Raw genomic sequence first — 72089 nt, 5'->3', positions numbered from 1 at the left:
TATCAAACAAAAATAAAAAGAGGTCAGATATATCACAAGACTATTTTTAGTTATTACAGATTTGAAATTGAGTCCTCTTTTCAAAGATCAGTGCTACTGTACCAGCTAACCCACTAAATTATCATCTTTGAATAAGAAACCAAAAATAAAAGGTAACACTTGAGAAAGGAAAATTATAGCTTCAAAATAAACGCGATTCTTCATTTCAAGAAATTACACGTTTTTCCTAATGTGAAGTAGAAAGGCTAATTACCTAGTAAAAATAATGCACATCTTAACTTAAAAAACCACACTGGGGGGAAAAAAAACAATAAAAAGACTTTTTTAATTACATACAGGCCTCAGATGAATACAAGCAGATTTTTACAGCTAAACATGGAAGTGGTTTAGAGATACGGACATTATTAACGGGAGCTTTAAGCCTCCTGGAATTTGTTAAAGTATTTCCTAGTTCAACAAAAATTGTAACATTTCCATGATACACTATATATAAAGCAAAATTGTTTTTATCAATAATTTCTCTGTGAGTATAAGAAATCTAAGAACAATCCTACAAAGTAAACTATGGAGCAAAGTGTGGTCGGTCACATTCTCACAGCAGAAATATGTGACTTCAATCTGAAGTTCGCAGACTGCCTAAGAACTCCAGATAGAAAAGGAAAACTGTACAGGGGGGGAGGGGGGAGGTGGCAGACGCAGACTTAACGGCTAAAATGCCCCACCTTGGCACGGTCTCCCTCACCGTCTCACCATGTACCACGGTAAAGAGAGACTGCTTATTATCAATACAGGGCCAGTGGAAAATGTCATTATGTTCCATCATATTTTACATAAAACTTAAAAAGAAACTGAAGAAAAGCTATACTTGTATCTCAAATGATTTCAAGAAAATCAGAGACGGTGCGGTGTTGCATGACTTTAATCAAGCACTGGGAGCAGGGAGGGAGACAGAGGTCGGTGGATCTCTGTGAGTTCAAGGCCAGCCTGGTCTCCACAGTGAATTCCAGGACAGCCAGAGCTGTAGAGAGACCCTGTCTCCATGCCTCACCCCCAAAAAAGTCATAATTTAAACAAGCATTTAAACTGTAGTACTCTAAGAAAAGCAGTAGCTAATTTAATGAAGCTTTATACTCACGTAATAAATGTCTTTGCTACCTTTTAAATATAGAAAGATTTCTTCCATTCTCCAAAATTTACATTAGAAAGAAAGAAAGAAAGAAAGAAAGAAAGAAAGAAAGAAAGAAAGAAAGAAAGAAAGAAAGAAAGAAAGAAAAAGAGTACTCATCACAGATGAAGAAACAGGTACAGATGAAATGATTTATAAAGTAATTCCACCATTACCATACTGGGAACAGGGTTTCACCTCTTCCTCTCCACATGCACCGCAGACACATTAGTAAACATCAGTGAGGCGATGATAACGTTCATAGAGTAGGAGAGGCACTTGATAACAACAGCACGTCAGGGGCTGGGGACAGCTCACTGTAGAAAGCTTCCCTGGCATGAATGAGACCCTGGGGGTTCACTGTCCAGCATCACTCAAGGAAGAAGAAGAAAAACAAAACACACACCTCAACCAAATCCCTATTCTAGGGATTCCCCAAACTCCACTTCTCAGCTCGTAATGGGCATACTCACTCACATAAGACACACATCCTTTATATGGAACATTGACGTGGCCATTAACGGGAGAATGAAAACATGTCAACCTGCTCAGGACACCCACCAACAGGGCAGGGGGAAAGCTGGGCCTTCCATAACAGTTTATCCACTCGCTGTACTGATTCTGAAAACATCGACCTCCAGACTTCGCAGTGAGATAAACACTCTCATTTAAAATGTGGAAGGGAAGTGGAGGGTGTCAGGGGGTAAAGGAGGGGCTCAAAGGTTACAGGGGGATTCTGAATATTAGAAAAGGTTTCTGTCTGCCAAACAAAACTGGTTTAAAAACTTGAATCCTGTGAAGACCTTCGTATGACCATCAAGCTGCTACGACACACAAGCTGAAGCATCTGGAGACATTTTGTCACCTGCAGTCTCCCGGACAATCACAAAGTACTCAAAAATTCTTTGACCTGAAGGAAGGAAAAACAAATTAATACAATTCCTTCAATTAATTTGATATCTAATATTCATCGTCATCCAGAAGAGCTGAACATACCAGTTATATAAACATCGCAATGCTACAGCATTCATTTTTAAAACAAATACTAAGTACTTCAGTAGTAAGGTGAAGACTAAAATCATTCACGTATATTTAAGACCTACAATTTAAAAAAAGATTGACATAATTTTAACAGACCTGTAATAACACTAATTTTATTCTCTCTCTCGCTCTGTTTTTGTTTTTTGAGATGGAGTTTCTCTGTGTAGTCCCAGCTGTCCTGAACTAGCTCTATAGACCAGGCTGTCCTTGAACTCACAAAGATCCATCTGCCTCTGCTTCCCAAGTGCTAGAATTAAAGGCATGCGCCACCACCTCCAGGTTATGGTCTCTGTATTTTTAAATATCTATATTTAAATAATATAGATCAATGATATGTACAGCTTTAACACTGATAATTATAAGAAATTAAACACCTTTGCAAATCAATCATGTAAATCTGTTGTATTAAGGCATAAATTTATTTTTTATTTTATGTGTAAATATTTTGCCTGCATGTATGTCTATGTACCATGTGCATGTCTAGTGCCCAGAGAGACCAGAAGAGGGTGTCAGATTCCCAGAAACTGGAGTTATAGACAGTTGTCACCATGAGGTCCTGGGACTCTGACTCCTCTGAAGAGGAGGAGCCAGTGTTCTTAACTGCTGAGCCGCAAGGCATAAATTTCTAGAATGTTAGTGTATGAACAAAGCTATGTAAATTCTGAATAAACCTAGCCAACAGAAGAAGACTACAATGTAAGACTCTAATTCTCCACTCTAGACTACAAAATTCTGCTTCAAAGATAAAGGTTGTTGCCTTATAAAAATACCCTCCCCCAAATTCCAGGATTATTAATTAAAAAAATAATGTGAAATGATTCCTAGTCTAAGAACGGAAGTGTTTGTTTAAAGCTAAGAAATGTGGCACCGGAGAGATGTCTCATTGTTTATGAGGCACTGCTACTCTTGCAGAGGACCCAGGTTTGATTCCCAGCACCTATATAACAGCTCACAACCACCTGTACCTCCAGTTCCAGGGGATCTGACATGTTCTCCTGTATTCCTGGAGCATGTACATACTTGCAGACAAAACACTTAAACACATTAAAAAATTAATTAAATTTTAAAATAACAGGGACTAGAAAGATGGTTCGGTGGGTCAGAGCACTGGCTGCTCTTCCAGGTCCTGAGACCAATTCTCAGCACCCACACAGCAGCTCACAACTATTTATAACTATAGTCCCGTGGGATCTAATGCCCTCTTCTGGTGTGCAGACGTACATACAGGCAACACACCCATACACATAAAATAAGTAAATCTTTAAAAAGAAAACTTTAAAATAATAAAATAAAATTAAAGTGGTTTTATAGGTTTAGTTAAATTGATGCTTGGTGTTATTACAACTGCTGCTAATTTTATCTTAATAATATTATATGTTAATTCTACCTTATGTTTTAATATCATAAATAGTAAGTCACCTGAATTTTCTACATATGTATTACTTTATTTGATAGGGGAATCAACATATATGGTAAAGTGTTTCAAATGTTAAGGTTTTCAATTTTTTGAGATATAGTCAAGATTTTATTATAGTAAACAGCCAGACATTTCATGAAGAAAAAAAAAATAGCCCATAAGTTTCCGTCAAAACTAAACAAATATGTTTTTCCTTAGACATGAGATCACTAAGCTAATTAATGTAGATAAGGATTTATTACACAATTCTTCCTGTCACCTGAAGGTTCTTTAGCTAAGTCTCTCCCTTATATGTATAAATTACATTACTCATCAGATAACGATCAACTTTCGATTTTCTGAAGGTTAAATTAACCTTTGTTAATACAGACTCAATGGTTAGGATAAGGCCAATTCATCCTTGACATGGTCTCCAACAAAGATTTAAACTAGCACTGCCTATTCCCCAAACATCAGTTAAAAATGAATGAGACTATATCCTACAACTTTAAATACCCTCCACGCTGCATTCTGTGCAAAAGATAAACTAACTTTATAAACAGTTTATATTAAAACAGGTACACGCTGGTGATGTGTGACGGAAAAAGTGGGACAAAACAGGAGAAAAGGATGAGAAAGAAAAGCACAGCGCCGTCTTCCAGAAAAGGAGATAAAAATAGATTATTTTAGCTCAGGCCAGAGCTAGAATTCAAAACCAGGACTCAAATCTAAATGGTCTAAGGAGTGGTTCTCAAACTCCCTAATACCATGTCATGACCCTTTAATACATGACGACCCTTTCCCTCATGTTGTGATGACCCCCAACCATGAAATTATTTCGTTACCACTTCATAACTGTAATTTTGCTACTATTGTGAATCGTAATGTATAAATATCTGTATTTTCCGATGGTCTTAGACCCCTGTGAAAGAAAGACACCACCTAGAAGGGTGGTGACCCACAGAATTTTCTATAGATTCAAGTTTCTTAATGTATGTGTGTGTGTGTGTGTGTGTGTGTGTGTGTGTGTGTGTGTGTGTGTGATGTTGGGGATCAAACCCAGGGCCTCATGAACGCCTGGAAGCACTCAACCCCCAAGCTACACCCCCAGCCCTCTCCATATACTTTTACAGAAGCTCTTCTGCAAGCATGTGTTTTCACAAATTAATATAACTGTCTTAGACAAGATAAAACTCATCTTTTTCCAAACCGACCTTTTCAACCAGACTCTCATGCTTGTCTTTAAAGTCTTCATTGACATCCAGTGTGAGGATAGGCACCTCTTGAAGATACTCAAAGTTGGTTCTGTTTAAAAAGAAGGATGAACAAAATCAGAAAAAAAAAAAAAAAAACATTAAAAAACACCTATAATTCAAAAGTCACAATGTTGTCAGTCATTGTACAGTTTTTATCCTGTGGTGAAGCGCTGACCGTCTCTTTACACGTAGATTTACTACTCTGCATACAACCGTCTCAGCCACAGAACATGTAAAGCTAGGCATTATGATACGTCATTGCTCAAAAGCAAAAAAATGAGAAAGGTTTGATGTTTTAGCGATGAGGACACTGCTGGTGTGGTGTAGTTGGAGAGTGCCTGCCTAGCATGTCCAAGGCAGTGGACTCCATTTCCAACACTGCCAAAAAACAGACAGAAAACTAAACTCAGAAAAGCCGTTCAGAGCCTCAGGCGCTACACAGTTACAGACTGCCCAAGAGCTGACTGGACAAAGTTTACACCATTAACAAGTCATGACTGAAGACACAAGTTTAAACTACATCCCGGTAACTTCCCTTGGCCGCGTGGGATGCATTCCAAGATTCCCAGTAAGTCTGAGATCACGGCAACATGCACTCTGTGTGCAGTTTTTTCTTACACATAACATACATATCCACTCTGTGTGCAGTTTTTTTGTACACATACCATACATATACAGATTTAACACTTTCTACCTGAACTGCCTTTTCCCTCCCTGAGCTGAGAACTCTCCCCTTCCATTTAAAGGGCATCAGAGCTTCTCTTTGGCATAAGGTTGCCAGTATCCCTCCCTACTCTAGCACTTCAGAACCATTACTGAGTAAGACAAGGGGTACTTGGTTATAAGCACTATCGTATGTGACATTCACTCTCAGAACAGTTACTAAATGACTATCAAGCACATCCTGTATATGCCTAGAGAAGCTGGTCAAAGCTACAACTCATATCCTGGGCACTTCTGGGTAGAACAGATGGAGCTGGACAGCACAGTATTTCAACACTTCTCAGAATGGAAGGCAATGTTGTCCAGTATGGCCTCAAGCTCCTGGGCTCAGGCAATTGTACAGCCCCAGTCTCCCAGGAGACAGGACCACAGCCAGGTACAGTCAGCTTAGCAAGCAACTTTCCGTTCATGAACTCTTTCTGAAATTTCACATTTAGTATTTTTGGATTAAGGCTAATATATAACTGAAAGTATATTTAATATTTTTGGATTAAGGCTAATATGTCATTGGAAGTATAAAAATTAAAACAGAATATAACATCAGATTTAAAATTATTTCTGAGTGTATCTTAATAACATACACATAGTCTTACTTTATTAATTAAAGGAAAAATAACATTAGAAGATACTAGTTACACAACCTTCAAACAAGTAACTTGGAAATATGAATAAATATATGAATAAAAATAAACATTTAGCTGGATGGTGGGGTGGGGATAACGCACACCTTTAATCACAGCAATTGGGAGGCAGAGGCAGGCAGATCTCTGAGTTCGAGGCCAGCCTGGTCTACAGATTTGAGTTCCAAGACAGCACTAAAGCTACACAGAAAAAATACAGCCTCAAAAAAACAAAAAAATAAAAAATATTTAAAAAATAAAAATAAGTAACATTGTTACTCACACCATCCAGCTTCTAGATTAAAATCTGATAAAGGGAATCACAGTGAGCAGCAAACAATAAGAAACCCTTACTTCAGAGTTCGATGAAGGAGCCAGCTTTCGTGTTTATAGTGAAGTTTCTCTAAATACTCCAGAGGAATGCCTTGTTCTTCATTTCTTCCCCGTAAATATATTCTACTTAAGCATTTCTAAAAGAAAGCAGTAAGAAAAATTCAAGTAACTATTTGTGTCTGCTACTGTTAAAATTTTATTTTCTGTATCTTTATGTTTTCCAAAAACCTGCATTTATTTCTTCTAGAAAGTTGAAATAGCTAATTTTCCCTGTGTTATTTTAGTCAGATGGTAGTTCTAAATTAAGTGAACTTTGAAAAATAAATCGGTATCCACATATGAAATACACTAATTAACTAAGTATGATAAAAAGGGGGAGGGAGCGTGTGGTGGCGCACGCCTTTAATCCCAGCACTTGGGAGGCAGAGCCAGGCAGATCTCTGTGAGTTAGAAGCAAGCCTGGTCTACAGAGCGAGATCTAGGACAGGCACCAAAACTACACGGAGAAACTCTATCTCGAAGAAAAAAAAAAAAGAAAGAAAGAAAAAGAAAGTAACTATAGAGTGTGTCCATCTGTCCATCCTACTTGGCTGTTAAGCAAATGTGTCCGACTGTGCTCCATCCCTGTAAGAGCAGCTCGTCACTGGATGGATGCTCTGAACCACCACAACCTAAAAGAACACGGGGTACTTTATATCTGCCCTCTATCGGTATGACGGAGCAAGGTAGCCACCAGCCACCATGGCTTTTCAGCACTTGAGGCATGGCTAATGTGGTGACCAAGGAACAGAATTTTCAAACTTTATGTATAACTTTAATAATCATCAACTTAAAGAGCCACATTAGACTGTGTGACTCTAAACCATTTCTCTAACAGCATACATACAAATGAAATTCCGTACAATTTGTGGAAGCTCACCAGCACTCAGGTGTGAGAACCACAACACTGTGCTCTGTAGTGAAGCACCTGTCTACAATGCACAAGGTCCTGAGTTCAACCCCCAGCACTGCAGAAGAAAAACAGGCACCCCAACAAGTAACATTCACGAGACGATGGCAGCCCATAAACTGTGACACAGTATGCTATAAATCCTTTTTCAATAATCTTTAATTAAAAGATACAAATGAGCCCAGTGTGGTGGCACAGGCCTTTAGTCCCAGCACCCGGGAGTCAGAGGCAGGCAGATTTCTGAAAGTTCTAGTCCAGCCTGGTCTACATAGTGAGTTCCAGGACAGCCAGGACCACATAAGAGGGAGCTTGTCTCAAAAACAAAACAAAGATGACAAATGACTAAAGCTCAGTCACTAAAGTGCCAACCACAGCAGCAGGAGGACCGACTGTTAGGTCCCCAGCACACACACAATCCAGGAGAAGGTAGGCGGAAGCAGGCGCATCCTCCGGGTTGGCTGACCAGTCAGTCACTCCAGCCAACCAGCGAGCTTCAGGTTCAGAGAGACCTTGTCTCAAAACCTAAGGGGCTGAGACGGAGCAGCAGTCGTCTCCAGGGACACGCCCCATGATAGGTTATCAAGCCCAAGCAGTCAGCCCCAAACCCACATTCACGGGAGCAGCAATGAAGGGACTCAACAGGCTGTACTTACAAATTTATATACACACACATAGGTAATAATAATTAAAGAATTAAGAGGCCATGATTTGGAAAGTGAGGACATGGGAGACGTTAGGAGGGAAAGGAAGTGAGGAGAGGACGTGAATAGAGTACTCATATATGAAATTCCCACTAGTCAGTCAGTCTAGCTGACTTGATCTGTCTGGATTCATTATGTAATATAATACATAAATAGAACAGGGATTTCCCAGGAGCTCTCTTAGCTGAAAACAACAAGATCTCTAAGTCTCTTTCAAGTGTGCCACTATTTATTTGTACCAAGTCACAAGTAACCATAAATTTTTTAAAAGATGTATTTATTTATTATGTATACAGTGCTCTGTCTGCATGTGTGCCTACAGGCCAGAAGAGGGCACCAGATCTCATTATAGACAGTTGTGAGCTGCCACCATGTGGATGCTGGGAATTGAAGCCAGATTCTCTGGAAGAACAGCCAGTGCTCCTAACCACTGAGCCATCTCTTCAGTCACATAAAATGTTTCATAAAGTGAACCTCCAACAGTTGTGATATTCATAAAGCAAACATTTATTAAGTTTCCACTATGTCCCCAGACCTTCCTCTGGCCCTAGAAATCCAACAACAGCTAAAATATCTATCCAAAGTTCTACTTCATTAAGTCTATATTTCAGAAGTGGCTTTGGCAAGTCTCTTATTCTAGCTTTGATGGGATGAGAAGCTGAATAAGTTAGGAATAAAGATAAAAAATAAAAATAAAGGACTGTTGAAGACCAGAGAAGACCAGACTTGCCACATGTAGATTTCTAGTTTGCTGAGAAAAATCTGTTCTGCTCTGAGTTTCCAGGTGAGGAGCTAGAGAGTTTTTTTTTTTTTTTTAATTTCTTTTTAATTTTATATCTATGAGTGTTAGCTGCATAGATGCCTGGCCACCTCATATGTGTAGTACCCACATGGGCCAGAAGAGGGCATCAGATCCCCTGGAACTGTGGTTACAGATGATTGTAAGCCACCATGTAGATGTTGGGAATTGAACTTGGGTCCTCAGGAAGAACAGTCAGTTCTCTTAACCTCTGAGCCATCTCTCCAGCTTGCAAGTTGGCTTTAACTGTCACTACTACATCCCTCTTGTGACTTCTGATATTACTTTAAAATTTCAACGGCACAAGCAAATGTTTAGTGGTCTCACCTCTGGAGTAGCTCGAAGGTAAATGATTCCATCCAGTTCAAGGCTTTGGCCGAACTGGCTGTTCATCCAGTCATGCCAGTCCTGGTATATTGTCCACTCTGTTTCATTCATGCAGTCAGACTCATACAAATTAGACGCAAAAATATACCTGAAAGAGAATCTCCGTCAGCACACACGTCCTTCCAAACACAGACACACAAATTATCAAAGAGGAAGTGGGCATGAAACACACTCCTAAATCCTGTAGCAACGAGTGCCTTGGAAAGCATACACAAAATGTCTTTCCCAGTATAGGAAAAGGGTTCTTTGCCAGTAGCTCTCAAAATGTTGACTAAGGATCCCTGGAGGTCCCCAAGCCCCTTCCAGTTCTATGAGAAGCCAGCTTACCTCACACACACTACTATACTTCAACCAAAACACATATATGCATACATAAATATACAAACAGGGATAAAAACCCAGTTTTATTAATTCAGACACTGAAGAACTACAAAATCTAAAGCAATGCTACTCTTCTCACTACATTTTTGTTTGAACACCTTTTATCAGAAGTCATCTATGTTAATACAGAGCATGCTTATTATTGATTGATTCTTTCATTTTATATTTGTATATTGATTGTATATTGATTCTCAATCGTAATTTCTAATAACAAACGTATCAAATGACAAAATCTTTTTAGACTACTTAACAATTAAAGAAAAGGGATCCCGAGACCAAAAACTTTATGAGCCCTATTCTGAGATAATTAAGGAGGTGAAAAAGTGGAGTAATTCTAAAACACCTTTAGAAATTTTTAATTTTTATCTCCTTTTTCAAGTCGATAGTCTAGGATATAAATCCAGATACAATCAGAATTCTAAGGGGTTGGAAGGAAAAGGGGGCTGTGCTAATGTCATTAGCACCTCAATGCTAATGGTATTTTTCAATGTCATTGTCTATCTAAATCCTTCAGCTCAGCCTCTAATTTGACTATCAGGAAATGAGAAAAAAGAATGTCTAGTTATAAACTCCAGAGAGCCAAATAGAAGCCATTTGCATACCTGTCACTATACACAGATCGTTCAAAAAATAACACAGGTTTCTCCGCATCTTTGAGCTTGCCATTGAGAGCGGCCAGCTGAGCTCGGATCCGGCTGAGACAAGCGTAGGATTGGAAGGTGAAAGACCACCGTTCGGGCTTCTCGTACATCATTTGAAGAACATTCCCACCACTTTTCTGAGACGTTGTCAATTCCTAATTTGGCAAAAGAAACAAACAAACAAAAAACCCAATATGATTGCCAACAGTTACTTTAACTTTTTTTGTTTTGTCTTGTGTTTTTTGAGACAAGGTCACTATATAGCTCTGACTGTCCTGAAACTCAGGATACAGACCAAGCTGTCCTTGAACTCATAGACATCCACCTGCCTCTGCTTCCCAAGTGTTGGGATTAAAGGCGTGTTAAATGTATGCCCACATACAACCACATATACACACAAATAAAATTTGAAAAAAAAAAAAATCAGCTACATGGGCACCGGAGCAATGGCTCATTGGTTAAGAGCACTTCCTCCTCTTCAGAGGACTCGGGTTCAGTTCTCAGCACCCACATGGCAGCTCTCTGTAACTCCAGTTTTAGGAAATCTGATACCCTCTTCTGACCTCTGCAGCACATACATACATGCAGGCAGAACACTCATGCACATAAAATAAACCAATCTCTAAAAAATCAGCTACAGCTAAGTCACACATGCCTCTCTCAGGGAAGACAAATATACTCTCAGTTTATCAGCCTCCAACATTCCCTGATTTTCTAACAGATCTAACTTAAGGGTGCTCTTCCACTTACAATGGGGTTTTGTCCTTATAAATAAATCCTAAACTGAAACTATCAAAGTGTGAAAATGCAACACAGCTTAACAGGACAGCACACTACAGCAGACTTCTAGTTGCTCTGAGCCACTCTGGTTTCACTGCTGGGGTCTAGCACGAGAGAGTGTCACATCACACTCTTCCAGTGTAGGAAAAATCCAAATATGAAAATCAAAGTACACTGACACTCACTGTGTGTGCATGTTCCACAACATCACAAAGTTAAAAAAACAATTATAAGTTCAACCATTGAAAACAGCGTTAAGTAGAAGACTGGGTGTATTCCTTTACTGCCTGGGGCCTGTTAGGTATGAGTTTGTAACTCCAATCTTGTAATATGACAGAACAGAACCGTGCTCCAAACTTGCAACCCAATAGCGATGTTGTCAGAACCAATATTTTCAGCATTGAGAAAAAAAAAATGTAACAATAAAAACTTAGTTTAAGTCAGGCGGTGGTGGCGCACGCCTTTAATCCCAGCACTCGGGAGGTAGAGGCAGGTGGATCTTTGTGAGTTCAAGGCCAGCCTGGTCTACAGAGTGAGATCCAGGAAAGGCGCAAAGCTACACAGAGAAACCCTGTCTCGAAAAACCAAAAAAAAAAAAAAAAAAAAAAAAAAAAAACTTAGTTTAAAATTCTTTCATCTTAAATAGGAATTGCAAATGGCATCTAGAATTAATTTTTTTTCTATAAAATACAGTTTCCCAGCTCAGTCCAATAAAAAGCTTATGAACAATAATAATCCTGTAGGACAATCACAAATGTCATCTAGACTATGACTTCTAAATACGTTTCCCTCTGAGAGGTGTTCTGTGTCAGATTCCAAGTCTGGAAGCTGGGCTTCATACGCCTTGTTCCAATAAACAAAGAAACTATCGGAGATCTCCTGGCATTGCACAAAGGGGCTTCTATGTGTTAGAGAAGTCTGGACAGCCAAAAACAAGGAGGGTGAAAATCTGTGAGTTCATAGTGCTTTAAAAAAAAAAAAAAAAAAAAAAGACAAAAACCTGTCATCTTTGGAGATAGTTAAAGCATCCATTATCTTTTCTGGAAATCTGTAAGTAAAAAGATAAAAAAATCAAGTATTTTATCTTCTATAAGACACTGTAGAAAATGCAGTGGATAAAAGTGTCTTTTTTTTTACAGAATCACAGCTAAAAAATTCTGATTGCTTGAGAAAGAATATCATCCTTTACAACACATAACCATTGACAAGAGATGTAAGAAAACAAATAGGGATTTTTTTTCTTTCTTCCTTGAGACAACAAAGAATTCAACTGAAAAAAAAAAGAAGGTGGGGACCCATGGTGGGAGGTGGGGGAGAAATCCTCCTAACAGTGTATATATATAAAAAGGAAGCAATTAAGTCAAAGCCTTGGGACTACATCATGCAAATCACCAGAGAGTAAAGTACTGTTTTAAGTGAGTCTGTAAAACAAAGATTAATAATAATCACCTGCTGGTTCTCAAAACCACTGTTGCCGGAATTCAGGGAATGAGGCAGGAAACCATGTAATCTTTGTACTTTACCACGTCTTATTCTGACAAGAATTGGTAGCCCTTTGGTAGCACGGTAACATTTCAGCCACTAGATGGCAGGTTAAAGAAATAAACCGCTACAACCAAATAAGCAAAGCATAGAGATGGACATTTAGTTACAGAGGGAAGAGAGGAAGGAAGGCTAACGCCACGTTCTTCCAACTCTACAACCTCCAGGAAGCAAAGTCAGATCTACAGGAGGACTGGCTGGGCTCCACAAGGTCCACTCCTCAGTGCTGACAGTATTCTAAGACAGCTGAGGTTTAGACACTGGGTCATTCACATTATAACTACAAAGAACAGATCGAGAATGAGCTGAAGAAGGGCTCCATGCAGAATAAAACTCATTTCATTTATACAGCTCTTTATGGTTCCAGGCTTAACCCAGGGCCTTGGGCTCGCTAGGCAAGCGACCTACCATTGGGCTACATCCTAGCCCTGAACACCCCAGTTTTTGGAGTCTAGTAGAAGTCTGGGGATGAGGGGTAAAGACAGTATCCAAAAATACAGAGAAGCCATCCACACACTTAATGCTTCATGTTTCACATTATCCACAAAATACTGTTTCCCACATTGTCTGAACCCAACTTACAGTACGGAAGACCACAGCCTCTGACTCATACATAAAAATTAAGAAAATGAATTCCACATGGGGAGGAAATCTCTTTAAAATTTAGTACTTGATATTCAAAGAATTGGGATATATTAAGTTGTCCCCCCCAGCCTAAAATTAATTATTCTTTGCAAGTAAAAGTGTGAGAAATATTTAGTTATCAAAACCTTAAATCCAAAAGAACTACCCAAAAAAAAAAAAAAAAAAAAAGAAAAAAAGAAAAAGAAAAAAGAGAAAACAAAAACAATTCACAAATATCCCTGTGTGGGTTAGTTTTATGTCAATTTGACACAGTCATCCGAGAGGAGGAAACCTCAATTAAGAAAATGCCTCCAGGGCTGGAGAGATGGCTCAGCGGTTAAGAGCACCGACTGCTCTTCCAAAGGTCCTGAGTTCAATTCCCAGCAACCACATGGTGGCTCACAACCATCTGTAATGAGATCTGGTGCCCTCTTCTGGCCTGCAGGGATATGTGCACTGTATACATAATAAATAAATTTAAAAAAAAAAAAAGATTTACAAAAAAAAAAAAAAAAGAAAATGCCTCCATTAGATCTGGCTGTAGACAAGCCTGTAGGGTGTTTTCTTAATTAGTGACAGATGGGGGAGGGCCCAGTCCATTGTAAGGACAAGCCAGTAAGCAGCACCCTCCACGGCCTCTGCATCAGCTCTCTCTCTCAGGTTCCTAGCCTGCTTGAGTTCCTGCCCTGACTTCCTAAGATGATGAACTGTGATGTGCAAGTGTAAGCCAAATAAACCCTTTCCTCCCAAAGTTGCTATTGGTCACAATAGTAACAGTGATCCTAGCTACAACAATCCACAAAGGCTACAGGTTCTTGTTACTGATTTTCCTTCTGTATATGATTTACATTTGAAATACCCAATCATTCCCAGAAATCCTCACATCAATAGCTCTACTTTTTCTAGACTGAACAAGTTTCTGGCAGACCTTTGCAAACTCTCTACTTTCAATTTCACTTCTCCAGAAATGAAAACTCTTGGCAATCATTAGCACACACAACCATAACTTCCGCTATGAAAAACTGAAATTAAGTCTTTTGATTCCCCTAGTCTCTCATCTGCAAAGCTGTGTTGAAAAGGGCTAGTAAAGTGAAGCATGGCCAGAATGAAATGTTGTGGAGGATGATGGTATAGTATAAAGAAATGAGACAGAAATGGATTTGCACATGACAGGGGCTGAAAAGATTAATAAAATTCAATTATTGGAGGTTTAGGTTTTCTCATGTATTTTCATTTAAATTGTAAAAATCACTCAAGAAATTTAATTTGTGTAAGTTTTTTTGTTGTTGTTGTTTCTGAGTTTTGGTTTTCCAAGACAGGGGTTCTCTGTATAACAGCTCTGGCTGTTCTGGAACTTGCTTTGTAGACCAGGCTAGCCTCAAACTCACAGAGATCCACCTGCCTCTGCCTCCCAAATGCTGTGATTAAAAGTGTGCACCACCACTGCCCAGCTGCTTTAAGTTTTTAAACTTTTAAAACCTTTCAAACTTTGATGTGATAGTGCATAAATCTTAAATGCAAAGCTCAGTGAATTTTTACACACACATCTAGACTTGAAAGTGGTTATTGGAAATGGGGCAGAGGGGGATAAAAAACAAAAATACACTGCTTCTCTAACCTAAAGAGGTTTTTTTTAATGTGAATGGGTGTTTTCCCTGAATGTATGTCTGTGCACCAAGTACGTTCTTGGTGCCCAGAGACTAGAAGGGGGCATTGGAACCCCTGGAACTGGAGTTACAGACAATTCTGAGCTACCACACGGGTGCTGGGAACTGTACCTGGGTCCTGTAGAACAAACAGCTAGTGCTCTTACCTGCTGGGCCATACCCAGCCCTAAAGAATTTTTGTTGCATTGACTTAAATTCTCCTCGCGTACCTCAAATTCATCTTGAGTATTTTGCACGTTGCACCATCTGGCGACAGGTTCAGGAACCACTTCCCAATCCTCACAGACCTGCTTGAGGATATTCACAAAGGTTGACTTCCCAGCAGCTGTTGGAAAAAAAGAAAAGACAAAATTAAGAAAACTTGTTTAAAAAGCAAAACATAACCAACGGCCATTGGCTTTGACAAGATTAACAGTGAACGATACATACAGAGAAACAGTAAGACCCTTTCCTTCATCTTTTTTATAAACTAAACTCAAAGATGGTCCCTAGCCATTTGTGCCGAACAAATCTGTTATTATTTTTAGTTTATCAAAGGCAAGGAACAGAAGACTTAAAAGCCTGATTAAGTTTAAGAAAGATATTATGACAGAAAACAAACAAACAAAAACCTGCCTTCTAGCCTAGCTTTCCTTAGCCAAGCCCTTAGAAAAAGAACTTTCTGAAGAGTAAGAAGCCTGTCCTCCCTAGCCAGTTGTGTGAACCTGACCAAGGCCCGGACCTGGTTCCTGGTTACATAGGAAGACGCGATTCTTACCATTCTTTCCAAAGTTATTGTGACAACAAGTGACAGTTGTTCCAGTCTTCTGGGTTTTCAAAACCTTCCTTTCAACTGACTCTACTTTCTCAGTCTAAAGAGTTCCCTGACTGTGGCCTACACTTCTAACTCCCAATTCAGCAGGCTAAAGGAAATGGATTCTGGACTCCAGGCCAGCCAGGGCTACGTAATGAGACGCGTCTCAAAAAACAAACTACAGCAGGTGTAATAACACATACCTGTAACCTCAGCACTTGGAAGGCTTAGGCAGGAGGACTGGTATGAGTTGAAGTTCAAGCCGGGATACATAGTGAGTGCTGAGCCAGCCTGGGCTACAGAGCAAGACCATGCCTCCCTGCCCACCAAAAAACAATTTTTTTAAAAAGGGGAAAAGAAGGGTAGAGACCCCTAATACATCCAAAATAATTTACCAATAACAAACCAATTAAGAGATAACTATAAAATCAATGTGAAGACACATCCAAGGCTTAAGAGCTGACAACCATTACTATCTGATTCTAATAAAGCCTATAGCTAACAAATTATTTTAAGTCTTGCAAAGCACTTCCTATCAGTAACAGCTGTAGAAATCTGCCTCAATTTTATGGTTCTGTGCCCTCTACCAAACCCTTAAAAAAAAAAGATAGCTTTACTTTTCCCGATCGTTCACTAGTTTCTGAGATATCTAGGGAAGAAAAAGACAAAAATAGCTTATGTGTCATCAGGACATACTATAGTCATCATTTTAGTATCAGTGAGTCTGGACCTTGTGGCTAAGAGCAGTACTTCTAATGGCCACCACACCCTTTCTATCTTAAGTCACCAAACGTTGTTATATGAGGCGTCACTGGCCAGTATTATGTTCTTCCTTCCTCTTTTGCTACACACACACACACACACACACCCCACAACCATATAGCTTCAATATCTTCGCCAAGTGTCCTCTTCCTTATAAATGGACTCAGGGTGGGCACAAAGAACTTACCCTTGACTTGCAGAAGTATACTCAAACCTGCAACATTATACAAGGCAAGAAGGAATCAGGAAGAACTTCAGATACTCATGCACAGATTAAGGAAATGGGGATCTATAGGATGACAGGGCAGGTGAAGAACAACACATCAATGTGTATCCAAAAAGGAGAAGAAATAAATGCAAGATAAACTGGGTGGCTATTTAGTTGAGGGGAGAACACTGGTGACCGAAATTTTGTGTGGAAAGGATAAGCTACAGACAATAACGCATTTAGAAGAGTGATGTAAATAGTCATCATTCATTAGACTAGGCGGAAAAGAGAACATGATATTCAGGGTAGACAAGAAACACACTGAAGTATCTCAAACTAGTCCAGAATCTAAAAGCACTTAAGGCTAACACATTAAGCCTTCTTCTGACATCGATTACAACCAAAGAAGCTTACACAGTCAAACTTTAAAATTGCAAACGTTAAATTTTACTTCAAGCTGAGTAATCATCGTCAAGTTGTAGTTTCCAAATAGTCGCTACCCAGTTCCTTCCTTAACGTTTGGGAGGGAGATCAGAGCTGGAAAAAAAGCGAATAAACTAATATTCTGTGAAGGTGGATGACAACAAGCAAGAACACCTATGAACAGTTTTACAGGTCACAGGAGCACGGGGCTTTGATGCCGAGCACTCAAAGGCAAGGAGCACGCTGGGAGTCTGAAGCCTCATAGTCACTACATAGTGAGTTCCAGGCCAGTGAGGGCTGTGCACTGAAACCATCTCAAACACAACACAAACAACCACCAAACAGCTACGTTAACAAACAGAATCCCTGGACCCTGGTTCAATTCCCAGCAACCACATGGTGGCTCACAACCACCTACAACGAGATCTGGTGCCCTCTTCTGGAGCGCAGGCATATATACAGGCAGAACGTACAGTGTGTCATTCTGAACACACTGAAATGAGCCGATGAAGCCTCCACAAATCTAACCTACGGGAATAGCTCCGTAAACCCAGAACAAGAGAAAACAGGTTGTTACGTGACTGTGCAACTTAAAATGGCCAAGCAATCTTCAAATTTTAGGAAGAAGAGAAGAATTACAAACCAGTCTTCACAGATTGCACAATTTTTACATCAGCAGGTTGCAACAAGTAAGGTGAAAGGGATGTAAACAACCATACAAGAGCAACAGGCAGCTGATGAAGCCTCCCCACAGGAAAGTCAACCAGTGGTGAGACACAACCTTAATCTAAATGACAGTTCCTACAACACCACTGTAAGTCTAGTTGCCAAGTCCTCAGAATTTTTGACGGTCAAAGATCTAGATGCTTGAGGGGAAGTCTTAATACTTGTAACTAAGTTTTCCTAATAGTGTGCCACTGCAGGACATTAATGTCCTTTCCAGGTCTTTCCAGGTCATCGAGGGAGGGATTTCCAGGGATGTCGGCCAGGAATTTTAGGCACAGATAACACAATTGCATCCGTATGCAGAAAAGCAGCTCTGGAAGCTGGTAAACAGGATATGGAGTGACCCGTTCACACATTATTTCAGTGCTGAGAAGATTAAAGATGCATGGAGGCAAGGAGACTTCGAGATGCCTGTCGCCTATCTGGGTTTGAGAGAAGGGAGACGGATAATCCATTATGGTTCTGATCCCAGGGGTTGGCCACTGACATTTACTTCAAAGATGACTTCACTGAGAACTTCCTTCTGTCGTTACATATGGTCATCTTTATCCACTAAGAGGCTGTGAGGAGTCTTGCTAGTAAGCATGACATCTCAAGGAACTTTTTTTTTTTTTTTTTTTGGTTTTTCGAGACAGGGTTTCTCTGTGTAGCTTTGCGCCTTTCCTGGAACTCACTTGGTAGTCCAGGCTGGCCTCGAACTCACAGAGATCCGCCTGGCTCTGCCTCCCGAGTGCTGGGATTAAAGGCGTGCGCCACCACCGCCCGGCCTCAAGGAACTTTTAAGAAGTGAGGATCTCTTCCAATGGCCCGCGTCTTCAGTGTGGAGCAAGTAAAACAAGCCCTCCTGTTTGTTTCAGCTCTACACTCTTGAAGGCTTACACCTGCTTGCCTTCTTAAAGAGCCAGTGCTTTGGAGAAGAGAATGTGGTAGGAATGAAAACATCTGCTGCATACATCAATAGTCAGTACTCAACCTGCAGCCCCCCAAAATAACAGCTGTCTCAAAACAGGAAACTTCAGTAGACTTCCTGTGGTAGGAAATATAAAAGAATGGGAGATTCATGTTCACCATGCAAAGTGGCATGCACAGTGTAGTTTACCCCCATTAGGGCAGAAACTCCAATGGTCTTTGAACCATACTTCAGTGTTTACCTGTAGGTGGGAAAGGAAGTAAAAAAAAAAAAAATTCACCAGTCAAAATCATTAAAAACTTCTTCCCTCGTGAGTCTATTGTAGTCCTAGGAATTGCCACAAACGCCAATCCAAATGTTGACAACCAAGGAATAGATGTGGTATATACCATTCAGTGGGATATTATTTAACACTTTTTTAAAAAGTGCTACACTCTGGGGACAAAGGTGTGGTGGTATTGTGTTCCCCAAAATATTGTGCACCCTAATAAACTTATCGGCTCAGAGAACAGAACAGCCACTAGATAGACATAGAGGCTAGAAAATGGTGGCACAAATACCTTTAATCCTAGCATTCCAAAGGCAGAGATCTGCCTGGATCTCTGTGAGTTCAAGGCCACATTGGAAACAGCCAGGCATGGTGACACACGCCTTTAATCCCACAGAGTGATGGCAGATGGCAGAAAGGTATGTAAGGCGTAAAGACCAGAAACTAGAAGCTTTTGACTGGTTAAGCATTCAGGCTTTTGAGCAGCAGTTCAGCTGAGATCCATTTGGATGAGGACTCAGAGGTTTCCAGTCTGAGGAAACAGGATCAGCTGAGGAACTGTCGAGGTGAGGTAGCTGTGGCTTGTTCTGCTTCTCTGATCTTCCAGCATTCACCCCAATACCTGACCCAGGTTTGTTTTTATTAATAAGACCTTCTAAGATTCATGCTACACAGAGGCAGGCGGATCTAAATTCAAGGTCAGTCTGGTCTACATAGTGAGTTCCAAGACAGTCAGGATTACAGAGAGAGAGACCCCGTCTCAAAAAACCCAAATAATTTTTTTTTTAAAGTACTACAGAAATAAACAGCATGAGTGAATCTTAAAAGCACTCTGGTAAACCAAACAAGACACAGAAGACCAGACATTCTGGTTCTGCTTAGGGCACTGGAAAAAACAAAACTTGCAGGTATTAAAAAGAAACATGTCAGGGCTTGTAAGGGGATGGGAAGGGAGAAAGGGCTGACTACAGAGAAGCACAAAGGGAACTGGAGCGGGCGGTGACGAAAACGTTCTCAATTTCGCGGTAAAACGGCGGGAAGTCGGGGAAACCTACCGGAAAAGGGTTTCTCCTACCTAAGTTACATCTCCATTAAAGCAGCATCCCCAACGGCGCCCCGAACCCTTGCGAATGGAAGTCCCCAACAAAGAGGGTGCAGCGGCGCAGAGCGCGCCTCACAAAGCCCCGGGCTGGCGCAGGGCCAGAGGAGCCACCGCGCCGGCGCGGACAGAGGGAACCCCGAGGCACCGGCACCGGAGCGGGGCCGCCTTACCGATGTTCCCCTCGATGGAGATCTTCTTGACCCGTGTGCCCTCGGAGCTGGTGGAGGGGGACGGGCAGAACCTCTTGGGCGGGGTGGCCATGCCTGGCTCGCGGCGGCTCGGGCGCGGGACCTGCAGGAGAGCGGCGGCGCGGGGAGCTGGGGACGGCGGCGTCACGCTCGCGCCGGCGGGACCCGCACTTTGACTTTGGCGCGCGCGGAGGCGCCGGCGGCTGGGCGGGCCCGTGGAGCGGCCACGCCCTGGCGGCCCCGACTCCCAGCCTCCACGCCTCGCCCCGGCCTGCCGGCGAGGACCAGTAACGCGGCTCCAAGCCCGGAGCGAGGGGCCCCCGGGGCACGGAGGGCAGGGGGCGGGGCTTGCGCGGCGAGCCCTGGGAGGGCAGGGGGCGGGGCTTGTGAGGCGAGCCGTGGGAGCGCATGGGGCGGGGCTTGCGCGGCGAGCCCTGGGAGGGCAGGGGGCGGGGCTTGCGCGATGAGCTCATTCGAGGACAGGGGGCGGGCCTCGCCCGGAGAGCCCTGGGAGGGCAGGGGGCGGGGCTTGCAGGATGAAGCCCTTCTGACTGCCAGGCTTGGAGGTTTCAACAACTCTGGGAAGAAAAGCAGGCGATCCGGAAATTCAAACCGAAAAGCCTCAGCAGGTGCTGCTCACAGGAAACGCGTAGCTGTCCCGCACTGCATTCAGGGTTTTTTCGTTAACCAGTGATCCAGTGCGAATCCCACCTTAGGGCTGGGAATGACAGGAAGTGCCGGGAGTGACCTAAAGAGAGGGAGTGGCTACTGGTTTAAAGTCTGAGGCCAGGGGAACTGAGACAGGGAACGGGACATCATCAAGCCACCCAAGGAAGAGCTCTCCGCTTTAAGTTGCAAGCTCCGCTGTGCTGTTGTTTATAGTAACCTAACACTAGATACGTTTCTCAGCAGCATGGCTGTGACTTAACATTGCATGTCCATCGCCTAACACGTGACTTTTAATGTCATATACGTATATTTCTATAGAGATGTACTTACTCTGCGCGCGCACGCACGCACACACACACACACACACACACACACACACACACACACACACACACACTTATTTGTATGCAGTCCGTACAAGACTGGGGTAGATACAGATGCAGTTCATTTTTAGGCAGGGTAAAGACCTAGTAAATAGATTATCCCCATCTGGAGGTTAGATTCAAGTTATCATTAAAACCAAGGGACTCGTTATTATCTTTTAGCTTGTAATTATCATTTGGCCTGAAGTATGTCCTACAAATGGACCTAGCAGCAGAGAAATGGTGACTTAATGAAACAAAGAAGATATAAAAAGGAAAGGACATGACTACCCTTAGGTATGGTGGAGGAGAAAGTTTATTATAGATAAAACGGAGAGTGTAGGTAGAAGCAGGGACATCTGGGAGAGTCCAGAGTGAACATGACCAGACTGAGCTGGGCCATATGGGGAGGAGAGGGGGCGGGACGGAGAACCAGGTGCAGCAGCCAAAAGGCCAAAGCTACAAAAAGGGACAGGTGACCAAAATGTCTGGATAACACAGGGAAGAGCCTCTTGGGGAAACGGCAGCCCAGCCCCTGGGCTGGAGAGCGGCCAGGTCCACTTGGATAGGTTAAGTAGGCACCTCAACTGCTTGTCCCCGGTTTAAAACTTGGAAGAGCAGAAATTAAAAAGTGAGTCTGCAGACTGATTGAATTTAAGGCCCACTCCCCAAGATGGAACCCATACCTGACACTACTAAGGTGGCCTGAGAGTAGACAGGCCAGAGACCTAGAGGAAATCCAAATACTGTTCTGATAAAGGGACGTAGCAATAAAGCGATGACATTCTGCTATACACATAGGTCAGTGTCTCGTTCAGCCAGCATCAGAGAAGCTTCTCCCTATAGCAAATGGAAACAAAAAGAGACCCACAAAGGACAAAGTGCAGAGAGAAACCTTGGAATATTCAGTCCTAAATGGGATGTCTCCATCAAACCCCTCCTCTCAGGGTTCAGGGAATTAACTTCATGGCAGAGGAGGCAGAAAGAGTGTAAGAATCAGCGGTGAGGGAGGACGCCAAGGAAACAAGGCCCTCTAAACACAGCCAGGACCAACACATAGGAATTCAGATACTGTGGCAACATGCATATTCCCTGCATGGGTCCAAGCGAGTTGGGGACCTAGAGACAAAAGAAGTTGACACATGACCCCTCTCCCCATCCCTAGCCCAGAAGCTAGCTCCAATTGATAACTGCTTGCAAAAGATAAATCAGTTTTCTCCAATGGAGTATCATTGGGAATACAAACTACTTTTAAGGACAGACCCCATGCCCAGCAGTAGATGGCCAACACAAACTCAATGGCATTTTTGGAGATTCCTTGACTCAATGCTTTGTCTGGTGCTGTGGATATCACTCTGTATAAATAAAGTGCTGATTGACCAGTAGCCAGGCAGGAAGTATAGGCAGGACAAGGAGAGAGAATTGTGGGAAGTGGAAGACTGAAGCAGAGACACTGCCAGCCTCCACCAGGACAAGGAAGATGTAACGTACTGGTAAGCCACGAGTCACGTGGCAAAGTATAGATTAATAGAAATGGGTTAATTTAAGATAGAAGTAGAAGATAACAAAAAGCCTGCCACAGCCATACAGTTTGTAAGCAATATAAGTCTCTGTGTGTTTACTTGGTTGGGTCTGAGCAGCTGCAGGACTGGTGGGTGAGAGAGATTTGTCCTGACTGTGGACCAGGCAGGACCAGAAAAACTCTAGCTAGTCTGGGCATTAGTTTTAGTTGGTTTTTCTCCTTACAGGTCTTTTGCATATATCTTCTGGTTTCCAGTGTTAGGTTTTTATGGAATTTCTGTGTGCTGTGTGTCTCTGGGTCTATATGTGCTGTGGGATGGTCTGTATGTCAAATGTGTTGCTCTGATTGGTCAGTAAATAAAACACTGATTGGCCAGTGGCCAGGCAGGAAGTATAGGCAGGACTAACAGAGAGGAGAATTGAGAGAACAGGAAGGCGGAGGGAGACACTGCCAGCCGCCGCCAGGACAAGCAGCATGTGAAGATTCTGGTAAGCCACCAAGGTATAGATTTATAGAAATGGGTTAATTTAAGATATAAGAAGTTAGCAAGAAGCCTGCCACAGTCATACAGTTTGTAAATAATATAAGCGTCTGTGTATTTATTTTATAAGTGGGCCATCGGACTGCCGGGGCTTGGCGGGACCCGCACAGAAAACTCCAGCTACATATATGCATTTCTTGTGCCTTTTCTTTGGTTCTTTTTCTCCTGGTAGTTTGCTTGCTTCATCCTATTCTGGCTTGTTTTTGTCATATTTTATTATTATTTTTAGATGCCTGTTTGTATTCTGATGAGGAAAAGGGTATAGGTTTTTGGGTAGATGGGGAGACAGGATCTGGGAAGAGTTGGGGGAAGGGAAGTCATAATCAGAATGTATTTTATGAAAAAAATCTATTTTCAATTAAGAGACTGGAATGATGGTTCAGGGGTTAAGAGCACTGGTTGCCCTTGCAAAGGGCTGCTCAGGTTCGATTCCCAGCTTCCATAGGGCAGTTCACAACTATAACTCCAGTTCCAGGGAATTCAATGCCTCTTCTGACCTCCACAGGCTCCTGCATGTATATGGTGCATGTATGTACGCTCAAGTACACACATACAGACATAAAATTATATAATATATATGTATTGTTCCTTAGTAGCTTTCCACCATATATATGTGTGGAATGATTTATAATGAAGATAAGATAGATCATTTCTTAATTCATTAGAGATCTTAATTCAGTAGAGAGATTCACAAATATTTCATTATTTTGCTGTTTTGTTTTTCACTGCAATAGTATATACTAAAGAGAACATTAGTTTTAAATTCAGGCATATATAAGAGCCTTTAAGCCATAGACACGGTAATGTGTACAATTTCTGAACTTTAGTTTTCTAGAATGTAAGGTATATAGATGGTAACTTCCAGTGTTGTGAGAATTAACAGAAAGTACTGCCTAACAAATTTTGAAATGTTCGATATGTTCTGTGGTGGTATTGTGTTCCCCAAAATATTGTGTACCCTAATAAACTTATCTGGGGTCAGAGACAGAACAGCCACTAGATACAAAGGCTAGAAAATGGTGGCACTCACACCTTTAATCCTAGCACTCCAGAAGTAGAAATCCCTCTGGATCTCTGTGAGTTCAAGGCCACATTGGAAACGGCCAAGCACAGTGACACTTGCCTTTAATCCCAGAAAGTGAGCCTTTAATCCCAGGGAGTGGTGGTAGAAAGCAGAAAGATATACAAAGCACAAGGACCAGAAACTAGAAGCATTTGGCTGGTTAAGCTTTCAGGCTTCTAGCAGCACGGTTCAGCTGAGAGCCATTCGGATATGAGGACACAGAGGCTTCCAGTCTGAGGAAACAAGATGAGCTGAGAAGTTGCCCAGGTGAGGTTAGCTGTGGCTTGTTCTGTCTCTCTGATCTTCCAGTTCACCCCAATACTTGGCTCTGGGTTTGTTTTATTAATAAGACTCTCTAAGATTCCTGCTACAATGTTCTATATACCTTCACTTTGCTTTGAAATGTGTTCAGTGTAAAAGCACCTATAGTAAAAATAAACAGTAATGCGAAGTCAGGATTTGTGGCCAAACATAACTATTTATTAAGTTTTTTTGCTTATAAACATTTTCTTCCTTAAAAAAAAAAAAAAAAGAAAAACCTAGAATTTAAATACCTCCCATTCCACCACATATAAGACTGTATACATTATTTACATCTCTCAAATAAAACATATTACAGATTTTCTGACATTCAGTATTTCCTTTAAAATAACAATAATGAAGCAATTAAACTATGATAGTAACTACAATTTGCATAATCTTGGCACAATTTACAATATGGCGCCCATGTTGCATTTCATATTTTAGACCATTTTCGTCCCATCTAACTACCTTACTAGAGAACCTGTCCCCTGATGAGAACAGACTCTTGTCTCCGTGCATCTCTTAAGCAAGTGCACAACTTGAATGCTGTCCTTCTGCTTCCATTACTTGGTACTGGCAGTTTTTCGGATTTTTGTCTTCAGAAATGATTTCTACTCTGACTTTAAATGTTCCTTATTATTGGCTGTTTTCATGACATTATTTCTACTAATAATTTTAAGTAATATCTTAAATATATAGGAAAAAAATCAAATAGAGCAAAGGTCTTCCGTAAAATATTAGTGATTTCACCACCCTGGTTATGCATATACAAAAATAACAAATAAAATTTAGTAGCTGTAAAAAAGTATTTTCCCTAAAAATAGTCATTTCTGCAAAACAATTTAAGGAGAAGTGTTCTGAAATGAAAATGCACTAATATATTTTACAACCTATACAACTATTTCAGAAACAAAAATGCAAATTTGTGCAACACGACAAGAACTATCCACCTCTAAGAATAATTATGAGGGAGAAGTTAGGAAACTGTCACTGCAGCTTTGGTGACATAAAGAGACTGTCCAGCAAAAAAGAAAACCTGTGTGTGGACAACATTTCAGAATGACTAACGAACTGTAAATCAGCCGTGAGTGCATGTGAGCGGGCGTACACGACAGATGCTGAGTGGGAAAACACAAATCTGTGAAGGCAAGTGATTTCACTTACTGCATGTTTGAGAACTATGCAGCAATATATGCAAAAGAGAAGGAAAGGAAAGAGGGAGGGGGGAGGGGGAAGGAGAGAAGAGGGGAGAAGAGAGGAGAAAAGAGAGGAGAGGTGAGAGGAGGGGAGGAGAGGAAACCTGCACCAGGAACTGCACCACACTTACAAAACTGAGGACCAAATATTTTAGTTTGTATTTTTTTTTTTTTTTTTTGGTTTTTCGAGACAGGGTTTCTCTGTGTAGCTTTGCGCCTCTCCTGGAACTCACTTGGTAGCCCAGGCTGGCCTCGAACTCACAGAGATCCGCCTGGCTCTGCCTCCCGAGTGCTGGGATTAAAGGCGTGCGCCACCACCGCCCGGCTAGTTTGTATTTTTTTCTTTTGTCAGAATATAAATAAGTCCAACTATAAGTGGTAGACAGAGCATGGCAGTCTTAGACCTTCAAAATGAATTCTTACAGATGAACTTCTGAGGAAAACCTTAAAAATTCCAATCATTTGCATTCAGAATCCTGCTGCATGTTCGTTATTTAATATTGAACTTTCCCTATTAAATTTTGAAACAGACCTCTACTCTATTTATCACTCACATATAATCATGCTGGTAACAGTGGCCCCTAGGGTAAATCTCTGTTATGGCAAAGTCCTAATGCTTAAAGTCCATTAGAAGCAATACTTAAAGACTGAGCTGAGTTTGTAAGTGGTATATTCTTTTAACATATCAAGTAAGTTTCAAAATAAGATGTTTACCTAGTATGCAATCACATTTCAAATTACAAATAAACTTTTGGTCCAGTATATATTCAAAGGACAATTAGAATTTAATGTTATGAATGATATGTGCTGAATACTTACATGATTTTAAATGCTATTCATGATAGGAAGGCTAAAACTTGGCATAATTTAATAAAATTTATTCCAATTTTCAATCTCCAGTCTTTAAAGTCAGATTGAAAGAAAAACCTGTTTAAAATAAAACAGAGGTAAAGGCTTTGTTTCTTTAAATTGCTGTATGAAATACTGGATCCACGTTTCCCTACTATTCTCTCAATAAAAACTATCCTATACAATTCAAATGTTTTAAGGAAAAGGGAGGGGGAAAAAACAGAAAGCAAGTTCAAGAGAAAGACCTTAGTTTTAAAATGCTATTTAAATGTAAAGTAATTAAACTGAATCTCTTTTAAAAAAAATGTTTTCACATGTAAATGATGGTTCCCACTTCCAATAGTGACATCAGGAAACTATTCTATTCTGTGATGCAGTCAATGTCTGTAGCCGTCTTCTCTGAAGATTTAGAGCCTAAAATATACTCTTGATTACCAAACACTGGCTTGGTACTCAGAGAATAGTCAAGTTAGTGAATTTGATTTGGTAATTAATGTGGGTTCTACTAAGCTTCGAAAACTGTTTTTGTGCAACTAAAAAGATGAAACTGATTTTTCTTACATAGTCATAAGCCAATTCTCAAAGCACCTATGACACATTACCAAGTTCTAGAAACATACTTTGCAACCTAGCTGAAATAAACAGTGCTCCAAAGAGAACTGCTTTGAAAGTCAACTCTCAGTTGGATGTTAATTAACGTACAACATACTCATTTTAAAAGAAAGTTCCACAACTTAGTATTTGTAGCTCACATAATCTACCATTTCAGTGGTTATCAAAACCTCTCTCAGAGAGGGTGTAGACAAAGCTACAAAAGAAATCTGTTTTGCTACTTTTCCTATACGTAAGGAAAATGCTCATTACATAAAATGGAATCTAGTAATTACATATGCAAAATATAAATATCCATATTTCTATCTTCTGGGAAGGGACTGTAGTGCTTCATCCATCCTGATGATCCAGGTAGTAACTCAGTCAGAAATAAACACTAAAAATATACTCTGCTACCCATTTACAATTTACAATGACTAAGAGTTAAAAAGCGGCAACAACCTAAATCTTTCATTTCAAGGTACACAGAGCTCCAAAGCCACCCATCAACACACACATGTGCACTGTGTGGGGCAGTCTAAAGGGCACAGCTTTTGTGGGAATTGGAAGAACCAAGTCAAAGTGTGAACGAGGCCAGCAGCGCCACCTACTGCTAAGGACAGACATTCCCGTCAGTGTCTCTTCACCACCACTGCTCTGACAACTAAATCATTCCTAAAACTTCTCTCATCATATCCCCATTTAACCAAAGCACTGTGCATAACAATATAATGGTAATTTACTACATTCAAATTGTATGGGATGAGCTTATGAAAGAATGAAAAAAAAATAACTTGCACTTTTTAACTGTATAAAAAATGGGGTAGCCAGGTGTGGTGGTACATACCTTTAATCCAAGCATGTAGGGTGCAGAGGCAAGGGATCTCTGAGTTTGAGACCAACCTGGTCTATATAGCCTGGTCTCCAGGCTAGCCAGGGCTACATAGAGGGACCCAGTCTCAAAAAAAAAAGAAAGAAAGAAAGGAGAGATAATTATTTGTTTATAAATTAACAGATCTAGCTGGGGGGTGGCGCACGCCTTTAATCCCAGCACTTGGGAGGCAGAGCCAGGCGGATCTCTGTGAGTTCGAGGCCAGCCTGGGCTACCAAGTGAGTCCCAGGAAAGGCGCAAAGCTACACAGAGAAACCCTGTCTCAAAAAACCAAAAAAAAAAAAAAAAAAAAATTAACAGATCTAAAAAGAATCTAACAGACATTTATAAGCAAGCTCTCCTGAAAAATAAACTTTCATCCTTATTTTATAAAAGGGCATTTTACTTTCAGAGCAAGTTTTTATTAAACTGACTTTCACTTTTGTTCTAGCGTTTCCTTACTTATAGTCATCTACCACCATGTACACATGCCAGGCCTTTCCCCAGAAGAACTTCTACTCTTTCTACACACACACACACACACACACACACACACACACACACACACACACACACACACCCCTACCCCTCCTTATTTCCCCAAATTGAGGGACTACTTGGAACCGTGGCACCTGAGATTCTGGCACAGTGAAAGTAACTCCTACCTAGGGTAGTGGGAAGCTAAGTCCTACTACCAACCACTAGTTTCTAGGAATAGTTTGCCATTCTTACAGCGTACTGTATGTAAGGCTTAAAGGACCAGAAACAACCTCTCACTCTTATCTCTCACTACGGAAGCCCCTAGTTATTAGGGTGATATGAAGTCAAATACACTATGGAAGACTTTCAGTGAGTAATTATGCGCTTCATTTCCTGTACAGAGAGGACTCAAACATCAGAATTCTAAAGCAACTCATAATGCTTGATATTACCTATTTAGATACTAAAAAAATTATTTTAAGGAAATCAGTTAGCTGTCAGTTCATAAATAAGCACTACTAATAAATGCCCAGTATTTTCTACCTTTTCCAAGCTCTTTTGTTCCTTTTATTATTGGTACTTGGTGAGCAATGGCCATCACAGAAATGAAATGGAGAAAAAGGCAGTTCCTAGTGATCATAATTGCAAGGGCATTCAATTCTATCATCGTTCACTTGTTAATGACAAAACCAATTTTACTTCATTTTAGCCTCTTTTCCACTAAGTATATGCATACAAATTCACAGCAAACATTTCTATTTTACTAGAGGAAAGGTATGTGTCTCTAACTACACACACATACATACACACAGAGACAGAGAGAGAATGAGAATTGAAGGAAACAATTTATCCAAACTGACAAAATTAAAACTCAGAGTCTGAAAAGCGTATTTCTCAAGAACAAAACTGATCGGGGGGGGGGGGGGGGGGAACCTCAATATTAATTCTAAAAACCAAATTCCCAATCTTGTAAATGATGATGACAATTCAACAGAATGTCATGTCAACTGAAATTTAAAAGTTATTAACTACCGAGCTAGTATTTTTATTACTTGATTTCACAGTGGAAAAATAAGTCAGGATGCTTCAAACTGCACCAATAATCAAGGTAGTGTATCATTTAAAATGACAGGCAAATATCAGCTCCATTCACTGAATGGAAATGCTAAAAAGTGATTAATTTCCCCCCAAATAGTCATTATATTCCATGTTGAATGTTTGTACCTAAAACTAAGTATTTATTTTTAACTTCTCATGGAAGCTGACTTCTAAAAGGAAGTCTTCAAGACTGTTTATAAGTAATAAACACCATTCTATTCCAGGGTTTTAAAACGGGACTTTCTAGAATCTGACTCCCCATACTTAATCCTTTCTCTTTTGATTTCCCAAATAAACTAATGCCTGCCACTAACCATTCTCATTTTTCCTTCCTCTTTGATGTACAAGGGGATTCTGCACTTATGGCTCATTTGGCAACTGCTGGGAAACCTCACAGTTCAGCATCCTTTCTCAAGATGGCAATTCCATAAATAACCTGAAGTTTTACACTTACAGTGCACTTAACATGTAGAAAGAAGCTGAAATGCAATAGCTATTACATTTCAACATCCTCAAATGTCAATATCACAGATATTGAGAGATGGAAAAAGACCTGCTTGTAGAACTTTAAACATCTGTTGAACAGAATATATTAGTCAATATCAAAAATAATTAAGAATTTTGTTGTTTCACATTTATGTTCTACATGCACACCTTTACAAATTATGTCAAAAATAATTAAGAAATAATTGTTGTCTTACATTTATGTTCTACATGCACACCTTTACAAATTATGTTTTTTCAATGTAGTAAAAGTGGGACATCATCAACTTGAGTAAACTATGGCTTTTATAACAGATTACTTTACAACATGCACAAGTAAGTGCCCTAGATAGAAATTCTAATATTGTTTCAAGCTCTGCTCAGTCCTATATCTGTGCTTTGCACTTCAGAAGTGAGCCTATCAAGGCACTTAAAAACACATAAGTCTGTTTTAGGGACTTCAAAGTGGGCCACAATTTACACAACACAGAATCCAACCCATCGGCATTTCAATCAGTTAGTATTTGTGTCCAGAGTACAATATCATAAAAAGTCCTCAAGTAACCAAAACCAGGTTAATAAAAATAAAGTATTAAAAAAAATACTGTACACCACTAAGATAAAATTTGCCCCTTTCAAGTGTAGAGAATGGTTCTTGGCTTCCTCTAGCAACAAAATATAATTTTATATATTCAGAAGAGAAAAGGGAACCCAAGCAAGCCCCCAAACCTAAAACACAAACAATCCAGATAAAAACAAAATAGAACAAAGCCCAAATAAACCCCTCACAGCTTCACTGGAGGAAGAATTAACGGCTTTCATCCTTTTATCTGTCCTTTGAGGTGAGTTTTTCAATCAGTTCTTGGAGTGGTGCAAGTTCTCTTCTGTCAATAAGGTTGAACTCCTACAAAGAAAAAAACATTATTTGCATCTAATTCCAAAGCAGATTACTATGGATACAAGCTTCTAAAGTAAAAGTAAACTTCATTTTTAAAACTGTTTACTACCTTAAAGAAATCACTTGACCTCCTCCTTGATGCTGTAACATCTGTAATATTAAAAAAACAAATCCCCCCTAACTCATAAAATTATTGTGGAGACTAAATATGGTAACTGCTTTTAACTACTTCATGTAATTCCTGGAACACACTACCAATCAGTAAGTGGGAGCTGTTGCTTCCAAATGAAAACAGTACAATGGGTGGCACTGCAATATATCAATCAAATAAGGATCTGATATCACTGCAAAGGAAAAGCTTTTACCGTGGAAAAATTAAGAAGTTGGGATACTGTGCCAATAATCATGGTACTGTATCTTTTTTTAATGATTGATTCATTTATTATATTTACAGTGTTCTGCCTGCACACCAGAAAAGGGCACCAGATCTCATTATAGCTGGTTGTGAGACACCATGTGGTTGCTGGGAATTGAACTCAGAATGTCTGGAAGAGCAGCCAGTGCTCTTAACCTCTGAGCTATCTCTCCAGCCCGGTACTGTATCTTTTTAAAATGACTTTTTAAATGATTTCTGCTGAACTATGATTTTAAAAGTGAATAAATAAAGGTGACATATACTTCCAGCCTTCTGTATAATGGACTATTCTCAACTCTCAATTTCATTTATTCATTAGCATCCATCTTATGGCCAGCACTACAATCAGTACTTTAGAGAAGCATTACTATTACAAGCCTACCCCCTCAGATCTGTGGAGAACATGTGAGAAGACATACATGGGAATACATACCATGTGACTAAATTTTTGTTTTGACATTAAAGAAACATTGTTAAATAAAGCATGTCCAATCTTCCTATCTTGACAAACCTTCTGAGTGACCAGAACAGCAGACTCAAATTTAGAATTCGTAAAATGCCTCATAATTCTACAGTACAAAGTATGAGATCCAGCTCTGAGTACCTAATCCTCAGTTAACCTTTTGCTTTTCCAACCCTAAGCTCCACCTGCGCCCAAAGGGGCCCCAGGCAAATGAGTAAAGGTAAGTTGGCTGGCAAATATGAGTGATGTCCACATACCTCTTAATAAGCAAGTATCATCTGGGTACTCCTCATGTCTAAAGTTATACTTAGTAGAGATGTGACCTATTCTTCAAAGAATAAACATCAACAATTCACCTGAGAGCATGAGGGTAGGGAATTCTGGGATCACTTATATTCTAAACACATGAGACACTATGTTGTTGGCCCTGTAGAATCTGTACTATATGGGACCAGAGCAAGAATCTCCAAGTTCAGAGGCCCAAGCAAGTGATATTTTTAATCAAAAGGTGTTGCTAGGAGGGTAAGATGTGCAAAATGCTCTAAATTGATTCTCCACTATTTGCTAGCACATAGCAAACAGTATACTTTATGGCTATAAAGTAAAGTAAAACTAACACTTGTAAAGGAAGAATATTTTCACCTGAACCAATAAAACTTAAACTTTGGCCATCATTTTCTGATAACTAAAGTATTAATGCAAATCTTAAGTAGTTTCTGTTGTTAGGGGTCTGCAGATGAGACTGTCAAATAACTCAAGAAAGTTACAACCTCTTAAAATGTATTTTTACAGATAATTTAAAAGAAGTGTGCCTTTAGTGTAAGGAGTATGCATTAATGAAAATGGACACGTTTCTTTAGTAGAGAGAAAAGTAAAAATATTTATAGACATACGCTAACATACAAAATCAACACAAAATAAAACTAGCTTTCTCCCACCAACATCTCCTTCTTCTAATCTCTACAAAAACAGGAAACAAATTAACTAGTTGGCTCATCTATTTCCAACTCTTTCACTTTCCCCCATTATTTCTCTAATCAGAGAATTAAATAAAACTATATTCATGTATAGTTTTTTCTTGCCTAATTTGTTTGAGACAAGGTACTGATAGGTAGCCCAGGTTGGCCTTCAACTCCTGATTCTCATGTCTCAGCCTCCAGCTGGGCTTGTGTGTAGGAGCCACCATGCCTGGTTTCTTAGTCTACATTTCAAAGCCCAGCTCTCTTAGGATTAAACAAAAGGGAAACAAACTAGCAAGTCAGTTCAAACTATAAGGGACCTCTAAAACACACTCTGACCCTTTCTTTTCTCACACATGACAGACAGTCATTAGCTTCAAAATTACTCAGAATATGGTTTTAAAAAGAAGTAGGGGAGCCGGGCGGTGGTGGCGCACGCCTTTAATCCCAGCACACGGGAGGCAGAGCCAGGCGGATCTCTGTGAGTTCGAGGCCAGCCTGGACTACCAAGTCAGTTCCAGGAAAGGCTACACAGAGAAACCCTGTCTCGAAAAACCAAAAAAAAAAAAAAAAAAAAAGAAGAAGTAGGGGAGCTGGGTGCTTTGTCAGGAGGCAGAGGCAGGAGGATCTCTGTGAGTTCTAGGCTAGCTTGGTCTACAGAGTGAGTTCCAGGACAACCAGCGCTACACAGACAAATGCTGTCTCAAAAAACCACAAAAGTGGGGGGGGGGGGGGGAATGATGTGATATTCAAAGTATACATCCATAAAAGAGTACACTGACAGAGATCTGAAATTTTCCCTTTAAAGTAGAGGTTTAAGAGAAGGCGTGCTAGAACACTTGAGACCAAATTCACTGCCGGTGTGCCCAACAGGTGGAGCTCACGTTCTGATTCCGTTTTTTCCTACTTGGTTGGCTTTGTTGTCTAACCATCTGTTTGTTGAGACAGGATCTTATGGCCTAGGATAGCCTGAAACTTGTTAAATAGCTGGCTGGCCTTGAACTCAATCCTTATGCATCAGCCTCTCGAGTGCCAAGATTATAGGCGAGTACCATCATATCTGACTCACTATTCAGAGTTCTTATTTAGCCCCTTCATATGGCCTGGAAATTGACACAGTCCAAGCAAGGCAAGGCATCTTGGAACCGTTTTTAAGAGTTGCCTACCATAAACTGGTAGACTAAAGAAATGAAGAAACAAAAGGCCCATCATTATCATCTTGGAAAGTATAAAACAGGATGTAGATTAGATAGAGATAACAAGTTCTGTTCTGACAGTGTATATGCACCATGTATTCATCACAGAATTCTAAAAATAAGCAACAAAAGCTTATAAGTCAACCTACCTGAACAAAAAAAATAAAGTGCTTGAAAGATGTATTGAGATGTGCTTCCTCCTGAAGCTGGATCACAGGGTCAAAATGTTGGTGATAAATGTGAGCATAAACTCTAAAGAGTCGTTTGAGAATTGTTTTTGCCACGGACATGAAATTCTTCGGGAATGGAACACCTAGTAAAGAGATAAGCCCCTCTGTTAGTAAGAAAAGAGCACAAAGCAGCATGATTTGCCATCAAGTAGCAACAGGGCTGAAAGATGTAGTGTATATGAATCCCTATTTTCATGCCAGTAAAATCTTTGAGAAGTTCTTAGCACATCATGAATGAAAGTAAACTGCAGAGCTTTTTAAACATAAGAATGAGTCTTCTTGCCGGGCGGTGGTGGCGCACACCTTTAATCCCAGCACTCGGGAGGCAGAGCCAGGCAGATCTCTGTGAGTTCGAGGCCAGCCTGGGCTACAGAGTGAGTTCCAGGAGAGGCGCAAAGCTACACAGAGAAACCCTGTCTCGAAAAACCAAAAAAAAAAAAAACAATGAGTCTTCTTTATGGCACATTTTACGTCTAACACACTACCACTTCACAAACACCTAAGAGGCAGCACAACTAGAACTCACACCCAGATTATTAGATTTGCTAGCATAAGCTCCACACAAATATGTGCTAACATAAATAATGTATTAACCCCTTCAGTTAATGATCTTACTATATCAGGTGCACACACACACACAACTTAGCCTTAGGGAGATCCTGATCCAGGCATCAGAGATTACACATGTCTGTAATCTCAGCACCTGGGAGGCTGAGGCAGGATGATACTGAGTTCAAGACCAACATGGGATACATAACAAGATCCTGTCTCAAAAAAATTAAAAATAAAAATAAAATAAGGAGATTTGAATTTGGGAGGATACTATCCAAAGAGCAAATCAGAGCCAAAAAGACTATTTCTCAATCTTATTTACATTTTGAGTAGAACAGATTATATATATGGAGAATGAAACCATGGTTACCATGTTAAAGGGATAGGTTATGAGAGAATGTAGGTCAGAGATATATACACATAATATCTGTAGCAAACACACAGGATAATCAAGTCTAAAGATGTAATATAAAATATAAGAATAAAACTAATAATATACCATATTGAGGTTTTATCAGTTGTGTAATTATAGCTGCTTTCATAACAGAATAAAATGGATTAACTGTAACACTATTTTACTATAAATATATATTTGCATCACGCTATATAACAAATATATAAAATATTTCAATTTTAATAAAAATCTGGGCCAGTGAGATGGTTTAGCAAGTAAAAGTACATGTTGGGCCAGACAGATAATGTGATTCAATCCCCAGAAGGTACATAAAGGTGAAAGAGAGAACTGACTCTACAAGGTTGACCTCTGACCCCCACATGCATACACATAATAGTAATAAGCAAATTTTTAAAAAGAAGGAAAAGAATACAAAATCCTAAATTCTAAACGTTGAACTTGGCAATCCAAGCACACATTGGTATTCCCGGCTCATTGTCATTTTCACACCACTATAAATCACAAGGAAACAAGCACATCACAGTCAAAGGACACTGTAAAATAGCAAAAAAAAAAAAACCTGAAGCCCACAGTTCTAGACACAGCACTGCATAAAAGCATTAGCAATGATCTTCTTTAGCTATAGAGGACATTACTAGGAAAACCTGAAACACACAAACAGGACCTAAGAACAGAGAACAGTGCTCTAATGAAAGCATACAATGTTAGCCAAAAGTTGTTTGACAACACTCTAAGGGTTCATTGAAAACATAGTTGTAATAGCTTGAAAAGGTACAAACCCATATTGACTGTCTAACAGCAACAATTTAGACTTGATAGGTCTACCTTTAAGCAAATACACCAAACAAGTAACTCAATCTATGTCAGGCCAAATCCTCAAATCTGTTTTTTTCTTCTCACATACCTTGATTTCAAAATCTCTGTGATTTGTGATGGCTCATGCCTGTAACCACACTCAGGAGGCTCAGACAGAATGGCCACGGGCTGGATGACAGCCTGAACTACAAAGGGAGATCCTAATCTCAAAACAAAAGAACGAAATAAAATCTTTAAGATTAATTTTATGAGTTGTAAAAACCACATTCTTCATTATAAGTATAAAATTAGATACAAGCCATGTAAACTTTGGAGAAAAAGAAAATAAACATGAGTGTGATAGGTATTATTAGCTGTCTTATTATCCATTATCTTTTTTCTATGATAGGACAGATTTTATTACCTCCCTATATCATAAATTCATCTGTCCACCACTTAAAACTGTAATGTATATCCTTAATAAATTTAGTGTGAAAAGGGATAAAAGAACACTCTTGAAATGTATAAAACTAGAAATATTTTGATTGATGTGATAACTCGCTATCAGTAATAAGCTTCCATCTAGAACTTGCTACTGAAAAGAAAACCTACTAGATATTTATAATTCTTTAAAAAAAAAAAAAAAAAGAAAAAAAGGAGCCTTGCATGTTGGGCCCACTCTTTAATCCCAGCACTCGGGAGGCAGAGGCAGGTGGCTCTCTGTGAGTTCAAGGCCAGCCTGGTCTACAGAGTAAGTTCTAGGACAGTCAGAGCTACACAGAGAAACCCTGTCTTGGAAGCAAAAAAGAACTTAAAACACACTCAAAAGTAACTTCATTAGAAATGTCAGTAATATTTTAATCTGAAACATCACAAAAATTTTAGCAAATAAAAATCAAGTCAAGAAGTAGATCACTTATTTCTATTAAGTCTAGCCTTTCAACTAACTAGTATTTAAAACACTAGGTGTAAGGGTGGAAAAAAAATCAGTTTATATGCGACAGCTTGCTTAGGTCATGACTGGGTTAGCAAGCTCTGGTGCCTCTTCTTGGAAACTGCATAATAAACACGCTCATCAACACAGTCCCAAGGAACTGCTCAAATGGGTAGGACAGGAAGACAGAGAGAGCAATTATAGAAACATAAAATTAAATACAGCATGATTTATCCTAATTATATAAAGTAATTTACCAATTTTTGATGGGAATAACGTTTCATCATCTAGCTGGTCCTGAACCCAGGTCATCAGGTAATCAATATACTTTGGTGCAGAGCACTTGATAGGCTTTTTTATGTTTGTTCCATCTGCCCAATGATATTCATATCTGCAATGGAAAGACAGAAAGTGCACAGGACATCAGAAGAGAGGTACAGATGTGCACGTACAAGTATATGTACGATGAAGGTATACACAAACATGTTTTAAACAATCTGTTCTTCCAAGTAAGTACACATTTTTAACCGACAGTAGCCTGTTTTGCTTTTATCACAATCCAACCTAAGGAGATCAGATCAAACTCATCTTCTATTTAGATGTTTGCCTCATCTGATTTTCTATCTTTTCCTTTCTTCCTTTCTTCAAAAAAAACTCTCTCATTCTATAGAGCAGGCTGGCTTGTGCTGTGGAATAAACCTCATGTACACTGTAAAGATTTGTCACTTAGGTTGGTTTAATAAAACACTGATTGAACAGTAGCTGGGCATGAAGTTAGGCTGGAAAGCCAAACTGAGAATGATGGGAAGGAGGGCGGAGTCAAGGAGCCACCAGCCAGACACAGAGGGAGCAAGATGAGAATGTCATATTGAGAAAAGGTACCAAGCCATGTGGCTAAACATAGATAGGAATTATAGGTTAATTTAGGTGTAAGAACTAGTTAGTAATAAGCCTGAGCTACCAGCTGAGCATTTATAATTAATTTAAACCTCTGAGTGATTATCTGGATGTGGCTGCGGAACAGGGTGGGACAGAGAAAAGCCTCAGTTTACAGGCTTGGAACTCAGAGATACACCTGACTGTGGGATGTTCTGTATGGCAAATGTGTTGCTAATTAGTCAATAAATAAAACACTGATTGGCCATTGGCTAGGCAGGAAGTGTAGGCGGGACAAGGAGGAGAATAAAGCTGGGAAGTGGAAGGCTGAGTCAGAGAGACACTGCCAGCCGCCATGATGAGAAACAGCATGTGAAGACGCCGGTAAGCCACGAGCCATGTAGCAAGGTATAGATTAATGGAAATGGATTAATTTAAGCTGTAAGAACAGTTAGCAAGAAGCCTGCCACGGCCATACAGTTTGTAAGCAATATAAGTCTCTGTGTTTACTTGGTCGGGTCTGAGAGGCTGTAGGACTGGCAGGTGAGAGAGATTTGTCCTGACTGTGGGCCAGGCAGTAAAACTCTAACTACACCTGAATCTGCCTCTCAAGTGCTAGGGTTTAATCACAGGCTGCCATGAACAGCTCCTGAATTAAAGAGCTCTCTCCAACACAGAGTAGAACAATTAGCTGAAGTAGAAGTTGTTACTTCTCTGTTGTACCTCTAAACTTTATAGTTGTTTTTCTTGCTTACATAAAAATGAAGCATAATTATTTTTACTTGGGGGCTTTAAATTTGGGGTTAAGTATAAAGAATGACAGAAAATTCAAAGTAAAACTAATACAAGTAAGAATGGTTCACTAGTTTTATACATTAGGACGAGGAACTAATATACCCTTAAAGGAAAATGGCAACTCAAAAATGTTCACATTTGGGTATTAACATTACCCTTTGATTTAACTTGCAACCACCATGTGAGAAACAAAAGGTCAAGAACAAGGAACACTACAATGAAATGTACTTCTCCTACTCTGAAAAACAGATCAGTAGAAGAGATGCCCAAAATGTATAAATAAAAATATGTATGAACTGCCTATCTAAAATGAACAATTTACCCTTGGAAGATCTACCAATAAATGCAATTATAAAACAAGTTAGTTGTAGCACCAATCTTAATTGGTCTTAATGATAAAAACCTAGAGCCAGATATCAGGGTGAGAACTGAAAGATCAGAGAAGCAGAGCAGCAGCCACTAGTTCTTACCTCTATGAAATCCTCAGCCTAAAAGGGAGCTGAGCTCCTGCCTCCTCCCCACTTATAGTCCTCTCTCTGCCCTGCCATATCATTTCCTGTCTCCACTTCCCTAGTGCTGGGATTATGGCGTGAGATCCCAAGTGCTGGGATTAAAGGTGTGTGCCACCACTGCCTGGCCTCTATGGTTACCTAGTGGTTAGTTCCTCCCTCTGATCTTCAGGCAAGCTTTATTTGTTAAAGCACAAAGTATCACCACAGTTACTTAATCTATATTCAGGCCAAACCCTCAAGTTATTTTCTTAAACAATTCTCTCTCTCTCTCTCTCTCTCTCTCTCTCTCTCTCTCTCTCTCTCTCTCACACACACACACACACACACACACACACACACACCCCTGACTTTTAAGATAATAGGAACTCTTCTTACAAACTTTACAGTGTACATGTGCATCAACATAGCCCTAAAGGACTAAGTACAAAGATGAAACTCCAAAATATAAAAATGTATAAACTGAATTGGCATTTAGATTTTTTAGTTTCCAACATTTCTTCCACTCTTTTTTTTTTTTTTTTTTTGTTTCTCTGTATAGCCCAGGATGTCCTGGAACTCATTCTGTACACCAGGCTAGACTTAACTCAGAGATCCACTTGCTTCTCCCGCACAAGTGCTATGATTAAAGGTGAGCGCCATCACCACCCAGCACTACTTCACTTTTTTTTGTTTTTTTTTTGTGGGGGTTGTTTGTTTGTTTGTTTTTGGTTTTTTTTGTTGTTGTTTTACAAGACAGGGTTTCTCTGTGTAGTCCTGGCTGCCCTGGAACTTTCTGTAGACCAGTCTGGCCTTGAACTCATAGAGATCCACCTGCCTCTGCTTCCTGAATGCTGGGATTAAAGGCGTGCACCACCACTGCCCAGCTAATATTTCACTTTTTAAATCAACTGTTTTCTAATCTTTTCCCCAGGGTTTGATCTGACTGAAGAATAGACTAGTAAGCCCAACAAAATAGCAATATAACAGAAAAATACTACATAGTATTTAAACTGATAAAAATTATCTTCAATAATATGAATGAGGATCCTTTCTATTTATCAAATCTACACCTTAATAATAATCCAAAATTGTTGTAAGCAGCGATACACCTTAATAAACATTCTTAGAATAGCCTTTATTATCATTGCTGAGCACGAAGAATGACATCAAATCCACTGTGAAGTCTCAAAAGGGAGATTCTCCCAGACACCTACTGGTACCCTGCTGTGACGGTTAATCACTCTCACAGTCAGAATTTTCTCTATTATAAAATTTAAATACTCAATGCAATTTTAAGCCTGTTTCTTCTTGACTCTCTTGAGAGACAGAGACTATAAGTAGGACTTAACTATCATTACATTTCACTTAAGAAACATGAACTTAGGTGTGGTGGCCCACCGAGGGTTCCTAGTGAGACATCACTCAAGGTCAGAGGATCTGAGCTTGCTTTACCCAGCAGGGCTGCATAATGGGATGATTTAGTCAGGGCATGTTTATCTGGTGTTTGGAAGGGTCTACACTTGACTGTATGGTGTGCTTTGAACTTGCAAGGGGGAGGTCTTTTGCCTCTCCCCTTGACATATCATAAAAAGCCCTTTGGAGGGCTGGAGAGATGGCTCAGAGATTAAGAGCACTGGCTGTTCTTCCAGAGGTCCTGAGTTCAATTCCCAGCAACCACATGGTGGCTCACAACCATCTGTAATGAGATCTGGTGCCCTCTTCTGGCCTGCGAGCATGTATGTACGCAGAACACTGTATACATAATAAATAAACAAATCTTTAAAAAAAAAAAAAGCCCTTTGGAATAAAGCTCTGGGTGGCTGGGTATTGACCCAGGGCCCTCCCGAAGCTATACTGTGTCTCTGTTTTTCTTATTGTCTCTTTCTATCTTTCTACCTAATATTTCCTCATTCCTGTCTCCTCCAACCAAGAACCCTTCAAAAGGTTGGAGCAGGTCAGAGCTGGACTCTGACAGACTCCCACACTTAGGACTGGAGAGATAACTGAAGTTAAGTGTGCTTACTGCTCTTACTGAAGACCTGAGTTCAATTTCCAGCACACAAATGTACTTCACAGTTACATTGCTAATGCCAGTCTAGGGGATCTGATACCCTCTTTTAGCCCCTGTAAACTCCTGAATGCACATGGTACACACTCATACACATAAAATAATAAACAAATAAATGAATCTTTAAAAAACAAGAAGGTAGGCTGGAGAGATGGTTCAGCAGTTAAGAGAACTGGCTGCTCTTCCAGAAGACCCGGGTTCAACTGTCAGCTCTGCATGGCAGCTGACAACTGTTTGTAACTCCAGTTCCAGGGCATCCAACACCCTCACAGACATACATGCAGGCAAAACACCAATAAACATAAAATAAAAATAAATCTTTAAAAAAATAAACAAAATATAAATAAAAATTTATATTAAATTATTAAAATATTATTTAAATTTGTATTTTCTCTCTACATTAAGAAACTTGAAAGTCTTTACCCTTTCTTCACAATCACGTTTGTTAACTTGTTTGCTGTGGAACAATCTTTGTACACTGTAAATATGTATTACTCTCATTGGTTAATAAAGAGCTGACTGGGCAGCAGAGATTGGGCGGGAGAGACTAGGAGGACTCTGGGAAGAAGAAGGGAGGATCTCAAGAGTCACAATGTAAACAGGATCAGAGTAAACAGGATCAGAAGTACACACATGAGGTAAACAAGCCTCAGGGCCGCACATAAATTAATAGAAATGGGCTAATTTAAGTTGTAAGAGCTAGTTAAAAACAAGTTTAAGCTATCAGGCGAGCATTTATAACTAATATTAAGTCTCTGTGTGGTTATTTGGGAACTGACTGGCGGGACAGAAAAGTCTGCCTACATTTGTTACTGATTTTCAGGTGTTCATTCACTTCTATATCAAAATCAAAAGCAAACATGGTAAATCAAAGATTCATATTCAATGTCCTGAAGTTTTACAAATAATCTCAACTTTCAAGATCCTAAGACTTTTTGAAAAATGAAACAACTAACTATATGTTGCTTATTCCTCTAGCACTTAAACCTATTGACTCCCTATTCTTTTCTTTTGTTATGTTTATAATTAAGATTTTGTTATGGTTTGAGTTTGAAATGTGTCCCACAGGCTCGGGTGTTGGCTTACTATGGAACCTTTACAAATGATGCTGGTATACCACTGGGACAGGCCTTCAAGGTGTCAGCTGGAGCTGTCTCTCCTTTTGATCCTCAATGAAAGCTCTCACTGCCCCATACCAACCCATCAACCATGCCTTCCCCACCACAACAGACTGAAACGCCCCAATCTGTGAGCCAGAACAGAGCTTTTCTTCAAGTTGCTTCTGTCAGGTATTTTTTTCACTACAACAATAAAAGTCACTAACACAAATGACTTCATTGGCCTGGCGGTGATGGCGTACACTTTTGATCCCAGTACTCGGGAGGCAGAGGCAAGCAGAGTTTTAGACTAGCCTGGTCTACTGAGTGAATTCTAGGACAGCTTGGGCTACACAGAGAAACCCTGTCTTGAAAAAACAAACAAACCAAATGACTTCATTGGTGGCTCTATTCTATTCTCAACTGGTTTTCTTTTTTTCACTCTTAACAGACCAAAAAAAAAAAAAGACAAGAGCAAATACTGTCATCACAATATTTACTTGTAAATTACAGCTCCAACATACCCACTATTTCTTTTCCAATCACAATAAACAGCAAATGTCAACCAAGTCCTCAGAAACATCATTTAGTACCACTTGGTAAAAGGCTAATGATACCAACTGGTTGATCACATATACTCCAGATCAAAACTAAGAATTGCTAATGAGTGCTGACAAGATGCCCCAGTGGGAAACTCCAGAGTTGACATTAACAAACATCTCTCCATGGTACAATTCTTCCTTTGTCGGTAAAGATAAAGAACTGGGACAACTCCTAGCATTAGTAACAGGCAAGAGTGCCAGGCGTAGTGGGCACATGCCTTTAATCTAAGCACTTGGCAGGCAGAGGCAGGTGGGTATCTGAGTTTAAGGCCAGCCTGGTCTACACTGAGAGTTCCAAGACAGCCTGGGCTGCATAATAAAACTATCTAAAAGGAAAAAAAAAAAGACAAGAGTAAAGATTCTCCAAAAAGTGCCAGGTGTGGCAGCACACGCCTTTAATCCCAGCACTTAGGAGGCAGAGGCATGTGGGTCTCTGTGAGTTCGAGGCCAGCCTGGAATACAAAGCAAGTCCCAGGACAGCCAGAGCTACCCAAAGAAAGTCTGTCTCTAGGGGAAAAAATTCTCCAAAAAGGAAGAAAGGAAAAGGAAAAGAGCTGGGCATGGTGGGCACAGCTATAATCCCAACACAACTGAGAAAGATCCCAATGCCTACCTGGGCTGCATAGGTAAGATGTAGTCTCAAAACAATTGTGTTTGTTGTTTATTTACTGATTGATTGAGTGATTGATTATCTTAAGGAAAAAGAGAGTAAGAGGAGCAGGTGGGCAGGCAATGTGCTACAGAGGAATCTGCTTTTCTTTTTAGAAGGCAGAGTTACTTTGTTCCTCAATACAAACTAACCATGTAACAGCAAAATTAAAACCGCCTATTTTCACATGAAACTTAAAACATCTGAACTAAACACCAATAGTACCAACAGGAATCAAGTTATAAAAGGGAATTTAATTTCTCCAATGCCTTTTTTTCCTTAAGAAATCTTAAAATAACAAGATAGAAATTTGATGAGACTAAGACAATGTCATCTGAACCATAATATTTAGCCAAAGGGATATCTAATTCATTTAAAATCAAATTTGATAAGGATAGGCATCTTTGGTTAAAAATCTACAGAGAGTCAGGTGTGGTGGTACACACCATTCATCTCAGGACTCAGAAAGCAGGCACACAGACATCTCTGAGTCCGAGGCCAGCCTGATCTACACAGGGAGTTCCAGGACAGATGGGGCTACACAGAGACTGTCTCAAAAAAGCAACAACAGACGTTCCATAAAGGACAGTTCTCCAAAATAAAGAGTTCCTCGAGGTGTGAAAACCACTGGCTACAGTTCTAACAGATGAGACCTAAAGGAAGCAGGGAACTGAGATTTGGGAAAACTCACATCTGTGGGCAAGACAGCAGTGCAGAGCAAACACAGCTCTCTGCTTTTCTAGTGAGAATGGTCAGTGTATGTTTACCTCCTAAAATAGCAACACACCTCTCCTGAGCTCCCACACCTCTGCAGCAAGTTCTTTTATCAGCTGACTAAATTCTTTTGCTCATGTTAATACATGGATCAGTAATTTTCTGGTAAATGTTGGAATATGAAGCAAAATATATGATATATTTACATATCACTAAGTAAATAGCAGTGGCATTTATGAGTAGTAATACTAAAAGCCAACTTCAAAAGGGCATTGGCCCAACCAATACTGATTGTTGAGGAGGTAATAACAGCTTTAAGATTTAAAAGAACAAATAAAGAATGAGTAGCCTATCATAGGGTTGGAGAGATACCACAGCTCTTTGGAACATGCAAAGTTCTTCCAGAGGCCCTGAGATAGGCTCCAACCTGAGGCAGCTTCCAGGAAATTGGATGCCTCTGGCCACTGAGGGCAGTTGCACTCACATGCACACACCTACATACACCTACATATATCTACACACACACACACACACACACACACACACACTAAAAACAATGTTTTTTAGATGAAAAAGTTGAGCAGAAAGAGCACATCTACACTGAAGAACGCTAAGCAGTTCCATAGGCAAAGAAATGTTAGGATGGGCCTGTAACAAGGGTGAGACATTTTAAAACATTAACATAAGATTAAAAAAAAGAAATGGAAGAGAAGAAAAATGTCCAAGAAGGATAGAAGAAACAACTTTTCAGAAGAAACCGAGCAACTGGCAAGGAGTTTCCAGGAAGCTAGCTCAGGTGGATAGGAAAAGACACCTGGTAAGGAGAGGGAGCAGCAGAAGGCAGGTCACAGGGAAGCCACTGAGGGACTACCAGAGCCCAGGAAGTGCATGGCGAGACACTTCTTCTCATACAGTGACAAAGAAAACCAGTCATTAACCATATCTTACTTTGGTCCAGCTGACATCACCGGACAACTCTCCTCTGTACAGAAGTCTGTGATGGTTCCATAAAGCATATTGATTTGATTGAAAAAATCCACAGCTGCAAAGCAAATGTCCGTTATAAGTAAAATAAAACAGTAAAAAAGTAACTTTCATTCTATTTAAGCAGAATCCCAGGTTCTTTTTCCCTACAAAAGCAGGTGAAAAGCTCACACCAAAGCCCCAGTTGGTGAGTATACTAAAATTAGGAGCTTGTATTAGAGAGCAGGAAGATAAAGTGTGAAAAATTATGGGTAACTCACATAAAAAAAATTTATATGTAAAATACACAAAAGACTATATGAGAGTAAGAAAAGACAACGCATCAGGAAATGTAACAATTTAAAACGCCCCCTCACAAAAAAGTTTCTAGATAATCATAAAATCCTATGAAAAATGTTGGTAATAATGAAACCACAAATTTAAATGATAATGGGTTGGCATTCCAAAGCCACTCTCGGAAAACACCGACTTCACAATGGAAACAGCCAAGAATACACAACCCAGTGTAAACTGTGTGTGCATGCGCAGGCCGGAGGAGGACACTGATGGCTTTTCCAGTACCACAGACACTCAGTTCTAGCAACTCAAACAGAGAAAATACAGACAGATAGTAATTACCTGCTTCTCTACTTAATATCTTGTCTTCTACAACACAGGGTTCTACACAGCCATTCATAATCTTTCTTAATTAGTACATGAAGCTGGCAAAATGACCCAGTGGGTAAGAGTGCTTGCCACCAAGCCTGACAACCTGAGTTCAATCCCCAGGACCCATATGGTAGAGAGAAAAAACTGTCCTGTTCTCCACATATCACACTTCCTGTGGCATGTGTACCCACACACATTAACACATACATGCAAAAAACAAATAAATAAATGTGAAAAATTCAAATAACTAAATAAATTAGTAAATGAGCTCTCAGAAGTACAAAAACACAAACAAGAATCAAAAGAAAGGAGAAGAGAGAAGAGGGGACAGGAGAAGAAGGGACAAGAGGGGCAGAGCAGGGCAGGGCAGGAGCACACACCTTTAGTCCCAGCAACTGAGAGGCAGGTGACTCTCTCTAAATTGAAGAACAGCCTAATCTACACAGTGAGTTCTAGGCCAGCCAGGGCTACACAGTGAGACCCTGTAATAATGTACACACACATTGGAAATTTATTCTGATTATCTTTGAGATGTCACAAAAATCATCTTATAGATAAGATGGCCTCATCCATAAAGTGGAAAAACAAACTGTTTTATTTCTAATAATAAAACTGTCTTCGTCCAGAAATATAATCACATTATAATTAATCACATAATTAAAAAATAAAGTGACAGTAAACTTCTATTGACATTTCGTAAAATTTCATACTCAGATAAAATAACATGAAGACTGACGTTGGATTATGACATTACTATATTGTGATATTAGGCTATTTGTCATCACCGTATTGTGACTATTAGGCTACATAGATCCTAGAATAGACACCTTAACATTCACCTGCAATGAGACGGTCACTGACCCAATCCAGAGTCTGCTGGGAAACAGAAAGGCACTTACTGTTAACTGCAACCCACTCGTTCAGATCCTCTCCCTCAGGAAGCATGACGGCCATCCGCAGGTTGCCACTGCCAAGTGTGGCTTCTGCATGTTTTAAGAGCTCATACTGGTGAGAACCCTCTGGGATGTTCTTCTTTGGTTTAAAAGTTTTCGAAGAGCGACTACCACTATGAATAGAAAGAAAGGGAGGGGGGATTATTCATTATTTAAATAAATACTACCAATAGAATCTACAATTTATTACTGAGTAAAATCAGTCATATTAAATATCCAAAAACTAATAGGAATTACACTTTCAGCCCCTAAACTTAAACTGTACTAGCTATATTAATCCTAGAAATAATGTAGTTATTATAATGACTGTGCTATCTCCCAAAATACATATAAACAAATTCTCTAGTTTAACTCAGGAGGAGAAAAAGAACTTTCATCTGTAACTAATCCAGTTCCGCAGAGTACACTAACCACTCTGAATAACAAACTATAATCTACATTTTAAAAAAAAAAGCACGCTCTGAGACTGCAACTGTCTGCCAGCACACGACTGGACTAAGAGGTGAGTCTTTATCCTCATACCCGAACACCCAAGACCCTAGGCTTTGGGCCCAGGGGCACAACCCTGCGCCCCTACACCCTCACCCATTGCAGTTCCAGTTTCAGGCCAGTTGGCAGGAAGACCTCCTGCATACAGGTCAGACTACTCCCATCCCCCATCAGACCCTGTAACCCAAGCCCCACCTCCCCCAAATCCCACCCACCCTCTGAGACTGCAACTGTTCCCTGAGACAGAGCCTGCCAGTACCCAACTGGACTAAGAGGCCACTTGGCAGGCAGACCTCCTGCAGACAGGTCAGACTACCACCATCTACCACAAGGTAAGACTGCAGCTACTCCCTGAGACAGAGCCCACTAGCGCCAGTTGGACTAAGAGCTGCTCCCTGAGACAAGAAGTCCATCAGCATCGACTAGACCAAGAGCTCCCACTGGATCAAGAGTATCAATCAGACCAAGAGAGGCTCCCTCAGACACAGACACAGCTTGCACCAAGTGGAGAAAGAGATGGGTAAACGCCAGTGCAAAAATACAGTCAACAACATAAAAACCAATATGTCTTCATCAGAACCTACATCAGCAAGACCTGAACATCCCAACACAGAAGAAACAGAAGATATCTACCATAAAAATGACTTTAAGAAGATGTTAGAGATCTTAAAAGAGGAAATGAAAAATTCCCTTAAAGAAATTGAGGAAAAATCAAAGAAAAAATGGGAAGAAATCAGTAAATCCCTTGAAAGCAAAGAGAAAGCAATTAAACATGTGAGGGAAACAGTTCAAGATTTCAAAACTGAAATGGAGTCAATAAAGAAGACACAAACTGAGGTAATGCTGGAAGTGGAAAAATCTGAGTAAACGAACAGGAACTACAGATGCAAGTATAGTATAACGAACAGAATGCAAGAGATGGAAGAGTGGGTCTCTGGTGTTGAAGATACGGTAGAAGAAATAGATTCATCAGTCAAAGAAAACACTAAAACCAACAAAGTCATGACCCAAAATGTCCAGGAAATTTGGGACACCATGAAAAGACCAAACCTAAGAATAATAGAGATAGAAGAAGGAGAAGAATACCAACTCAAAGGCACAGAAAATATATTCAACAAAATCATAGAAGAAAACTTGCCCAACCTAAAGAAGGAAATGCCTATAAAAATACAAGAAGGTTACCGAACACCAAATACACTGGATCCAAAAAAAAAGTCCCCTCGCCACATAATAATCAAACCACTAAACATACAGAATAAAGAAAAAATATTAAGAGCTGCAAAGGAAAAAGGCCAAGTAACATATAAAGGCAGACCTATAAGAATAACACCTGACTTCTCAATGGAGACTCTAAAAGCCAGAAGGTCCTGGTCAGATGTTATGCAGATAGATACTAAGAGACCATGGATGCCAACCCAGACTATTATACCCAGCAAAACTCTCAACCAACATAGACGGAATAAACAAAATATTCCATGATAAAACCAGATTTAAACAATCTCTCTCCACAAATACAGCCCTACAGAAAGCACTCGAAGGAAAAATCCAACCTAAGGAAGTTAGATACAGCCATGAAAACACAGGCAATAGATAGTCTCATACCAACTAATACCAAAGAAGGGAAACATACAACACTACCACCAAAAAAATAATAGGAGTTAACAATAACTGGTCATTACTCACTCATAAGTGGATACTAAATGGGAGGGAAGGGATGGCCAGACTGCAACCTACAACTCCAGAGAGGCTAGCTAATAGGAAAAGACCCTAGGAGGGGCACACGGATGATCCTGTGAAGGGAAAGTGGATGAGATCTACATGAGTGGACTGGGTATGGGGAGGTGGCAGAGGGCGAGGAGTGGGGAATGAGAACATAGGGAAATGGGAGGGTCAAGCTGGAACAGGGACAGAGTGGGAGGGCAGGGAGGGAGATACCATGATAGATGAGGACATCATGGGAATAGGAAGAGGCAGGGTGCTGGGGAGGCCCTCAGGAATCCACAAGGTTGACCCCACCTTGATCTGCTGGCAGTGGTCCAGAGGGTGCCTGGACCAGTTTACTCTGGTGACCAGCCTAGCAAATAACCTAACTGTCATCATAGAGCCTTTGTCCAGTGACTGATGTAGGCAGATGCAGAGATCCACGGCCAGGCACCAGGCTGAGCTCCAGGAATCCAATTGATGAGAGAGGAGGGATTCTGCAGGCAGGGGACATCGAGATCATGATGGAGGATGTGCAGAGATGACCAGCCACACTAGTGGAAGCCCATGAACTGTGGACTGGTGGCTGTGGAGCCCCCATGGGACGGGACTAGGCCCTCTGGATATGGAAGATGGTTGTTTGGCTCGAACTGTTTGGGGGGCACCCAGGCAGGAGGATCAGGATCTGTCCCTGGTCTATGGGTAGGCTTCTGGAATCCCATGCCTGTGGTGTGACACCTTGCACAGCCTTGGTGCAGTGGGAAGGGGCTTGGACCTGCCTAGGCTCAGTGTGCTGGGCTTTGCTGACTCCCCATGGGAGACCTCGATTTGAGGGATGTGGGGTGGCTTGGGAAAGAGGGCTGGGGGGTGGGAGGAGGGAGGAGGGGGAGTCTGTGGATAGCATGTGGAGTAGAAAATTTCTTAATAAAGAAAAATGGAAAAAAAAAAAAAGGATGAGAGGCAAGCCCATAATAACTGGCTGTTAAGATCCTGGTATTACTCCACTATTGGTCTGCTCAGGTATTAAATGGATATGTCTCTAAAGTTGTTCTGTTTTAATGATAATAAAGAATAAGATAAATAAAAAATAAATAAAGCCGGGCGGTGGTGGCGCACGCCTTTAATCCCAGCACTCGGGAGGCAGAGGCAGGCGGATCTCTGTGAGTTCGAGGCCAGCCTGGGCTACAGCGCGAGATCCAGGAAAGGCGCAAAGCTACACAGAGAAACCCTGTCTCGAAAAACCAAAAAAAAAAAAAAAAAAAAAAAAAAAAAAAAAAAAAAATAAATAAAATAAATAATTATTTTTTAAAAAAGCGCTTAAACAGTAAGTATTAGTAATTCTATTTCTTATTCAACCCTGTTTTGTCATTTTAATACACAATTTTATATCAGTAAAATACAAAAGTCCAAAAGCTAGGGGAAAAGAAGCTGAAGAAGCTAAATATTGTTCTATCCAATTATAGGAAGCATTTGCAATCAATCTTAATACAGCATTTTGGTTAAACAGGTAGTTAACATGACTGATAACTCAAATTTCAGAATGTATGCATATATATATGTAGTGCAGTGTTATGTAACATACATATACATACAGTCAGCCCTCCACATGAGTGAGTCTTCATATTGACTCAATCAAACAAGAACTGAAAATACTTGGGGAAAATTGTATCTTTACAGAATATATACAAACTGTTTCGCTGTCATTCTCTAAACACAGTATAATACCACTTAGATATGGTGATATTTTATTTGTGCTGAAATGTGATTTTATTTAATAAATAAATAAATAAAGTTAATAAATAAAGTTGCCTGGGAATCAGAGCTAATAGCAAGTCATTTAGCAGAAGTCTGGCAGTGGTAACACATGCCCTTAATCCGATCACATGGCAGTCAAGAGTCTGTGTGTTCAAGGACCTAGTCAGCTTGGTGACACACGCCTTTAATCCCAGTACCAACCATAGAGACCTAGAGGTCTGTATAGACAGGCAGTGACGAGAAAGTCATGTAGTTGGCTATATAATGAGACCTTAACTCAAAAAAATGTCCTTCAATCAGTAAGTAAACAGCCAGGGACTATCTACACAATGGAACAGTGACAAAATCAGCTACCAAGTCATGAAGGCTTAAATATTGCTCAGTGAAATACTCTGGTCTGATACAACATGATTCCAAATCTATGACATTCTGTCAACTAGTGACAATAAATGATCAGTCATCACCAGCTGGGGGTAGGGAAAAATGAGTATTTCCCAAGAGAACTGACCATATATGTTCTCATTAAAATGTGGACATACGTCCATAGTAGCATTATTCATAGCAGACAAAATAGTAGAAATAACAAATATCCATCAATTGATAAATGGGTAAGTAAAAGCAGGTCATCCACATAATAGTATCTAACCATAAAGAATAACGTACTAAATACATAATACAAAAAAAGATAAATCTTAAAAATATTGTGCAAAATGAAAAGAACTTATATACAAGACACACAATATTTGGTATTGCATATTAAATGACTCCACTTATATGGAATATCCAAAATAGGCAAATTCATATGCAGAATAAATTATAGTTGCTAAGGGTTAAGAGAGCTGGAGGAATATAAAAGCATTGCTATGGCTTGTCATCCCAGAATTTGGGAGGGGAAGCAGAAGGCCAGATTCATGCTATGTAGCCGGTTCAAAGTCAATCTGGAATCCATGAGACTTTGCCTCAAAAAGAAAGAGGCTGAGAGTGGTGGTAGAGCTCTGTGAGTTTGAGACCAGCCTGGTCTACATAGTGAGTTCCAGGTGAGCAGGGCTACACAGAGAAACCGTGTTTCAAAAAAAATAAATAAGCAAGAAAGGGGAAAAAGGAGGGGGAGAGGAAAGTAGGGAATGGAGGGGAGAGAGAACAGTAAATACGGTATGTGGTAAGATTTTTATTTTTAGCTAATACAATTAGAACTAAACAAGAGAGAGACAAGTAGCATAGCATTTAACATACATGTATATAGCACACATATATAGTAATGTCTTATGTTTTAAACTAATATTTCAGTTACATAAATAAAACCCCAGCATAAAACTACAGAATTGAATTGACTCTAACACTAACAGTTTCAATTTCAAAGGGGCTGGAAAGATGGTTTGGTGGTTAAGAGTACTGGCTGTTCTTCGAGAAGACCTAGGTTTGATTCCCAGCATCCACAGGGTGGTCACATTCATCTGTAACTCCAATTCTAGGGAACTGGATGCCCTCTTCTGGCCTCCCCTGGCACCAGGCATGCAAAGTGGTGTACTGACATACATGCAAGTATGCTCATACACATAAAATTAAAGCTTAAAAAATAAACTGAAAAAGACTAGAAAGAACACTGAAATATCATCTAATGAATTGTGAATGCATCAGCCAAGGGAAAGTTAGATGAACTAAAAGAATGAGAGTGGTGAGGAAACAGTAGCCCAGCCAGAATAACAGGAACAACATTCACAAAGACAGGCAATCTCAGACCAATGCAGGTTGTAATAAATACAAATAAAATGGTAGAGTACTGCAAAGCAGGAAAGACATGGTGGAAAGGCACCATGAGCTGGTAAGCTGGCATGGTAAGCAAGGACTATCTCTAGATCTTTCTGCAGGAGAGTAGTGCCAAGCATTCTGAGCTCATTCCAGTCTCTAACTGAAAAGATCAGGGGAACTACAAGAAGCAGATAGACCACAGAATTAATTCTAGCCCCCTTCTTTTCCTATTAAGAAGAAAAAGAAAAAAAAGAAAGAAAAAAAGAAAAAGCTAGCCACGTGTGGTGAGGAGGCAGAGGCAGGTGGATCTCTGAATTTGAGGCTAGCCTGGGTGTACATAATAAGTTCAAGGACAGCCAGAGTTAATAGTGAGACCTTGTCTCAAAAAAACAAAAAGGATGCTAGAGTTGATCAGCAACAGTAAGCAATACTAGAAACAAGCAAGCTAGTCCCTGATAACCAACACAAACAGCCCTTGTCTCCACAAAAACACAAATCACAGCTCTTGCTGTTTAATACATGAACAGACTAAAAATATTTTATAACTACTGTAAACATTGGCTTCAACTATTTCACACATATACACAAATAAATTTACATAAAGCATGTTTAAAATTAAGGATCTTAAGGTGTATATCTGTTGCAGAATATTCATTTATGCTTTAAAAATGTCTCTGCCTAAGGCGCCTTCTGAATGGTTTAATAAAGAGCTAAATGGCCAATTAGGCAGGAGAGGATAGGTGGGATTTCCAGGCAGAGAAAGAGAATCTGGGAGCAGGAATATAGTCATGTGATTTTTACCAGCCGACTTGGAGCAAGTTAGATGTAAGCACTGGCATTCTAGAGCTCTAGGAAGGTTGAATGCAGTTCCTGGTCAGACAAACCTCCCACTGGCTTGAGTTTCACAACTGGATTTCACAACCTGAGAATCAGGTGGAGACAGCCAAGAGCCAAGTGCAGAGGATCCAGGTGTAAGTTAGCAGTTTAAAGGTTTGTTCATATGGTTCAAAAAGGCTGAAGATATGAAATAAAAGAAGTCCAGACAGAAAAACCTCTAAACAGGTTATAGTGTGTTTAACAATGCATGTAGGCTTAAGAAAAGAAAAAGGGTATAGTCATAGAAAGAAATGAATAGCTTAAAAAAATAATAAAGTCTTTTAAAAAAGAGAGTAAAAGTAATATAAAAGAAAAAAGCCACATAAGACGGGAAATACAGAGGGAGTCTAGCTCCTCTATGTTATTGTGTTGATTTTTGATTGTTGAAAAGCAAAGGACAGCTGCAGAGATCTGGAATTGAAAGGGACTGTTGAAATAAATCAGCCTATATACTTTAGGAATGTCTTAACTTTTAAAAAGTCAAAAAAATATATTTGTTAAATGGAAATCCAAAATGCTTTGGAGAAGAGTTTTTGCTTTTGTTGCCTGGAGATGAGAGGCTGTGGATTCCTTCAGGAATAATATGGAGCAGGGTTGATCAGGGGAGACCTCCTGAATCTTGATAGGTGATATCTAACAACAAAGGTTACTGCTGGTCTTCACAGGACTTGGCCATCATCTCAAATTTTCTCTCTAGGACCCTAAAGATACTTCATCCACAGACAGCAGGAAGCAGTTTGGAGAATGTGACGTCCACATTCCTAAGAGGGGTGTGGGAGGCTTTTGGTTAATTGGTGGGTTATGGATGTTTGTTATCACTTAGGGGAATATAGTATATTGATACAAATTTAAAGTTATTTTTGGGACTGGAGAGATGGCTCAGCAGTTAAGAGCACTGGCTGTTCTTCCAGAGGACATAGGTTCAATTCCCAGCACCCACATGGCAGCTCACAACTGTCTGTAACTCCAGTTCCAAGGACCCCAGAGACACACATGCAGGCAGAACACTAATGCACACAAAATAAAAATAAATCACTTTAAAAAATAAAAAAGTTGGGCTGGAGAGATGGCTCAGAGGTTAAGAGCACTGCTTGTTCTTCCAAAAGTCCTGAGTTCAATTCCCAGCAACCACATGGTGGCTCACAACCATCTGTAATGAGATCTGGTGCCCTCTTCTGGCTTGCAGGGATATGTGCTGACAGAACGCTGTAGACATAATAAATAAATAAATCTTAAAAAAAAAATAAATAAATAAATAAAATAAATAAAATAAAAAAAATAAAAAAGTTATTTTTGTTTCAGTATATAATTTGTAATTATTATTGTTTATTGTTATAATGATTCTTAGAATTCTAATTAAATTTTTCTATAATTTTTACAGCTTATTACTGAATTGCAGATATTATAAGTCTTATGTTCATTAGTGCTATAGTTTGAACATGGGCAGTATCCCCTGAATGGTTAACATGTTAAAGGGCTGCGTCCCAGGATGGTGCTACTGCGTGGTGGTGGAACCCTTACTAGACTTAGCCTTGTAAAACGTCCTCGTCAAACTCTGGACATCAGGCTTGCACGCAGGCCCTTTGGCCAGCTGAGTCACCTCACTGGCCCAAAAGTCTATGAGACATCACTAAGAAAATGACACACGAATAACCTGGTCTATGTATGGGAAGGATCCATTGTTTATCTGTGATAAATTATCAATTCTGCATGACGTGACAGAAAATATTTGCAAAGTTATACTCAAAAATATAAACTATAGTTATCTGTGAAATTCTAGTTGTAAATTACATTCTTTGACTTTTCTGAGGCAGGGTCTCACTATGCACTACAGGCTGGTCTCAAACTGGCAGTTCTCCCGCTTCCCAGAGATTACAGACATGTACCAGCATATCCATCTAGAATTATTTTCTTTCTTTTCTTAATTGTATTTTGTAATATCTCCAGTAAACTTATTTTAACTTAATATAAGAATAAGCTATAATATTAATAGGTTTAAAAGTTTCTCCTTTGTCTTCTCTTGTGTTGGTGGCAAAACCTTAAGAAAAGGATCCTACCAGTACAAGCATGGTACCTGATAACTCTGAAAAACAGATTCAACTTGAAAAAAATATGTATATCTATCTATACGGGCTGAGGATTTAGGTCGCTGATAGAACACCTTCCTAGCCAACAGGAGCCCTAGCCAGCACCGGCGTCGGGGAGGTTGTATCAATTACAGTCAAGGCAGCATAAGATCATATGCCTAGAGACTTCCAAGATTCAAATTAGCTATACCATTCACTGGCTACATGACTTTCCTGTGCCAGGTTCCCTATCTAAAAAGCGAGATTCCTGCTAGTTATTTAACTAAGGTCTCTAAAGCACTTACAGATCTCCCAGAGAACCCAGGCTCAGGTCACAGTAATCACGGAGCACTCCAGTTTCCACAGATTCAATGCCCTCATCTGGCCCCCACAGGCAATGCACGCACATGGTTCACACACATAAACGCAAGCAAAGCACTCCTATCATAAAATCAAAATAAGTAAACCTAAGAAGTACTCAGTTCCTGGCTCACAGTAAACAATCACCAAGTTACAATTTTACTATTAACTTCTGTTACAGATGAAAAATGTAAAGTACTCAAATCAACTGAATCATTTCTTTAAAAACAAGAAATAAGAATGGGGGGGACACAGAAAAAAAGGGCAAGAATAAAGGAGAAAGACACATGAATTTAGATAAAATGTTGATCTCTTTTCCTACATTTTTACTACTGCAAAAGAAAAATGAAAGGTGACCAGAATAATAATAATATATATTTTCTTCCTTTCTTCCTTCCATTTCCAAACCATTTTATTCACATCCCTAAACTACCTTTTGCTACAGTTAATTGCATTTGTTTTAACACCTAATTTACATTAGGAAATTATACTTTTTTTTTCATTATTTCTCAAAGGAATTTTAAAATGCTAGAAACAAAGAACATTCAATATACTTTTTGATTATTACCAAGAATCACTTTTATCCTAAATTTCTCTGCATTTTACATACATAAAATATCAAGAGAAATAAACTAAGAGACCTGTGTTCCAAAGACTGGGCCAGCAATCCTAAACTGGTTACTATGATTTTTGTCCCTTCAGTAAAATAAGGAAGAGGCTATTACTGCGAAGAGCCCATCTGATCACTTCAAAAATCTAGACCTTCTTGTACACACTTCAAAATGGACAGTTCACAAGCAATTTCCCATTTCCCGAGCAAAATGTCCCATTGCCTCTTTCTCTCTTAGAGAACTCTCATTCACCTTTCACTAGATATCACCCGACTTTTTCCTTGAAACCTACTTAGAACAAACTGCTTCCTATGCTTTGGGACTTCATGATGACTTTGATATGTCACCTACTGTCTCTGGAGTACTCACACTCTCCACATAACTGAAGAAGTAGTTAAGAATATGAATCTACAAGGCTAACTTAAGTTTCTGCATTCACTATCGAGGGATTCAGTTTCATCTGCAGACATGCAGAGGCCCATGTGCAGCACAACCGCAGCTTCAGGCCAGCCTTTCACAGAATGCACGGAAAATGTATCCTGAGCGTTTGTGCAGAAGTTGTACTATCACTCTGGAAGACTGCCTGTGCACGCACCAGGGTCACCCTTGACTGCCTCCTGCTCCCATCCAACAGCCCCTCACCTGCCTTTTTTGTTCCTCCACACTAAATAATCTCCTGACATTTAACACTTGTGGTCACTGACCCAAACACCAACTCCACTACACAGGAAGCTTGTCTGTCTCACATAAATGATACTGCTAGAGCACAGTGAAAGTTGTAGGGCTTCTAATCAACAGAGCTTTCCTTCTCAGACACGACTCATCATGTTCTAACCCTATCTCTCATTGTCCTATTTCCTCTGCTTTATCTACTCACAGTAGCGCTTCCCAAGAGGGCTCCAAGAACCAGAGGAGCTGTACTTAACTCCTTAATTTTTCACTTTTTTTCTGCTTCCACTGTTGGTTCATAAATAATGCTCAAAAAACTATAAAATAAAAATTGTCAGATGAAAATTTTATTTGTTTTTTAGACAGGGTCTCACTATTAGCCCTGGCTGGCTTGGAACTCTCTAAGTAGACCAGGCTTACCTTGAACTCACAGATCCACCTGCCTCTGCCTAAGTGCTGGATTAAACGTGTGTGACATCATTCCTGGCTCTCTCGAGATTAACTCTTCTGGATTGTTAAACCCATGGACAAAACCTGTTGAGAGTGTATTAGCTTCTATTTGTGACCTTGCTAAAAAACTGTTGCCCAAATAGTACAAAGTCTCTAGATGACCACATTAGTTACAGCAATACTGTCTTATATAGCTAATATTCATCAGGAAAAAAAATGAACTAACCTGCCATATATCTGCACCTAATACTGAGCCACATAAAAACAGGACAGCAGCACTAGAACCTTTCTCATCACCAAGTTCCAGCCAAATATGGTCGGTCCTCTTACACTTCAACCACTTCAGCTTATGAATTCCAAAAGACACAAGCCTGTCAGCAGCAACCATCCCATTTAAATTCTTGAGAACAGACTATAAGCAATGCAAAATTACATCCAACATGAGAGTTGCTTGGGTATATTGATTAAAGGTAAAGTATGAAATGACAGATTGTATAAGCCATCCAATTTCTCTCAATTACTACTGACAAACTCAGAATCAGCCCTAGAATAAATTTATAAGTTCAAATTTGTCAGGCAAATTGACACAAGCCAGACACTGTGCCTAGGAGGAAAATCTGTTCAGGGGGAGCCGTCCATGTTCAACATTGCCTAAACACCCTAAAAACAAATGATACCCGATATATGAGATGTGAAAATAAGGGTGAATACTCAGGATTCAGACACCAATGTAATGACTAAAACTTACGAGGGTGGGGAAAGAGAAATCTGAACAGAAAGGAATTGCTAAATGCTGTTTGCTCCACAACAATAAAGGGGTGTATAAGGTGGATTATAACCTTGAAGGGCTTGTTTTTATTTTTGTTTTCTAAACACCTAGATGAATAATAAGAAAGCTTTCAAAAGAGTTACTCTTCAGGTGTAACCCCAAACCCTAGTCTTGCTGACCCATTTTTCTGCCCCAACCCCCACTTCACCTCAAATTCGTCTGAAATAAACGGTATGTAAAATAATGACCAGCGCTAAAGGTAACACTAAAGCCGGTGTTAACAAATGACTAGCAAACCTACAGCCCAGTGGACCTGAATTAACCCTGGCACAGTACCCAGATCCTACCTGGAGGATACCTGAAAAAAATATAACCCCCACACATCAGGAAAGCACTTCAGGAAAGCGGGGAGGGGGTCCCCAGGCTGTTCCCAGGAAATCCAGGCCCTCAAACAGCCCTGTTTTGAAGTTATCTCTATGGAACTCGGCTCCCCATTTCTCAACCCTAAGACCTAAGATGTTAAAGGGGCAGTTAAAGGGTAGTCAGATAAGAACAAATCCATCTTCTATGCTTGGGACTCAGAAAACAGCAGTGGACAGCTGACCCAGAGCCGGGAGACCTGACAATGGTTATGGTTGGAAGCCAATCGGGAGAGTGGGAGGTGAGTTTGCAAGCACATACACATATACACACAGAGGACCGGGACGAAGGGCGGGGCAGCACACGGAGGACGGGGAGCCAGGGCCGGGCAGCACACGGAGGACCGGGAGGCAGGGCCGGGCAGCACACGTTGGACGGGGGCAGGGCTGGGCAGCACAGGGAGGACGGGGAGGCAGGGCCGGGCAGCACAGGGAGGACCGAGGACGGAGAGGCAGGGCTGGGCAGCACAGGGAGGACGGGGAGGCAGGGCCGGGCAGCACACGGAGGACAGAGAGGCAGGGCCGGGCAGCACACGGAGGACGGAGGACGGAGAGGCAGGGCCGGGCAGCACAATTGAGGACGGGGAGGCAGGGCCGGGCAGCACAGGGAGGACGGAGAGGCAGGGCCGGGCAGCACACGGAGGACGAGGAGTCAGGGCCGGGCAGCACTCGGAGGACGGGGAGGCAGGGCCGGGCAGCACACGGAGGACGGAGGACGGAGAGGCAGGGCCGGGCAGCACACGGAGGACGGGGAGGCAGGGCCGGGCAGCACACGGAGGACGAGGAGCCAGGATCGGGCAGCACTCGGAGGACGGGGAGGCAGGGCCGGGCAGCACACGGAGGACGGGGAGGCAGGGCCGGGCAGCAGACGGAGGACGTGGAGGCAGGGCCGGGCAGCACACGGAGGACGGGGAACCAGGACCGGGCAGCACACGGAGGACGGGGGCAGGGCCGGGCAGCACACGGAGGACGGAGAGGCAGGGCCGGGCAGCACACGGAGGACGGGGAGGCAGGGCCGGGCAGCACACGGAGGACGGGGAGGCAGGGCCGGGCAGCACACGGAGGACGGGGAGGCAGGGCCGGGCAGCAGACGGAGGACGGGGAGGCAGGGCCGGGCAGCAGACGGAGGACGGGGAGGCAGGGCCGGGCAGCAGACGGAGGACTGGGAGGCAGGGCCGGGCAGCACACGGAGGACGGGGAGGCAGGGCCGGGCAGCACACGGAGGACGGGGAGGCAGGGCCGGACAGCACAGGGAGGACGGGGAGGCAGGGCCGGGCAGCACAGGGAGGACGGGGAGGCAGGGCCGGGCAGCAGACGGGAGGACGGGGAGGCAGGGCCGGGCAGCACACCGAGGACGGGGAGGCAGGGCCGGGCAGCACACGGAGGACGGGGAGGCAGGGCCTCGGGAGCCTGCGGCCCAGGGGGCGGCGGAACAAAGCCCGCGCGGCCGGGCTACTTACAACAAGAAGCTCATGTCGGCCGCGGCGTGGGCTGCGGGCTCGGCAGAGCGGAGCCTGGGACGGCCGGCTCGAATCCGAGGGAAGGCGAGGGCGGGAGGCGGACGCGCGGCTGCGGGGCGGCCGCCGACTTCTTCGGGCTCCGCTCCTTGCAGCGGCCGGCGGAAGTGGAAGACCTGGGCTCGGCGGGCTCCGCCGCCTGGAAGCCGAGCAGCCGAGGAAGCACCGCCCCGCCGCGTCCTTCTCGCCAGCTCCGCGCCCCCTCGGGGAGATCTCGCGAGAGCGCGGGCGCCCCGCCCACCCCGGGATCACCTTCGGGTCACCTCGGCAGCCCACTCTGACCAGCTCGGCGGGAGCGTTTGCGGGAGCACGTGGCCAGGGGGCGTGGCCAGGGGGCGTGGCCCGGCGTCCGGAGCTGCTGGGCTGTGTTCGGAGCCCCGCAGGGAAGTAGACTTCCATTCCAGCCCCGGGTTTTGTAGAGAGGGAGGGTGTCGCCATCCCAGAGTGCCCAGCAAGGACAGTGGAAGGCCATGGGCTCGCCTTCTGTGCTGGATTTAGGCAAGCACTCCACCAACGTGACCTACATCCCTAGTCCCTCTAGGCTTGCATTTAAAAACAAGGAGACAGTTCTTCTGCTTAGAATAACTTGGGGATGGGATGGGGGGAAAGGGATCGAGTTTTTCCAAGTTTTTCATCTAATGGGCATATCTCAAAACAGTGGACTCGGAGGAGGTAAGAACAATTATTGAACAAGCAAGCTAGGCTGTCGGCAGCAGCAGCTAGGGAAACTGAGGGAGCCAAGGAGAAATGAGGTCAGTACATCATGAATCCCAGAATGGCAGGAAGCTGATTTTCCGTGGCCAGTTGTGGGGTCGGTTCTAAGTTGTGATGCACAAAACACTTGATAAACTAAGAGCTATTCAGCCTCGCACTTGGAGAAACTTTAGTTCTCACATGCTTAGAGGCTGAGGGCAAAGCTTTATATCTAAGACTCGCCAGTAGAGTCGCCTGCCACCAAGCCTGATAACCTGGAACCCATGTAGTAAAGAGAACCAGTTCCCACAAATTGTCCTCTGACTTCCACACATAGGCACACAGGATAAATATGCAAATAAGTGAACAGTTAAAAAATGTAAGGAATGGTTAGCTGGGCGGTGGTGGCACACGCCTTTAATCCCAGCACTCGGGAGGCAGAGCCAGGCAGATCTCTGTGAGTTCCAGGAAAGGCACAAAGCTACACAGAGAAACCCTGTCTCGAAAAAACAAAACAAAACAAAAAATTTAAGGAATGGTTGGTGCTGTGGGTGGTGGCCGAAGATCGTAAAGTTGGAAGAAAGCCAGGATAGCACAGGAAGATAAGGCCTGGGGTGGGTGCTGTGGGATGTTCTGTATGGCAAATGTGTTGCTGATTGGTCAATAAATAAAACACTGATTGGCCAGTGGCCAGGCAGGAAGTATAGGCGGGACAAGGAGGAGAATAAAGCTGGGAAGTGGAAGGCTGAGTGAGAGATACTGCCAGCCGCCACGATGAGAAGCAGCATGTGAAGATGCCGGTAAGGCATGAGCCATGTGGCAAGGTATAGATTTATAGAAATGGATTAATTTAAGCTATAAGAACAGTTAGCAAGAAGCCTGCCATGGCCATACAGTTTGTAAGCAATATAAGTCTCTGTGTTTACTTGGTTGGGTCTGAGCGGCTGTGGAACTGGCAGGTGAGAGAGATTTGCCCTGACCGCGGGCCAGGCAGGAAAACTAGCTACAGGTGGGGGTGGCCTGCTCTTGGCGTTTTACAGTATGCTGCTGACAGCATGCATTATCTACTTAGGAGGGAAAATAAGGTTCGCCCCCCCCCCCTTTTTTTTAAAGTGTTTTTTACTCACACCATCAGCTCTACAAGTTTTTTTTTTTTTTTTTTTTTTTTTTTGGTTTTTCGAGACAGGGTTTCTCTGTGTAGCTTTGCGCCTTTCCTGGTACTCGCTTTGGAGACCAGGCTGGCCTCGAACTCACAGAGATCCGCCTGCCTCTGCCTCCCGAGTGCTGGGATTAAAGGCGTGCGCCACCACCGCCTGGCTACAAGTTTTCAAGGAATCTAAATGGAACAACGTGCAGATATTAACCCAACTTCAGCTTAGCATTCCAAAAGGCAAAGGACACTTGAAAGTAATGCAAATAGTACATTTACCGTGTGTGTGTGTGTGTGTGTGTGTGTGTGTGTGTGTGTGTGTGTGTATGTATGTATATATGTGTGTATGTATATGTGTGTATATATATAAAACATTACCATATATATATTTCATTTATTTACCAGTAGTTTGATGTGTTGGTTGAGTGGTTTTAAGGAAAAAAAAACCTCAATGCAAGAAAACTGAACCTCATTATCTCAGGAACAGCAAATAATAATTTGAAAAGACAGCCTCAAAAAAATAACAAGAGGCCCAGGTGTGCTGGCACATGCCTTTAATCCCGGAACCGGGGAGGCAAAGGCAGGCAGATCTGTGTGAGTCCAAAGCTAGCCTGGTCTACATACTGAATTCCAGGCCAACCAGAGATGAGGTCTCAAAATAATTAAATAAATTAAATAAAATAAACAGCAAAAGGATTTACTATAATGAAAACAATAGGTTGGTGATGTAAAGTGAGATTTGCCCCGCCAAGTTAGGAAATATTTGAGAAAGAATATTTGAGGCCACACATCAGAGCCTCAGTCTCACCCATTTATAACTGTGGTCCTGGTAAGCAGGCAGACATGGCTGTGTGCTTAGGAACAAAGGCTGCAGAGGCAGGAGGATTATTGAGTGTGAGGCCAGCCTGGGGCTGTATAGCCAGACACTGACTCAGAAAAACAGTACAAGAAAGCTTTGGATTATTACTTGAATTTTGTGTTTGTTTGTTTATTTGTCTGAGACAGGGTTTCTCTGTGTAGCCCTGGCTGCCCTGGAACTCACTCTGTAGACCAGGCTGGCCTCGAACTGCCTCCCACGCTGGGATTAAAAGCATGTGCCACCATCGCCTGACTATTACATGATCTTTAAGCTACTTTCCAGTTCTGAAGTTCTGTGCTATCAGAGGCTTCCAAAGACTGGCATACAACTGCTCCCTGCTCCCTGGCTTGGCTTAGGCAGCCTCGCCTTTGGTGTGACATCATTTCTATGCATCCTGTCACACTGCATCAGGAAAAGGACCAGCAAAGGAAAGACTCTACATACACACACTCACGGAGAGGAGTGTGTATATGTGTATGTGCTTGCAAACTCACCTCCCACTCTCCCGATTGGCTTCCAACCATAACCATTGTCAGGTCTCCCGGTTCTGGGTCAGCTGTCCACTGCTGTTTTCTGAGTCCCAAGCATAGAAGATGGATTTGTTCTTATCTGACTACCCCCGGCCCCTTTAACATCTTAGGTCTTAGGGTTGAGAAATGGGGAGCCGAGTTCCATAGAGATAACTTCAAAACAGGGCTGTTTGAGGGCCTGGATTTCCTGGGAACAGCCTGGGGACCCCCTCCCCACTTTCCTGAAGTGCTTTCCTGATGTGTGGGGGTTGTATTTTTTTCAGGTATCCTCCAGGTAGGATCTGGGTACTGTGCCAGGGTTAATTCAGGTCCACTGGGCTGTAGGTTTGCCAGTCATTTGTTAACAACAACATTTAGCAATTCCTTTCTGTTCAGATTACTCTTTCCCCAACCCCGTAAGTTTTAGTCATTACATTGGTGTCTGAATCCTGAGTATTCACCCTTATTTTCACATCTCATATATAGGGTATCATTTGTTTTAAGGTGTTTAGACAATGCTGGACTATCATGGAAGGCTCCCCCGAACAGATTTTCCTCCTAGGCACAGTATCTGGCTTGTGTCAATTTGCCTGACAAATTTGAACTTATAAGTTTATTCTAGGGCTGATTCTGAGTTTGTCAGTAGTAATTAAGAGAAATTGGATGGCTTATTCAATCAGTCATTTCATACTTTACCTTTAATCAATATACCCAAGCAACTCTCATGTTAAATGTAATTTTGTGAGTGTGTGCCTGTGTGTCTGTGTGTGCACCACAGGTGTGCACATGTCCTCAGAGGTCAGAAGGGGACATCCAGTCCTTGGAATTGGAGTTAAAGTTGGTTGTCAGCTGCCTGATGTGGGTGCTAGGAACCAAACCTGGGTCCTCTGAGGGAGTAGCAAGTGCCCTTAACTGCTGGACCATCCTAATGTACCCAAAGATGGGGGGTTTGTTTGTTTATTTTGTTTTTGTTTTGTTTGTTTTTAGAGACAAGGTTTCTCTGTGTAACAGTCCTGGCTGTCCTGGAACTCGTTTTGTAGACCAGGCTGGCCTTGAACTTACTCACAGAGGCCTGCCTACCTCTGCCTCCCGAGTGCTGGGATTAAAGGAGTGTGCCACCGACCACTGCCTGGCTAAGTTTGGGTTTTTTCAAAAGTTGTGGGCAGAGTGGGCAAGGGGAAGACTGGCATCAGAGGAGGGTGGGCATCTAGGCAGAAAACAGACAGAGGCTTCCAGTCCTCAATAAGACTCTTGGAATCTTCAATCCAAGAGCACTGGGAAGTCAGCAAACATGAAGAGTAAGAATATATAATTGATCCGAATAATTTTTAAAATGTTGAGCATATACAAAAAGGCAGAGATTAAGTCACCACACAGCTCACAATCACTTCCCGACCCTGATGAGTATTTCAATATGGATAGCGCTGTCCCTGGTAGAGAGTGGACTGCAGGTGTCCAGCATTTCAGAAGCTGTAGACTTCTGAAATAGGTCAGTTGTTTCTCAGTAACTGAGATTTTACTTAAGATGGTATTATTCACAGAAATAAGGACCGGCAGACGAAGTAAACGCAACAGCGGTTGGAGTTGGTGATGGGGTTAGTGGAAGAGAGGGGTCAGAGATAGCTGTGGGGTTTCACGTAGAGCCATTTGTGACAGGGAAGATGGGAGCCACACATTGGAAGTGCGGCCAAAGGCTTCACTTTGGACATGTCCACTCCGAGATGTCTGTTAGGCACCCAGGTCAAGTTTCCACCTCCCCATGATGCCTGGGAGAAATATAAACCCAAAATATGAATGTAGAGTCTTCAGCAAGCGGATCGCTTTAGACATCTCAGGAGAAGCTTTAAATAGGAAGTTATATGCCAGGTAAAAATAGACCAAGCAAAGTGTAGCCTTTAAACATCTGTGTCTCTTCTTTCTTTAATTCTCTTCCAAAATAGAAACAGAATCACATCAAGCCTCTAGATCTAATCTACCAACTCAGAGAAAATGCAGGTGAGAAAAGGATGTGGCAAAAAAATAAATAAATAAAATCTTACCACATGCAGTCAGCAAAGTTCAGACTATAGGGAAACCATGCCATACCCAATTCCTTCACCAAGAGAAAAGAAAGGTACTGGATGGTGAGCAACTGTAGTCAGCTTTCCGATACTGTGACAAGAGACTTGATAATCAGCCTGGCGAGGCTGAATGGTGTTTATACCCATAGACTGAGGAGGGCTGTTCTCAGCCTTTCTCAGAGAAGCTTCTTCCTGAAGGAGGAAACAGTTAATGACTCATAACTGGTTAAAGTGATGGAAAAAAGGTGACTAATAAATGTTCAGCCCCAAGTGGGACATCTAGATGAACATGGTGCGCGCGCCATGTTCACACACACACACACACACACACACACAGAGAGAGAGAGAGAGAGAGAGAGAGAGAGAGAGAGAGAGAGAGAGAGAGAGAGAGAGAGAGAGATGCACAGGGTGCAGGAAACAAGGAAGAAGGAACGGGAAGAAGGTAAGCACTGGAGAATGGGAAGGAGGGCTAGGAAAGAGTCTTCTGGACAGGACATAGCCACCGTACTCACTGCAGCTATGGTGACCTGCATGAGATCAAGCCCAGATCAGTCAACATTCCAGAAGGCAGCACTAGCTGTACTCAGTGGGTTCAAAATGAAAGAGAAGACAGGAAAGTGGCCAGGGGATGTTGGGGGGGGGGGGGTGTCCGGATTAGGAGGGAGTTGGGGATAGATATGATCATGATACGTTATATACAGGTATGAATTGCCAATGAATAAGTAAAAGATGTTTTCATAAACTTGCTAGAGATGAAGATAATGCTTTACGAACTAAAGGAATTATTCTTTACCCCACAGCTTTCTTTCTGCATCTGTTAAAGATACAGTCTTTCAACTATAAACTAAAAGCAGATATTACTAATGTCAGAAGGAAGAAAAGCTTACTCCAGCCCAAATCCTTCGGAGACCTTGAGTAGCTTGTTCTCTTTTGATTCAGAAATGTGATCTGCAAATCTAGAAAACGATATCTGGTGGCAAAGCCTTAGTAACCTGATAAGATGAAATGTGTCCTGCAGGGTTGTTTTGGTTGTGTAATATTTAGATAGCAACGGTAATTATTCTATCTGATTAGTTCATTGCTTAAGATTGTTTTTTGCAGAAACCGTTTATCAAATATTCCTATGAGCGAATCACTTTAAATTTTCACTTTTAATTTTTTTCATTTATGGTTCATACTTCATGAGGTTGATATTATGTGCTGTTTTTCCCCCTTTTTATAAACCAAGGAAAGAGTCTATAATTTGCCCAAGATCACAGCTAGTAAGTACAATCAACTTATAAATCTCCATTTTCCCACTCTCTCCCGCTCCCAGCTACACTGAATTAAAATGGATATATTCTAAGTAAATTCTGGCATGTTAAACGATTCTACTTATAGCCAGCAATTCAACCTGACTTTGTGTTTCATCAGAGATAAACTGCATTTATAAATGCTTCTAGGGATAGAGGAGTTTGACCCAGGAAAGAACAGAAGGTCTGGGGAGATGCCCAGGAGTGGTTGCTGTGTAAACATGAAGATCTGAGTTGGATGCCCAGCACCCACATAAAAAGCCAAGCATAGCTGGGCATGGCTCTAGTCCCAGAACTCAGGAGGCAAAGGCAGGCAGATCTCTGTGGGTCTCAGGCCAGCCATTGCTACATGATGAGACTCTATCTCAAAACAGCAAACAAACAACAAAAAAGAAACACAGGCACACAGGTCATGGTCTGTATCCACAACACTGGGGACTGGGAGGAGACAAGAGGATTCCAGAGGCTTGCTAGTTGTGGTGATATTGTGTTCCCCAATATATTGTGCACTCTAATAAACTTATCTGGGGTCAGAGAACAGAACAACTGGTAGGTAGACATAGAGGCCAGAAAATGGTGGCACACACACTTTTAATCCTAGCATTCCAGAGCCAGAGATCTGTCCGGATCTCTGTGAATTCAAAGCCACAGTGGAAACAGCCAGGCATAGTGACTCACACCTTTAATCCCAGGAAGTGATGGCAGGAACAGAAAGGTATATAAGGTGTGAGGACCAGGAACTAGGCCTGGGTAAGCTTTTTAAGCTTTTAGCTTTTAGCAGCAGTTCAGCTGAGATCCATTTGGATGAGGATTCAGAGGCTTCCAGTTTGAGGAAACGGGATAGGCTGAGAAGCTGGCGAGGTGTGGTTAGCTGTGGCCTGTTCTGTCTCTCTGATCTTTCAGCGTTCACCCCAATATCTAGCTCCGGGTTTGTTTTTATTAATAAGACCTTCTAACAATTCATGTTACAGCTAGTGGTCTAGCCAATCCAGCCAAAATGGCTAGCTCCCAAATCAGTGGAGACCCTGTCTCAAAAACCAAGGAAAGTGGGCTAGGAAAATACCCAGTGTTTTCATACGGCCTCCATCTGTGCACATAGGCAAGTGCATGTACACATACATTCAGCACACACAATACTGGAAGCATGAGATGTAGGTTCATAAAGCTTGGTGTCTCTTGATGCATTCCTTTATGAAAAAATGATAAAGCAGAACAAAACATTAACTCTTTGCTGAAGATGGAAGAAAAATAAATCTTCTCTTGATCACAAACATAATAAGATACTTCTACTTCAAGTTGTTCATTCTTTGCAGATGGGGTTCTGTACTTGGAGTTTTCCTGTGTCCACCCAGCTCCTGCAGCCACCCAGCCCCAAGTAAATACACAGAGACTTATATTACTTATAAACTGTATGGCTGTGGCAGGCTTCTTGCTATCTAGTTGGTTTTTTTGTTTTTGTTTTTGTGTTTGTTTTTTATGTATACAGTGTTCTGTCTGCACATATCCCTGGAGGCCAGAAGAGGGCACCAGATCTCATTACAGATGGTTGTGAGCCACCATGTGGTTGCTGGGAATTGAACTCAGGACCTTTGGAAGAACAAGCAGTGCTCTTAACCTCTGAGTTATCTCTCCAGCCCAGCTATCTAGTTCTTATGTCTTAAATTAACCCATTTCTATAAATCTATACCTTGCCACGTGACTCATGGCTTACCGGTATCTTTACATCTTACTTCTCATGGCAGAGGCTGGCAGTGGCTCCTGACTCAGCCTTCCATTTCCCAGAATTCTCCTCTCTCCTTAACCCATATATACTATACTTCCTGCCTGGCTAATGGCCAATTAGCATTTTATTTATCAATCAATCAGAGCAACACATTCACAGCATACAGAAAGCCATCCCCAGCAGGGTTCATGCACAGAAAGGCTAGATTTTAGTGAATAAGGGACAAATCATGACTGCCCACTTGACAAGCATTTGAGAGGATTCTTAGGGGAAAAAAGGAATGTATATAAGACATATCCCTGTCTCGTGAATCCTATAACTAAAAGTAAGTAAACAAGCATACTTAGAAATTATATGGCCAGCAGTTTGTCATCTCTGGACACTGAGTGTATGAGCACCCAGGATGCGGTGTGGAAGCCAAAGCCACTCTTCCCAGGTGGCCCCTCCAGCCAGCCAGGCCCCTCAGATAGAGGCTGCTCCTAGTTGGCTCACCTGCTGCTGCACCCTGTTGACCCAGATGGCCACTACTGCAGCTGGTGTGGCTGTGGGCTCCGCAGTGGGGCACATCCTGGGACACACTTCTTGTTGATTGGATTTTGGCTCTTTCGGGGGGCCTGCCACCCAGCTCACAAATAAATCACACATGGAGGCTTATTCTTAATTATGAATGACTGTCCTTAGTTTGGCTTATTTCTTGACAGCTTTCCTTAACTCAAGTTATCCCATCTACCTTTTGCCTCCGGGGTTTTCCAGTTCTCTAACTTCTATAAATCTTACTCTTACTCCGTGGCTTGCTGTGTAGCTGGGTGGCTGACCACTGATGTCCTCCTCCTTTTCTTGCTCCTTTTTTTTTTTTTTTTTTTTTTTTTTGGTTTTTCGAGACAGGGTTTCTCTGTGTAGCTTTGCGCCTCTCCTGGAACTCACTTGGTAGTCCAGGCTGGCCTTGAACTCACAGAGATCCGCCTGGCTCTGCCTCCCGAGTGCTAGGATTAAAGGTGTGTGCCACCACCGCCCGGCTCTTGCTCCTTTTTTTTACTCCCATATTTCTCCCATCTATCCTCTCTGCCTGCCAACCCCACCTATCCTTTCTCCTTCCTCACTGTTGGCCATTCAGCTCTTTATTAGACCATCAGGTGTTTTACATAGGCACAGTAACACAGCTTCACAGAGTTAAACAAATGCAACATAAAAGAATGCAACAGCCTGGCGGCGGTGGCACATGCCTTTAATCTCAGCACTCAGGAGGCAGAACCAGGCAAATCTCCAGGACAGGCTCCCAAACTACACAGAGAAACCCTGTCTCAAAAAAAAAAAAAAACAAAGACAAAAAAAGAATTCAACACATCTCTGCACTATTAAACAAATGTTGCACAGCATAAACAAATGTAGCACATCTTAAACTAATATTCTACAGCAAGAGATCATGTCATGAGGAAAGGTTTGTGTTATGTGTGACTATGTATTAGAAGGATATCTCCTGCCAGGTATGGTGGAACTTGCCCTTCATTCCAGCACTCAGGAGGCAGAAGCAGGTGGATTTCTATGTGTACCAGGCCAGCCATAGTGAGACCCTTTCTCAAATATATAAACAAACATATAAACAAGCAAACAGTGTCTCTTGTTTTGTTGATCAGAGTATTAGATCCTGTATATTCAGAAACAAACAGTATAGAGGGTGGGGCTGGGGGTGTAACAGTGCTAGAGGGCTTGCCTGGCATGGCAGGCCCTGGGTTTAACCTATAGCATCCCCTAGAAGACTGGATACTATGTAGTTACTTCTCACATTTAAATTATTACTGCATTTATAAACAGCAGCTTAATAAAAGGTGAAATTCTTGTTCATCCCATAGTGTTTGGAAGCATGATAAAGAACTTAGTTCCACTCCCCCTACTCACCCCCTGAGAGTCAGCTTCACGGGACTTTTTAGGAAATGCTATTTGTAGTGTAAGTTTGAGGATCTCAGTCCATAGGACAGAAATAGAAGAGCTTTCTTATGGGCTGGAATTGTAGCTCCATGGTAAGCCCAAGACCTAGGTCAACCCCCCACACCTGAAAAAGAAAGTGAGTTATCAAGATGGCTGCGTGGATGACGTCACCTTCCGACCTGAGTTCGATCTCCAGGACCAGGTGCTTGAGGGAGAGAACTAACTCCTGAAGAACTAACTTTCTGACTTCCGCGCTCACCCTGTGGCACATTGCACTGTGGCACATGTACCCCCTGTACACACACACATACACACATCTTTAAAATGTAAGACAAAATGGACCTTGTACTTTTTCAGTAAATGCAGAGTTTTATTTCTCAGTCAAAACGTTTAGTATTGGCCACAATTGTCTTCCCCGGAAGACATGAAAACAGTTACTTCATTAGTATGCTACACGCAGATGAGGAGAGAGAGTCCTCTTAAAGCTACCCAAAGTTACCTTCCACAAGTGGGAAGGCCATTGCCAAGTTCTGAAGTCTAAAATTAGCTCTACCAGCTGTGGTTTGGTTTGCTTCATATAACACACGGGCCCAGGGGGCTCAGGCGGCTAGGTTCACTTGCTCCTCCAATCCGGTCTACTCTTACAAAGTTTGTTTGCCTGGAGTGCAAGACACGGTAACTAAGCAGCTTGAAATATATGGAGACTAAATAAGTCTCTCCTCGAATCTCAGAAAAGCCTGGAAACAGTGTGGGGGATGAGGGAGTCACAGCTGAGTTGGCCAGAAGGAGGCTTAACTTTTAACCTTGTTGAAGTTTCCCAGAGAGAGGCTGCTGATGTGCTGTCAGAGGGAGGTCAAGAGACGAAGATGTCATTTCAAGGAGGCTATGTTTTTAGCCCATCATCTCCTGGAGGTCCTGGAGCCTGAAGGACCATATATAGACATAAAGAGCATCTCAACTGGGTACCACTTAAAAATACTCTAGGAACCAGCAGCTGTTACTTTCTCCCACACGTTTACAGTTGGCTTAATAAAACAGCACTTGTTCTAAGAGCTGCCGCCTTTGATGGGGGTGGGGGGGGGTGCCCTAGGTTTACACTGTTTTCTCCTGTTCCGCTCTCTACCTCAGAATAACAAAAAGCAACCCAGGAGAATGAAAGGGATCAGTTATGAGAATTTAAGGGGCTGCATAAATATAAATAATGAAATGGGCACCCCTCTGCAGGCAAAGACAGGAGAATTGCTGTAAGCCTAAGTTCTAATAGTGAGTGCCAGGCCAAAGAAGAGAATGAGAGGGAAG

The 72089-nt window shown here is 41.5% G+C and overlaps 2 protein-coding genes across 2 annotated transcripts in view; both read right to left on the bottom strand.

The window, feature by feature from the left end:
• Dck (deoxycytidine kinase) overlaps positions 1 to 20712 on the bottom strand; it is a 20773-nt gene extending 61 nt beyond the window's left edge. The window contains exons 1-7 of the mRNA XM_052735333.1: positions 20368 to 20712; positions 15215 to 15330; positions 10354 to 10547; positions 9311 to 9458; positions 6556 to 6671; positions 4817 to 4907; positions 1 to 2075 (exon numbers count right to left, since the gene is read on the bottom strand). The exon at positions 1 to 2075 is cut by the window's left edge and continues 61 nt beyond it. Coding sequence (XP_052591293.1) covers positions 2049 to 2075; positions 4817 to 4907; positions 6556 to 6671; positions 9311 to 9458; positions 10354 to 10547; positions 15215 to 15330; positions 20368 to 20458 — 783 coding nt within the window. The 5' untranslated portion in view covers positions 20459 to 20712 and the 3' untranslated portion in view covers positions 1 to 2048. The remainder of the gene's footprint in view (positions 2076 to 4816; positions 4908 to 6555; positions 6672 to 9310; positions 9459 to 10353; positions 10548 to 15214; positions 15331 to 20367) is intronic.
• A 4322-nt stretch (positions 20713 to 25034) lies between these two features.
• Positions 25035 to 60824, bottom strand: Mob1b (MOB kinase activator 1B). Its single transcript, XM_052735332.1, has 6 exons — positions 60522 to 60824; positions 47094 to 47260; positions 45511 to 45604; positions 37528 to 37661; positions 34494 to 34657; positions 25035 to 31317 (listed from the first exon to the last, which is right to left on the bottom strand). The coding sequence occupies exons 1-6, from the start codon at positions 60533 to 60535 to the stop codon at positions 31240 to 31242; spliced, it is 651 nt and encodes a 216-aa protein (XP_052591292.1). The 5' UTR covers positions 60536 to 60824; the 3' UTR covers positions 25035 to 31239.
• Positions 60825 to 72089: the final 11265 nt, after the last annotated feature.

The sequence above is a fragment of the Peromyscus californicus genome, unplaced genomic scaffold, assembly GCF_007827085.1.
Source record: "Peromyscus californicus insignis strain IS unplaced genomic scaffold, ASM782708v3 Scaffold_13__1_contigs__length_99412109, whole genome shotgun sequence".
NCBI lineage: Eukaryota > Metazoa > Chordata > Mammalia > Rodentia > Cricetidae > Peromyscus > Peromyscus californicus.
The sequence above is the reverse complement of the archived record's forward strand: the minus strand, read 5'-3'. Positions and strand labels throughout refer to the sequence as shown.

Coding starts and splice junctions, on each gene's coding strand:
- Mob1b (XM_052735332.1), bottom strand. Junction 37,662..45,510: donor GTGATGTCAGCTGGACCAAA/GTAAGATATGGT, acceptor TTTCCATTGCAG/ATATGAATATCATTGGGCAG. Junction 31,318..34,493: donor ACTTTATTTTTTTTGTTCAG/GTAGGTTGACTT, acceptor TTTTCTTTGTAG/GAGTTCAACCTTATTGACAG.